At 34.4% G+C, this 72,089-nt stretch overlaps 5 protein-coding genes across 9 annotated transcripts; 4 read left to right on the forward strand and 1 right to left on the reverse strand.

Annotated features, from left to right (window-relative positions):
* Positions 1-4,488: 4,488 nt before the first annotated feature.
* LOC108783041 (uncharacterized) lies at positions 4,489-14,683 on the forward strand. 3 transcript variants are annotated; one of them, XM_018551485.1, is made up of 13 exons: positions 4,489-5,146; positions 7,638-7,788; positions 7,875-8,088; positions 8,357-8,452; positions 8,826-9,063; positions 9,209-9,513; positions 9,595-11,212; positions 11,306-11,595; positions 11,702-11,786; positions 11,863-12,205; positions 12,340-12,580; positions 12,658-13,517; positions 13,792-14,683. In XM_018551485.1, the coding sequence occupies exons 1-13, from the start codon at positions 4,921-4,923 to the stop codon at positions 13,961-13,963; spliced, it is 4,839 nt and encodes a 1,612-aa protein (XP_018406987.1). In that variant the 5' UTR covers positions 4,489-4,920; the 3' UTR covers positions 13,964-14,683. The 3 variants fall into 3 exon arrangements, with proteins under 3 accessions (XP_018406987.1, XP_018406989.1, XP_018406988.1); XM_018551487.1 differs by having other exon boundaries at positions 13,756-13,872; XM_018551486.1 differs by lacking the exon at positions 8,357-8,452.
* A 488-nt stretch (positions 14,684-15,171) lies between these two features.
* LOC108783035 (uncharacterized) lies at positions 15,172-17,261 on the forward strand. Its single transcript, XM_018551473.1, has 4 exons — positions 15,172-15,618; positions 15,944-16,153; positions 16,520-16,693; positions 16,800-17,261. Exons 1-4 carry the CDS (start codon positions 15,574-15,576, stop codon positions 17,139-17,141), a joined length of 771 nt encoding a protein of 256 aa, XP_018406975.1. The 5' UTR covers positions 15,172-15,573; the 3' UTR covers positions 17,142-17,261.
* Positions 17,262-17,979: 718 nt separating this feature from the next.
* On the forward strand, positions 17,980-19,819 carry LOC108783036 (uncharacterized). The gene is made up of 4 exons (XM_018551474.1): positions 17,980-18,054; positions 18,351-18,569; positions 19,129-19,302; positions 19,408-19,819. The coding sequence occupies exons 1-4, from the start codon at positions 18,010-18,012 to the stop codon at positions 19,702-19,704; spliced, it is 735 nt and encodes a 244-aa protein (XP_018406976.1). The 5' UTR covers positions 17,980-18,009; the 3' UTR covers positions 19,705-19,819.
* A 6,914-nt stretch (positions 19,820-26,733) lies between these two features.
* On the reverse strand, positions 26,734-27,880 carry LOC108783034 (histone-lysine N-methyltransferase SETMAR-like). Its single transcript, XM_018551472.1, has one exon. The coding sequence runs from the start codon at positions 27,846-27,848 to the stop codon at positions 26,829-26,831; it is 1,020 nt and encodes a 339-aa protein (XP_018406974.1). The 5' UTR covers positions 27,849-27,880; the 3' UTR covers positions 26,734-26,828.
* Positions 27,881-29,474: 1,594 nt separating this feature from the next.
* Gfat2 (glucosamine-fructose-6-phosphate aminotransferase 2) lies at positions 29,475-46,344 on the forward strand. Of its 3 annotated transcripts, XM_018551468.1 has the most exons (14): positions 29,475-29,804; positions 36,754-36,861; positions 37,467-37,556; positions 37,699-37,842; positions 37,925-38,091; positions 38,301-38,442; positions 42,084-42,104; positions 44,114-44,271; positions 44,343-44,582; positions 44,668-44,866; positions 44,992-45,236; positions 45,316-45,471; positions 45,550-45,678; positions 45,813-46,344. In XM_018551468.1, the coding sequence occupies exons 1-14, from the start codon at positions 29,798-29,800 to the stop codon at positions 46,056-46,058; spliced, it is 2,052 nt and encodes a 683-aa protein (XP_018406970.1). In that variant the 5' UTR covers positions 29,475-29,797; the 3' UTR covers positions 46,059-46,344. The 3 variants fall into 3 exon arrangements, with proteins under 3 accessions (XP_018406970.1, XP_018406971.1, XP_018406972.1); XM_018551469.1 differs by lacking the exon at positions 42,084-42,104 and having other exon boundaries at positions 45,813-46,058; XM_018551470.1 differs by lacking the exons at positions 29,475-29,804; positions 36,754-36,861; positions 37,467-37,556; ... (2 more) ...; positions 38,301-38,442; positions 42,084-42,104 and adding an exon at positions 39,405-39,427 and having other exon boundaries at positions 45,813-46,058.
* The last annotated feature ends 25,745 nt before the right edge of the window (positions 46,345-72,089 follow it).

A 72,089-nucleotide genomic window follows, 5' to 3' on the forward strand; every position in this document is an offset into this window, starting at 1 on the left:
ATATATTACGATCAGGAAACAGATGATGATATGTCCATTGTATTCAATTGGTCCATCGGAGCATTGCAAAACCGGAGTCCAATATTTAAGCTGGTCGCAATGTCTAAAAATACGTCCCGCGGAGGGTTTCAATTAATAAGCGCAACGGAGATACAATCGCGTTTCATCGTCATTTCCAAACAGCGGTCAGCTATATCGATCATCTGCGGCAAACGCTCCGACGTGATGGAAGCAACACTTTTAACAACCGAATTATTTTACATCTTAGAAAACATTCACATCGATTTCTCCAGATTCCGTGTGAAGAGTCATAGGCCTTCTACAGTAAAGCCATTATCTAAGTTATTTAAGTATTAAGTCATAAGAAATTGACCACTCTGCAGTCGATTATTCTTCTCACATTCGATTGCGATTGGTAAATTTCTTATGATTTAACACTTAAAACTTAAGTAATGGCTTATATGGGCCTTCTACAATAATCCATAAGTCATAAATCGGAAGTAAGAAACTAAAAATTGACGACTGTGATTGGTCCATTTCTAGCTTATGACTTATGATTTGTGAGTTACGGCTTATTGTAGAAGGCCCATCAGATTAAATTTTATCAGCGCTGTTGGCCGAGATTTGTCGATTGTAAACACATAATGGTGCGCTTCGAATCTTTCAAATTTCTTTAAGGTAAAAGCGTAATTTATCGCATTGATAACCGCAAAATGTTACAGGTAGGAGTAGTTTGTAATGTTGCGTGTAACGTCGCAATTTTATTGAAAACGTTTGCGGGCCGCATTCAAGTAAGGCGAACGAGAGACGCGCACGCGTCCTTATTTTTATTGTTAGCACCTTCAATCACTTATACGTTCCATTGTCTTTACTTGCAGCGTCATCATTAACGTCATTCACGCGGCTAACATACCGGATGGAATTATGGCAGCCTGTGACGTAAATACTTCGTACGGCGATTACCGTTGAACTAAGTCATCTAAACACGATCATCGTTCCAAGAATCTACAATTTGAATTCCCTCAATCAGGCTCTTCGCAAACAGGTTTGCGCTTCTTATTTTCACAATATTATCATATATTATTATCATTACTTTTGAGATTTCATTGTTTATCTGATTTCATCGAATGATTGAAGTATGGATAAAATTACCTTAATTAATCTAAAATTCAAATAACTGTATAATGTATTTAAATTGAAGTCTACTTTTGTGTGAACGTGAGATAAATATAAATGACATTTTCAGGTGTTATTATCGTCTCAGCTGTGTGACGGAAATCGGATTGGTAAGTCAGGCACTCTTATTTATCAGCAAATGTCAATAGATTTCTTGCGTGACGATAAAAAAGGAAGCCGCTGATGCGTAAAATTTAATTAAATTGAAAATTATCGGCAATATATCATATATACTGCACATACATATATTATATCTAATGATTTAATTATTACCGTTTATGGTGATTTTTTTGGACCGGATTTGAACGAAGCGCGTATTTTTACTAAAACAAGAGGTTTTTAATTTGCTAAGGTTGGTAAATGTTGTAACGTAAATCTATATAATTTATATAATCTGTAAAAAGATACAGATTTCTCTATATATGTGTCGCGTTTATTTAACGTCGTTAATGCTGTACAGATTGGAGGAGAAGTTCTAGTTTTTGATAGCTCAAAACTATATTACAATATCTTCGTCAAAAACGAACAAAATTTAAATTTGAAAAAAGATTTTAACGCTTTTAAAATTTCTACTTTCAAAAGGCTCTTTTATAATTTTTTAGTTCATGTGAATTTGATAATTTTTACATATAGAAAATTGCTGAAAGGAAGGGTAATTTTCCATCTCACTTTGTGGGTCTGCCATGTATTAGGAAAAAATTTGCGAAAATTTTCGACTATACCTAACGTAAAAGTTTAAATTTTTGGCTAAAAATTTGTTTTTAAAAGATATTCCTACGATTTTTTGTTCCTGAGTTATTCGCGAGTTAAATAAGGGAACATTTTAATTTTAGTTACTTATAACTCCGTTAAAAATCGGCGTAATTAAGAAATCAGATTCTTAAAGCTGAAACTTTGCTCTATCGAATCGAATGGCGTTAAATTTTTTAATGTACGGTATACAATTTTGTATACTGCTAAAATAAAATACCGCAGAACTTTTCCTCCTTTGTTATAAAACACGGATCGAGTAGAACCAAAATTTTAATCGCTTCCTCGATACCGAGGACGAATGAGCCGCTTTGGAATCGCGTGGAATTATATGCTTTTCCTTCCCGTAAAATGATCGTTGAACGCGATGTCGCGTGCAGCAGTCGTTCAATATATATATACATATAAGATGGAGAACGCGATACATTGGAGATTAAAAGTCGCGTAGTTTCGCTAAAAAGATCGCAGGAGTACCGATAATTTTTTACGACGATTTTTGACGAAATGCATAAAAGCCTAAGCCTCCTTTTTTTCTCTTCAGCCGTCTTTTTCGCATTACAAATTTAAGCTACGACGATTTTGAGTCTCGTGATGGGTGCATATAAGTCTGTTAAAGCCTTCGCTCCAGTTTCTGATTTTACATTTACGTGCTTGGCGCATCGATCGGAATTTTTCGAGCAGATGTTAATTGTCGTCTCTCATACCGCAAGTCATGACGTACGCCACAAAGTCGCAAGTGATTGACTATACGTTCAGAGAAAGCCTATAGCTTTGCAACTGTTGTAAAATTCTCGAATACGATATTGGTTTGCATCCAATGAGAAAACAACAACAGTTGCTTGCAAAGCTGCTTTTTTTTTTTTTTTATGCTGAGCGCAGCCATTGCGATTCGCGCCGCGATCATCGTCGCGCTTGCATGAGGCCTAGCCCTCGCCCGTGTCCGCCGGAGAGCAGGGGGTCGATTTACAATAATATATATATATCTTGAAACAAGACGAAAGTTATTACGAAAGTGAGTAAATTAAGTATATAGATATTGGCCAATGAAATTCTATAAAATTATACTCTTGTAAATTCGCTCACTTTTGTAATCTTCACCTTATGTTCCAAGACACAGAGAGCGAATCGATCCCCAGGACCGTGTGTCAGCTCTCTGCATCTCGACTCTCTCTCCTCTTTTTCTCTCTCTCTCTCCGCTTCTCGTTCTCTCTTTTGCTTATTCCGCCCCGTAGGAACGATATACGAGAGGCGGTGCGAGCATTTATTAATAGAGATTAGAGTCCGCGGCGTCGTGTGGTGCCGTGTGCAAACGCCCTCCCGCAAGACGCGCGAGCCGCGAGAGAGAGAACAGTCTGACTGAGGAGACACCCATCGCGGGGAAAAATAATCCCGACCGATCGCGCGGGATTCCTCCATTCTCGGTGGAAAAAAGTGCGGTTCCGATCGCGCGGCGAGAAAGATCGACACGAGAGGAGAGATCGTGCAGTCAGCTCGATTTCTGACCGGCGCGCGAAAAGGATCCGAGAGTGTGTGCGGTCGTGTTTGGATCGCGTCATTCATTGATATAGAGATCGTTTGAGACTTTTCCGAATTGCGCGCAATTATATCCGTCGATCGGCCGATCGACTGCAGGATATGAGGAAGTAGAACTCTTTGTGCGCGCGTGGATGACGTTTCACGTATCGGCGATATATCGGGCGTGTGCGTTTTATTCGTCTCGTTTCTTATTCCGGGGTACGACGACTACTTGACTCTTGACAGAGAAAAAAGCTTACCAAGCAAGCTCTCGCTTGCGATCACGAAATGCCCAAAGCGGTTAAGACTTTAAAGCAGTTAGAGAACGTTTCCGAATTAAAAGTAGTTTAGATAAAATCAATTGGGCGCAGTTTCCTTTGGAGGATCGTGTATTATTTAAATAAATTAAAATTAAATTAAATTTTAAATTATTATATATTTAATCGGGTCTTTGTAGTATTTATATCAGAAATTCCTAATTGCTGAAACGAATGTACGATATTGAACGTATCAAAACTCATCGCTAGGTCGTTTGCCACTGCTGTGATCGATTAGTATAACTGGAACTTCCCGTTCGAGTCTGCAAGTTCTCCGTGTGTATGTGTGATCTCGCAGATCTCGTTCAATCTTGATAACGCGTTAGATTTGAAATTGCCAATCTGCGAAACGGAACTTTGCGTAACAATGTTCCAGACCTGACGTGTGCTTCATATACCTTTCAAGCGGTTTTTACGTTACGTCGAAATTTCCAAAAATTCGTTTTATAATCATCATAATGAATTTTCGACTCTGACAGCAAATAAATCTTTGACATCGTTTAGAATGGGGCCTAAGGTGATCGACGAGTATTCGTGTTATATTGAAAATTATATGCAATACAAAAATATCGTCTAAACGTTCAACTTTCAACGGTTTAACATTATCGGTTTCATAAAATTTACGATTTGTACAATATATAGAGAATAACTATATTAACGTCTGAAATATCTTTGAATCTATAAGATCTAGAGAAAAATTTGTATATACTATATATATTCATAGATATTTTATAACGGACGGATTGCAACGTGGATATTAGCGTTCCAGATGATCGAATCATTTCAATGTGCGTCTCTTCTCGCGTCCAACGTCATCGTCGATGTCGATCGTGTCTATCTCGGGGTCGATGTGACTGTTGGCTCGGATCAGATTTGACGAAGGATCAAGAGTAGCATAAAAGGCTCAACATAAAAACGACAGAGAATCTAGAATAAAAAAATAAGAAGAAAGACACTTTGCGTGCTCATCGCTGTATAGAGTGTATCATTGCGCAACGACCGTCTCGCGTTATCGCGATATCATATCATATACAGATTTGGACGGTTCAACGATTAGTGAGTCATTAATTGTCAGTTGCGCGCACGGACGGAAACGCTATTATGATATAGCGGGACGGCCGGGAGCGCCGAATCCGACGTCGTCCTCGTCCGTCGTCGACGAATGATGTTAGTGTTGCTGCTGTGTATCGTCATGAAGATAGCAGAGATCTCCGTGGGCCGGACGAGTCCCATGGCGCGGCCACCGCCGCCGCCGCCACCCACTTGTGACAGTAATTGCGACCGTTGCGACAGACGATGTAGGCGATGCAGGCGATGCAGGCGATCGTCGCCCAAGCGTAGGCACCGCCGGCAATCCTACGGCGATTACAGATGCATCTCGCGGAAATGTAAGGACGGATTTTATCGCCGCGTCAAGCTCGACGATCGAATCCTGCACTTGTCAAGCTCGCCCGTGTCAATTTTAATTAAAGGACTTTGCGTTTATTGATATATACGAGAGCATGAGTGAGGAAATGTTATTTACTTCTGCCAACTTTAGACTAACTTTTAATCTCAGTTTTTCATCTTTATCTTTATCTTTTTTCAATTTGTTGTTAGAACTAGAAAGAGATGAAAAGTAAATTAAACTGAGATTAAAAAGTGAATTTTACATTGATGGAAACCCAGACAGCACAGTAATGTTGAAAAAAATGTATTTAAAACGAACACGTTGGACGTTTGAACATATTAAAAACATCCAGATTAGATTCATGGATGTTTTAAAAACGTTTTAAAAACGTCCAGTGTTACCATTTTGGACTTCTTAAAAACATCTATTTTTAGAATGCAATAGACTAAAGCTGGACTAAATTTATTAATTTAGTTCAGTTAATTTAGTCCAAATTTGTTTAATCTATTTATTAAACAAATTTTAGATCACAATCTAGACAAATCTTGCCCGCTGGAAGCTAACAAAAGTAAAACTTTTTATGCGATCTTAAAAAAATTTTTACTTGGAAAATCAGCGAAAGCAACACGTTGCAAACAGACTTAGAAAATTTTTTAAATATTCAAATGTAAATATACTTCGTACATTGAGTAACGTACGTTTTTAAAACATTCGTACTAAGTCCATGGACGTTTAAACCAGATTGAAACCAAAAGTCTGAATGTCTAATCGACGTTCTGTGCTGTTAGGGAATAAGTATAATAATAAGTTGAAAAAATTGTATTGGGTTCGGGAAAAAGTCCTTTCATATACAAAAGAACCCAACTCATTATTTGTTACGAAATTTTCGTTGCAATTACATCATTCGATAGAGCAAATTTTCAGCTTTAAGAATCAGTTTTTTAAATTGCGGTATGATGATTTTTAACGGAGTTATGCAATCAAAATCAGAATGCTCCTTCACTTGGGAACAAAAAATCGTAGGAACATTTAAAGAAAAACGATTTTGTAGGAAAAGCTTCAAACTTTCACGTTATAGGTAGTCAAAATTTTCGCAAATTTTTTTTGTACATGGCAGATCCCACAAAGTGAGAAGGATTTCTCTTTTTTTCAGCAATTTTTTCTATATGTAAAAATTGCTAAATTCACGTGAACTGAAAAATTATAACTTTTTAAAGTATATAGAGATTTCAAGCTTTTTTTTAAATTTAAATTTCGTTCATTTTTAACAGAATATATTGTTAAATAAATCTTTTTTTTTACATATATGTAAAAGATTTTTTTGCAACAATATTATGTTTTATACACATTTTCCCAATAATTATGATAAATATTTATGGAGGAAGCATGCAAATTTAAATAAACTTACATAAATGCTGCAGATATATGATAAACAAGTTAAAAAATTTGCTGATAAAAAAATGAAATGCGGAGAAGATGCGATTAAATCAAATATAGATATATAAAATATTTTTTCGTTGAAGGAGGAAGTTGGAAAGAAAACGTGATTTTGTAGCAAGTATGGAATTGAGAAGAACATATACATCGAACTCCATTCGATCATATATATGTATATATATTGTCACCTTTTTTATTGCTTCTTGCTAAAGTTGGGATAGAGGGATCAAGTTTAAACGATAGCTATATTATGTAAACCTATTCTCGTTACTTTCTCGTATAAATTTAGAATTTCTATTCACATGTGCTGGAATATCGAATGTTGGGGGGAATCAATATTCGGATAATTAAAACATTCTATTATCAAGTGCAGAGAACGCGGGAAAGTGCAACCAATACGGTCCAGTACAGAGTACAAGAGTACAGTACAGATAGAGATAGTCACGTCGCAGGACTCGCAGGTAGTATGGGATTTGTACAACGTGCGACCGACCGTAACATAACCGCGACGACCGTAATCGTAAATGATCACTAAAGTACGACGAGCTGTTTCGAGAGATCCGGCGATTGCTCGCGATTACGGGCGCCGCTGTGTATGCGCGGGATCGTTCGTTCCAAGTAATCCAAGTTGTCAGAGAGAGAAGGAGGGAGAAAGAGACTGGGACTGTAGGGTTACGAAACTGCGATGCACGAGCTGTATTTTTCCGCGACTTTTATGACGCGAGTCGCTGAATCGTTCAAGTCCTACTACGGACGTGAATCGCGGACGCCTCGGCGAGTCTGTGTCATATTGTCACTGCTGTCAATATTAATGCCAATGCCACTGAAAGCTGCGACATAAGCTCTACCTTCGTAAGTCGTCTCGTAAACGCTTCTCTCCCTCGAATTTCTCTACGATGCTAATAAGAATTTCGTCGCTTCACAGTTAATTCGATTACTTCACGTAGGAAGCGAAATTTATTATGCGCATACTTGGCATACCTCTCGTTATGACACTCGTTTATGTAAATACATATTTTTCTTGCTATACAATGACCTAGTTTCCCCTTCAGTCGCAGGAGAAGGCATAGCAGTGATGGAAGAGCCACAAACTCCAGGTTCAGATTGCAATTCTAACCCAGCGACAGATTCCATTCAGCAGGATCTGGTTGGGTCCGAGTTTGTCCAAGACAATGTCGAATATCAATGGTTTATCGATTATGGGTAAGCGACTTGACACTTGTGTCTATTTTGTTACTTAATATTGTTTTCCGATATTAAAATCTGAAAAAAACATCCCAAACTTGTAGATACAGAGATGGAGGACTACATATCCATCCCAGTGTTCTTTCATCTCTTTCTGCATCCTACACTCCCAAGGATCTGGGTTATTATGACGACCTTGCTCGGAATTTGGATGCTAATCTGGCGGAAATTGACATGGAAAGCTTTCGTACGGCGGACATTCATACCCTCCTTACAGCTCTACCTGTCATGTGTACGGAACCAGTTCAACATTCCGAAGTAAATACATAAATTAAATTAACCTCTATCATTGCAAATTCATTATCTGAGCCGAACTGTAAACTGACAGATGCTAAATGTGAGAATACATATCATGGAAATTGTAAAATATGATCAGTTTCATGACAAATCTTTTGTGAATTTGTGGCAGTTTACATGAAGCTTTATATCAAGATAGGATTCCGGTTTTGCCCACTTTTGCGTTGTTTTATTTTAAAATTTTTTATATAACATTCTAAGTCTGGTATATGTTCCATTACCATCACAGTTTAACTATCAAAGGGAACAGTATGCCAGTATATCTGGATCTGTCATGGAAAAGCTTGACATCGGTTCCTCCATCAGCCCTCATACCAGTAGCCAGGTATGACAACGGCTGACGAAAGCACAAACCCAATTGCTATAAACATTGTTACCCATACATTTGACAGTCAACCAGTCTCACTAACAATTTTACAGTTCAGTTTGCATTTTTTGCATGTGTACAAATGTAATGTTATAATATTAAATTTAATTAATATTAATGAAATGAAATCCTAATAATCTCCCTAATAGTAACAAAACTTTAGTTAATACTTCAAAATATATAATCCCAGATTTAATATTAATTAAAATCTTGACTAGTACTGTATATAAGTGTATATTTTATACAAAAAAAAGTTTTAATTTTCTAATTACGATTTTTTTTATTTTATAATCCTACAATTTATGAATTAATAATATATTACTATTTAAAGGGAGAAGATTCCGCATGTTCCACCGCTGATACAATATCTATATGCAAGTCGTCGTTGCTATTTTCTCCAGTAAAAGAAACCCCAATGCTACCACCAGGTGGTAGTTACAGCGTAGATTCTCTGGACTGCGAAGATATGTTACTCACCTGTCAAACGAATAATAAAAACAATTATACTATTGCTTTTGAGGGCAGCATGACTATGTATTCGGATGGCTCTCAAGATTTTGAAAACCATGGTAATGTATATGCTGTGTAATGACAGTTTAATACAAATTATTTTTAAATATTTATTAATTGAAAGTAATTTTCCTTTTAAAATTTTTCTACTGTATTCTTTTCGTTTCTTTTTTTAAATTATTCAACTCATTATTATTTTCTCAGATAAACACAAAACATATGAATCACCAGACGTATTTTATGATAAACCAAAAGATATAAAAACTATGCTGGATTTATCAATGGCATGTTCAGATTCAAAGATATATACGACATGGAGTAATTTGAAACATTCCTCTATGAATAAAGTAATAACTCGTCATCCTTCCGGTAACAATAACACAATACCAGATATCTCTCAAAGTGCTGCTAATCTGACGCTCGGCGGGGTGAATAAACGGAGTCAAAGCTTACCGGATTTGTCTCGCGTTCATGAATTCCAGCATACCAATATACCTCTTAATTTTAGTGTAAGCATCCAGATGAATTTACTTATATGACTTGTAATAATCGTATTTAGTGATGTTATAATGTAAATTTTATTCTTACAGGTTGATTCCGCTGAATCAAGTAATCATATGCAGCGATTGCATAGTTCTGGATCGGCAATGAGTCGTTCGACAAATGCGGAAAGTTTGGACAATGGAGAAAATGTTGGTACAAAAAAGTTGCAAAATTTGAGTCTCGTCAGACTGTTTATGAAGCAAAAGAGCATGAGTGTGGAAGGAATGAGTCTTACTTTGGATCAATCGGATTCCGTTAGTGATAACAGTGGCTGGCCTACTAGCAATAGTGGCAGCGATAGCGCGACCAATACGAACACTCAGATTCAACGGCAAAATGGTCAAGATAATATCTGTGACCGTCGTGTGCCCGAAAACGATTTCTCGATAAATTGGATTAGGCGCGATGTGACTACTAATCGTGACGTGGAAAATCAGAGGGATAGCTTGAACGTTTTAAAGTGTGCGATACGAAACAAAGACAATAAAGTCGAAATGGCATCATCTGCATCGGTGGAAGAACTCTCGGAGAGCACATCTAAGTCTGGCTGTACGAACGATCAACGAAGCTTCGATATCAACAATCCCTATGAACAGAAAAACGGTTGGGCTGGCTTAATGGAAAAGAAACATCCGATATGTCGAACAACAGGTATTCAAGCCAACGCGGAAATGGAGGACAACGCAGTTCAAACTTCCTTAATTTTTGCCGCGCTGAGGGAGAAACATGGTTTCCCTCTCTTACAAGAAACAACAGTTAACAAAAAGCCTGTATATGTCGTATATCCAAATTATACATTGCCCGATCTGTCGTTTCTCAAGATTAAAGATACTAAAATTGATAACATCGCGTTGAAACCACATACATTTGATAGAAGCAAGATGGAATGGAAACGTGCCGTTCGTTCAAGTAGACCATTTTCATGTAACGATATCGATGCTCTACGACAACGTGGATTCGCGCATATAAAGGATTGGGAGTCGCTTACGTTCCTTTTACCATATGAATACAAAAAGATTTTACATGATGTACCAGAAGTATCGAGATACATTAATATCAATGAGGAGGTTAAACGACCCTTATTCTGTTTGTCTCCACCAATGCGTCATAAAACACGACCAATCAGCGAAATTATACCAAATACTACTTCATCAACGAGCAGTACCGCGACGCAACCATCATCCGGGTATAGAGGCTCGTCGACGATTTTAACCGATTCTTCGACAAATCAGCAGCCATTGTCGAACAATGCGATCAATCCGTTGTATTTATATCGATATGACAGTATGAGTTCGGAGGCCAGTTTGAATAACGACAAGAAGATGCATAGGTTCAATCAAACGAGGCAGGCTTGTCCGTCTCTTCCAAAGCGATCCGTATCCTTACCGCAAGGCGAGGGTGAATCTGATAATGGCAGAGTACCGCCGCGACCTCCATTGCCGAGAAGTATTTTACGAAAGAATAAGGTACTTGCGAGTAAACGATACAGCATGTTCGAGATGGGAGATGTTGGCGAGCAATCGGAAGAATCTGTGGAAATAAACAAGAGAATGTCTTTGCAAGAGCCATATTACATGAATAATGACTTGCAGTTATTATGTCGCGAAAGAACGATCGATTCAGAAAAGGATGTCGATGAAACGGAAGCGGAGAGATATCTTAAAGGTAAGGATGAGTCATTTGGCATTTGTTTTCTGATTGTTTTTAACTGTCGACCTATATTTATTCTCAACACCCTTTACAATATAATTATTGCAGAGAAATTAAACGACATTACAAATAATGCGAACATGGAGTCGGAGACTTCTCAGAATAGCGACGATGATATCAAACAATTAGAAGAATATTTGAAACGTAGCGCAATCTCGTCGCAAAGCAGCGACGGAGATATTGACAATGCTGAAGTAAAAGTTAGATCGTACGTAAGAAAGTTTTTAGCTTTGAGAATGAACAAGGATCCGCTTGTTAGAAATATTGATGTAGGAGAATCACAAAGAAAAACCGTCAGTTTTGCCACGCACCAAAGAAAAAAACATCTGGACGCAAAGGTAAATCACTAATACTAATTTTAGCATTAGCAAATTTTTGTGTGTGTATGTACTTGTTTTAATATATATATATATATTTACATATAAGGGTATTTATTCATTTCAGCTAAATAATCTGAATATCGTCGTAAATGAACAAAGTCACGATCAGGCAACTGAAGATAAATTAATAGAATTAGAAGAAAAGAAAAGTATGCGCGTTTTATTTATTATTTAATCTAATTTTATTGAAGCTCTCAAAATCTTTAATATGGTACTCTTTTTCAGAAATGGTATTGTCTGTAAATAGAGCGGTTGATCTTTTATTGAAGTATTGGAATGCTGACTCCAATCATAGTCGTCCTAATTATAACGAAAGGAACGAGTGCGCTCAAATTTGTCTAAGCAATCTGTGCCCAGCTTTATATGCTATTATGTCGGATGGCTTGAAACCCCATTTGAATTCCACCTTTGGACCAATTACTAATAGCGTTTGGCAGGTTGTCGAAGCTAGTTCTCAACAAGGACCCCTCACAAAGACGTTGAATGAATTAGTGCAGAGAATTAATGGCGAAGATGTTATTACAGAAGGAATGTTAAAGTTCCATGCATTTGTATTTGGCTTGTTGAAGTAAGTTAGAATCGCTAGTCTTTCTCTCATTCTGTACATACATCGTTACATTACGTTACATTATTTCATATATATAGTTTTTATCCGTTTAACATATTGATTGTATAATTAATCTATTTCATTCTCTTTTCTAGTCTAAGAGCTTTGGATGCATGGTTTGCATATTTATGTACACGTGAATCAATCTTACGGAAACATTACAGTAACAATAGCTTATTCGTCGCGGCTTTGGCCAATGCGAATGTCCGAGAAATCGTTGATTCGTTGTTGTACATCTTGAATCCACTTGCATTTTGTCCATTTCACTTGGATCTTCTCTATCAGTATCGCCAATTGCAAAATAGTTTTGGGAATGTGAATAATCATACTGTGAATGTAAGTAAACCTATCATTCTCGATTTCTTTTGTACGATACATGCTATTGCGCGCGTTCATTTCATGCGATTTTCTAGGTCTTGAGCTTTAGAAATGCCGATCTGACTATGAAAGATCTTGAGGCTGACGAAACGGAATCCTGCAGAATGGTTTCTAGTCCGAAAAAGATACGACCAAGATCTTGCATTGCTTATAACATGGATGATAAATGCAACATTCTGCATAAAGGCGATCTTCAAAATGCAAAAAAACGTTTCAGTGCCATAAATCCGAAGGCGTTTTACGCATTGGACAAATTGACTTCTGAGGATTCTGAAGATTACACAGATAGTTTGGAACATTCTCCTTTAAATAAAAAAGCAAGCAAGCAGTCGCAATCTAAACTTCTTAATCCGGATAAATCGAGTGACGACAATGGTCTCTCTGTTGAAACAAAATTCAAAAAATTGCAGGAAAAATGGGAGTTAATGGGTAAGGAAGGTAATAATAAGGGTCAACCTGTTGCAATGACTCCCTCGTCGCCTGTCCGGACATTTGGAGTATTAGGGAAATCAAAGATACCTAGATTGCTCACGTCACCAGTGAAGCAGTCTAATGTTGCGACGAATATCGTTGGAAAATCGTCAAAATCACCCATGTCGGGAGTCTCTTCATTGAAGAAGCCCGCTAATCTTCCTACGACAAAGACAACCCTAAAGAAACCTATAGATACGAAAGTGAGAGACGTGACGCGTCGTACGAGTCGCGTTGATCAGGATACTCTAGGCGTGACACGAATTCATACTGCACGCCCGAGTTCCTTACCATATAAATCTCATGGAGTAACGTCGAATGACAAGAATCTAATATCGCCTCACAGACGAGCCGTTTCGACCTCTCTACCACGACCAACTGTTACTACAGTTTCGAGAACACCGGTTTCAAAACATCCACACAAGTAAATATAAATGATTTCATATGAGCGTACTATTTTTTTTTTTTAATCTATTATCTTTTCTCTCTAGTTTTATATATTGGTTGCAAATATTATTCATTTATACAAGCTATCTATTTCATATCTATATTACAAATGAAATAATGTAACTCTTTTGTTTATACATTTATTTACATCACGCTTTTCTACTTTTTGTTCTGCTTTGTATTTTAGCCCTTTTCTTTGTTCTCTCTTTCTTTAGATATGTACGATAACGGTTCGCGCATCTCGATTGCAGAGAGGTCCGTACTCTCACTCATAGGATACCGTCGGACACTGGTCATCTTTCATTCGCAGAGGGGGAGAAACTGAAAGTAATATTAGAGGTGGATAATAAGTGGTTATTGTGCGCGAAAGGTGATCGAAGAGGTTTGGTACCACGAGCATGTGTACGCACCGTTCAAACTTAGCCCCTCTTCTCGACAACCCTTCACGATCGCAATTGTAACCATAATCCTACTCAACGGTCATATCTGTAATTTCATCTTCAAAAATGGGACGAAGATGAGCGAATTGCGAGGACGAGCTGAAAAGTTCAAATTACCTAAATATCTCGAGGCGATATATAAGTGATGTACAGTGTATTAAAATTGTTTTTAAGCCATATGATATAATACGCATTATCACGCGCTTGTAAAGTTACTTTTAACAGAAGTTTAATCGAAAACATTTCGTTTCTATGGAAATGCGACAGTAGTATTATCGCTAGCGGCGCCATCGAAGATAGAGATATCACCTAGTCATAGGCTTTTTTTAGACGACATATTTATTTTATTTAGATTGATTTATTTTAGAACGATGTACAAATGCGTGGATAACGATTCGATATATCCTCGACGAATAAAAAGCCGAAAACAGTGTGTACTAATCTACACATATTATGAATGTGTGTGTGTAACTGTGATCCTAGTAAATAGGCGATTTAGTTTATTAGTACGAACGCGCGGTGTACATATTGTTTTGATGTTTAGATACTGTGACTTGATAATTTATTTATATCTCTATACTTTTTACATCGCGCAACAACGATTCTTTATTCTGATTTTATTTAAGTCGATATGCACTTTCGCGATGGCGGCGATTACATTTTTTACATGCTTCATGGTATTTCCTGATCATATATACATATATGTATACGTATATACATATATGTATGTGTTACGATATATAATATAATCAAATAAAGTCTGTTGTGAATTATATTTAGAAATGTATGTAGTCTATCAATTACATCAAATGCAACTCAATGCAACATGGAATGTCTTTTTAATACCATTTTGGTTTATGATCTAACGAAGTAATCTACTTTTATATGATCTTATATCACAAAAGTAACTGCATTAAGGCTTATATTTTTTTAATTCACTTCTATCTAAAAGAATTTTTATCCGAAGTTGCAGGTTCGTCAAAATTATTTCAATTCTAATAATTTTTAATAATTATCAATTATTTGCAAATCCTATACGATATGACGATTATATATAATATTAATAACTTTCATTAATGAAAGCATCTTCTTTTATTTAACAAAGAAAATTTCTTGTTGCAAGTGGATTATATATAGAATATTACATAATAAATTTTCTGCGAAAAAGATAATTTGAAGTTTGAACATTTACAGAGAACAGTCACAGAAACACTTGTTCACACTTTTTATGACATCTGTCTGGAGTTTCAAGCCGTTATAATAGCAAAAATAACTGTTTAATGTAAAAGTAATGAGTTATCGTTACTTTGCGGAATTTTTACAGCTTGCTTAGAATAAATATAAGTTAGAGAAAATAGAGTGGCTTTGTTCGATATAAAATCACAGCGAAGGATAAGGGCCGATAAGAGGGGGAATACTGTTGTTACGTAAATATTTAGACAGATTTTATTATCGCGTTATCTCTACAATCGTTATCGAAATAATCATTTATATTCCAAGACGTGCATATATAAAAAGGCGCAATTAATATCACTTGTCAGTCAGCCGATTTTTGCTGTGAATGATATCTTGGTGATATCGATAACTACAATCATGAGGATCACCATCGCATTGTCCTTTTTGGCTGTGCTTTATACCGTAAGTTTCTTGTTGAGAAATGATTTATAATAAAAAAAAGAGAAATGCTTGACAGATGCATTACAGTTTTGAATTTTATTTGTGCAGAGTTTTTATTCGAAACATAATAAGATTTAGTAATAAAATTGATCATTGTTAAACAAGAAAAATGTTTGTGCTCTCCTCATTGATTATAAAAATTCTAGTTTTATTTTTTCGTACAATATTTTTATCGATTAAAACTGAAATATTGATCATATATTAATTGAAATGGACAAAAGTGTAGTTGCAATCGATCAAACGCGATGCACTCATTATTTTTTACCCCTTATCCTATCAACTTTAGGTCGAGGCTATTCCAACAGATTCGAATGATTTGGAAATTTTGAGACTTCGAGTGAGGGAACTGAAATGGAATGTAGAGACTGTTATACGTCAACTTGAGTTACTTCGTACTCGGACAGAAGAAGATACCCTTCAAAAAGTTTCCTTAAAGTGGAGTGAAGAACAAGACAGTCACAGAGAATATAAAACTTTATTAATTTCTGGGATACGTGTAAGTAATAATTAAAAATGATCCGTGACTATATACAAGACGCTGTATAATTTTCTCTATTTATTTTATAATTATTCGCAAATCTGTACAAATTGTCATTAAATCTTCAAAATGTAACTCGTACATTATGATCTGAACATTTAATCTTAACTTATATTTTTTAATTTAGATTACAAAATTATTTAATTATAGTTCATCAATTTGTGTGAATCTTAAACTGATTGTATAACAGATTAAAGATATACATAAAATTCCGTGCATAATAATCATTCGACGACTTTGATATTTGATGAAACCCCTATTATAAGACCCTAACGTATATTGTAATTCATTTGTGTATTATACCAATAATTTATTTATTCTTAGACTGAAATAAACATCGCTAAGACGGCAGGTAAAGACGTGACCTCATGCTACGACGAAGCCATCGAAGGTATCAAAAAGAATGAGCAACTAGCATATAAGGAAGGTTCAAAATGCGAAGACTTCGCTGGAAATTCCATCCATAACAACCTTGGCTTTATCGATAATCTCATTTCAGTAAGCTTTTTCACGACAATTACATATAGATTGCGCGATCAATTTTTTCATCCTAATTAGAATTAATGAAGTTCCAATAAAATTTCAATCTTTAATCTTTTTCCAGACCGGAGACGCGTTGTCGTTGCAGTCGGATAGTATCTTCTTGAATTGTCACGATAGCGACATTTACAGGATGCGGAGTTGCATCCTCAATGAACTGACGAATGCAGAAAGCTCTCTGAAGACCTTGGAGAACGACAGTGTTACTGCAGAGTTGACCATTGCACCCGTGTCCAAGAATGTTGTTACGCAGGCCACCAACTGTATCAAACAGGCTTACTCCCTTACGTATACGGAGGGGTCGGCGATCAGAATGAGAGTTACTCAATGTATTGAAACACTGAGCGTGCCAACTACGACGGCACCTGCGACAACTACGACGATAGAGCCTCCGCAAGAAGAATAATTTCATTTTAAATCTACCGGGTTTACTATTTATTTTTCTTTTTGTTGAAGGTGATTCTAAAAGAGAACAAATCAAGATTACCATTAAAAAAAAAGAACGTCATAATTCGTACTGAATAATACTAGCATAATTCGTATAGAATGTTCCTCGAATTCGTGGTGCTAGAATATTTTTCGAAAGAGTGTAATCTGTTATGTAATATGAGAGAAATAAAAAATATCTTTACAAAACAAGAATTACTTATTCACGCAATTCCTTATGTATACAATATAATATATTTGCTTGTAGTTGACCTTCAGCGGGCGTACATTTCGCGTAAGATCGCAAAAGATTCAATGCGATAAGCCGTGTCTTATCTTTATACAAATGAATCCTAACACGCGATATCAGCTTTACGAAATCTGATCATTGAATCTATTATTCGATTTATGTAGTGATAATAAGTAGCATCCACGGTCACGTGTTAACTCGGCAATCCTTTTATTATTAAAATGTTACCTACAAGATTAAAGAAGGAACATTGTGTGATCATATAATATTCAAGTAAACTCTATAATTAGATTTAAAAAAATTCAAATAAGACAAAAGTAGATACTAGTCAGTGACAAAAATGTGAATAACAAGGATATTTACATATTTTTGACTCGATATCTTTGAGATCAGACATTCTTCGACATTGATATAATTAAGCAGGAATATGGCTTATCTCGTTAATTCTCCCCTCTTATCCATCTTTCAAAGCTTCCGAATGCTTTTTTTTATCATACCTATTATATATAAAAAGGCGCGCAATTAATGTAGTACTTATCAGTTACTCGAATTCGCGTATCAACACAGGCACTCCCAAGTGATACCGCAACAAGCAAGCATGAAATTCGCTATAGCATTGTGCTTTTCGGCTATATTTTGTACCGTAAGTTCTTATCTTTTCTTTCTGAGAAAAGATCGTGAAAAAGATGTCCAAAATAGATATAAACGTTTAATTAACATATAATACCATTTTTAATGGAACGAATGTTTGATAAAATGCTTTGAATTGTTTAATTTGCTTTTTTAATCGCTTAAAGTTACATTTTTATTGTCTTGTAGTCTCGTTGACTAAACTGAAATTAGTCTAAATCAGCGAGATGTATAAAAAATGCATGATTGCTCGAAATAACACTTTCTTTAAATATCATTAATATATCATATGGCATTCGTTTTTCGTAGGTTTATGCTTCCATAATTCCAATAGACTTTGCCTATTTAGAAGATGAGCAGTTTATAAAAATAAAAAATGCGATATTGAATGTGGAACGTATCGTACAACGAATTGAACGTGTCCAGGCTGATACTAAAGAGGATGCTCTATTGACAGTTACAAAAAGATGGAATCAACAAATAAATAATTACAGAGATTACGTTAATCTATTGGTCGACTCGATGCGCGTGAGTAATAATTAGAATCGTTTTGCAATCGAGATACTCACACCTTTATTTTGTTCACTTATTGTTCGTAATTAATTACGTACGCGGTTGTTATTAAATAATATTTTATAATATATCATATTACACCGAATAAATATTTTTAGGTTTAATATTATGAAAAAATGTATATATATGTATATTATATTATAAAATTTTGTGTTGTACTAAAAACGATCCATCAGTAAGTAATAAACACATCACACAATAAAATATATATAATATTAATATCTTAATTTTACACTCAACAATATACGTATAAATATAATAGAAGATGTATATACACTGTAACAATAATTGTTGAATATAAAATTATTATTACACATTTATGATGTTATATATGTTACTGTTGGTAGTGCTTACTTGAGATGTAGTGTTTTAGAGCCAATCGTTTTTTAAAAACAGATATCAGGCGATAACTTCGTTTTCATAATTCATATAAAATTGAGCCAAATTTGTCACAAATTAAATTTGCAAACATATCAAATGAGTATTACTAGTCATTTATACCTTTGCATTTTAGAGGGAAATAAATAACGCTAAATTTAAAGGGGTAGATGCACAATACTGTTACGATACTAATTTCTGGGCTATAAACGAGCATGGCGACACAGCGTATCAATCTGCTACAAAATGTCAAGAATCTGCTGAGAAGAACATTGGGAGTAGCATTGGGTTTCTCGATAGCCTCAAGTCGGTAGGTTCTCATTGTGTTATTATTTGATCATATCAAATCTCTTTGCGACCTGAATGTAATTACCATGAATTTAATTATAATAATCGTGTCAATTTTCCTCGACAGCTTGGATACGAGTTGATAAAAGAATTAAATGATGTTGTCCTCAACTGCTATGACGACGATACTACTAAAATGCAGAGCTGCTTCCTTAATGAGTTCGGGAAAATCAATAACGCCGTAAAGGAGTTTGAGCAGGACGCCAAATATATCGAGTACAACGCATTGCCAGCGTCCAACTATGTCATTCTGCAGGCTACCCAATGTCTGAGCAACGCTTACTTGTTGGCGCGCTTCGAAAGCCAAGGCGCAATGATGTCAAACTCTAGATGCATTCGAAACGTCATAAATAAAAAAAACTGAACAGAGTTCAATCTTAAGCTTAAAAGAGTCTAAGCATTTGTCGATTACGGTTTACACTCAAAATGATATTCCGAGAGAAAACAATGCATCTCGAGAAATCAATGCAATTAATTTGACAAAGATATATGCTCTATGTATAATATCATGCATTTATATCGAAGCAAAGTTTCGATTGTCAATAGTGTGCTTTATACAATATATTTTTAAAGGTATTTGTTATGTATGATATACTTGCGAAAAATAAAAATTATTAAAAAATTATTAACAAATGTTATTTATCGATATACATTTCCTTATTCGCTTACAACTGTCATTCATCGTATTTTGAGGAAATTTTCGAAATTGATTGTAATAAGTCGTGCCTTATCGTGGATTATACTCCGTGTTATCTCTCGGATAAAATCTATTAACTTGTCAAAGTAAAAGTATTATAATATTCCATTAAGATATATGATATTTTATTAAGATCTCATGTTTTATATTAAGACGTTAAATATATAAAAGAGTGCAACTATCGATTGTGTCAGTTAGTTTCTGGCAACAATTGAATGATTCTCGAGTGAAATTAACAAGCAAACATGAGAAGTGCCATAGCATTATGCTTTTTAGCTGTACTTTGCATCGTGAGCTTTTCTTCTTTTTTAAAAAATTATTAATAGACGATAATTTTTAGTAGATTTTGTCTTCGTAGAATATTAATTTAAAGTTTAAGATTATTACATTAACATTAAAATTGTATTGTAAAAAGAAAATTATTAAAAGCATTGTCATAAAAAAAAAGAATCAATTTTAAATGAGTGAATCTAAATATTTTTTCTTAAATGAATAAAATTTCCTTTATATCATCTTTCATCGATAATCATAAATCTAATTAAAATTATATATGCATATTAATTGAATGGTACGAAGAATGTTTGTTCAAAGAATTTATTAATATTATTTTTATTTTTGATCTTAGACTGATGCAACTCTTTTGGATATTGTAATACGTCGAGTGTGGAAAACGAAAATGGATGTGGAAAGTATCATACAACAACTCAAACGTATCCACGAAAACGTTCAGGAAGACGTAGAACTGACAGTCAAGAAAAATTTATTGCAATCAATGGAAGAGTACAATAACTACGCCAATTCGGTACTCAATACGATACATGTAAGTACGTATAGTATTGATCGCATTGGTTTATGATCAAGCTATATGAATTTGACAGATTTTCAAAAATATATACGTATGTATTGTATTCAATATATGTATATCAAATAAATTTGATATATATATTGTACAACATACATAATAATTGAATACAATATATATATCAAATTTATTTGATATATATTGTATTCAATTATTATGTATGTTGTGGTTGTACTGAAAATATTAGTAACCATTAATTTTAAATGTTTTTCATAAGATAAGTATAAATATCTCGAATCTACATCCATCACAGTATTCATCAGTATATACATTTCCGATACTCTCAATAATTATATAAAACACAACATTTGATAAAGCAATATAAATAAAAACATAATACATTTTAGCTTAATTATTGTTGCTATGTTTATCTTTAGAAAGAGGTAGAAAATGCCAAGGCGAGAGGTAAGCATGCTGAACCATGCTATGATATCGCTCTTCGTCTTATCAGCGATAGCTATCGCACAGCCTATACTAAAACTCAACAATGCCAAGATGACGCTAAAAGATCTATTAACGATAAACTTTGTTACAACGATCAGCTTATCACAGTAGGTTTCTGCAATCGCACATATCACACCTACTTTCCATTGAGTGATTAATCATTAAATTCATGTTAATTTTCTTTATAGATCGGACACGAGCTGATAAAGGAATTGGACAACATCGTTTTGGATTGCTACAAACAAAATTCGCGACTTATCGACACAATAAAATTATACAATTGTATTAAAACACAGCATGGGATAAGCAAAATTAACGTAAAAAATTTAAAGAAAAATGCCAATTCCTCTGAATCTACCGCTAAAAACGCATCTAGAACTGTCATTCAACAGAATAGTGATTGTCTGAATAAAGTTTATTCGACCGCGCGCTTGGAAGTCGCGAAGGCCAGGTCAACTGCTACTGCATGTCTCAATAAAGTTTAGAAGGAACATTTATTTTTAATTGTATCGCATCGGTACAATTTATTGCCATTTGAAATTATTCACTTATTTTATCAAATCAATAATCCTTTGATAATTTATCTTGATATAGTTTCGTAGTTATAATATGCTTCGATAACCGAATTAGTTCAGTAGATTTAGAAATTTAGATAAAGTTAATATAAGTATTAGAATTTACAATATCAATATATCATACATGTTTCGAGATTTTGTTATCTGCTTTGAAGGACTCTTTTTTTTGTATAGAATATGAAATGAATAAAAATTATATCAAAACAGAAATTACTTGTTGATGTATTATACAATCATGCGTTTGCGAATAGCGTTTATAATATCTAAATACATTTCGCAAAACAGATTTTATGGAATTTGTGATATACAATTCACTTTCATTTCATTACTTATACTTGCTACAACTCTAAAAAGAAAAATTTTCAGAAAATGAGTTAAACAATTTGAATTATTAAAATTTTATTAAAATGCAATTATTTTAATGCAATATAATTGATTATACAAGAATAAGGTATGTATATTATACTTCTAAAAAGGTTTATTCCTCATTTTTTTCTTAATATTTTTGAGTTAGTTCATAAAATATAACATAGTATATGTTTGTTATTGAAATATAATATATAATTATGTTTAAAATATATCGATAAATATCTATATATGTATGTCTTTACACAATAAAGTAGTAGTCTATTAAACAAAACACAAGCAACAAAGTACTTATAGTCCAATATGTGTACATATCTTGAAGAATATTTCATTATTTGGTTTCTTGGCCCCTTGTGGACCTATATGTGACATATTGTCATTTACCGCGGTGTTTCGTCCCGGCTCCTACCTACTGAAATCGTCAGTAAGGCATTGGTAGTGGGAGCCTGCCTTAGACGCCTGGGGGTCTTATTGACCCTGGGGGGTCAATTTAAGACTCAAAGATAAATATACAGTTTATATTATTAGAATTAAATAAAAAATTCCATCAATCTGAGTCTGATGACACATGATATTTTATTGATTTAGTGTTCCTTAATAGACCAGATCTGCAGGTCGGTCGATCACCTTGTATTAAAAGCAGGTTGTGGCGAACCTTCTTTCTTCGATGAATTAGCTGGCTTACTCGTCTTTTTAGTGTTTTCGTATAGGTCCGATTTGGACACGGGTTCTTTCGAACGATTGGAATAAATTTTAAAATAAACCGCAAAAATATAATCACAAAACTTTTGATATTTGTTGAATTCTACATTCTTTAATTATCTTAAATCGATTACCAAACAAATTTTTAACATCTTTTAAATAATGATTTACAAGGATTATCTATTTAAAAAAAATATTAGCATGATAGCCGAAAATACATATTTGCTACTCTATGAACGTTATAATATAGAGTACTGTCAAATTGCTGTCACATGTTCGGTGTCTTATGAGGACTCTCATACATTATAAATAGCTCGCAAATCTGCTTAACCGTATTTATTTAAATTAAAAAAGTCCGATTTGAATCACGGTCCGATTTAGAACGTTCTCTCCTATTATACAGTATATGACATGGTAAACACATATATAAAATATTAAATATGTCAAAATAATAAACGATTAGGGAAATTATTAATTGGACATTCTATATAGATTTATGAATTTTTATATTATATAGATACTGTACTTTCTTACTTCTATATAATTTTCGTCGTCACGATCAAGCGGCGCGGTAGCGTCGCGACGCCGTATGTGCATAAAATAAAAATATAACCTTGTGTGTGTGTGTGTGTGACATGATCGCGTGACGCGTGAATGTCACTGCAGTACTATCACGAATTAAACAGATTAACATTTTAATAATTAATTGATGCATCTTATATCAATGTTAAACTATATATTAAAATCTGAAAATAATAATTTTTTGTTCTGAGAAAGATATTACCACGGCCAGGAGTCGAACCCGGATCTCTTGCATTTCGTGAAAGTGTCCTATAGCTAATTAAACTATAATCGGTATACCGAAACCTTAGTAATAATAATTAATATTCATCGCAATAACTGGTATAAGTGAAGTGACAAATTTTTTAGCAAAATTTTTTAGGGTTTGAGTTTTTTTTTTAATAACTTTTTTGCTAGAAATGTGCAAACAAAAATTCAAAACGTGCATATATGTGTAAACGATGAGCAATCAAATTAGCTATAGAAAGTTAATTTTTTCAAGAGTTGAATAGCCAACTTCGCATGGGTTATATTATCAAGGATATAAAGGTGTAGACTTTAGTAAGTCAGGCATAAAATTAAATTACGTTATAATTTTTTTAAAAAGAGATATGTAAGTTATATAATCTGAAACATCTGTCTGACATATGTCTTGAAGTTCACATCTGTAGTATGTCATAATGATAAAATATAACTGTATCTGTTTAATCTAGAAATCATAAATCACACACATTTTGATATTTCGTAAATGATATATGTCTCATAAACCTCATTTAGAATAAAAATAAATGAGATAAAATTAAAAAGATCTTTGAGATAAAATTTCGGATGGAATAGATAAGGATCGAATTAGACGTACTCGTAATTATTGTTGTAAGTTCTTATATTATAGCACTGATATCGATTATTTTAACATCATATAAAATAAGAGAGCGAAAATGACAAAGCAGACATCGCACTGGTCTACTAGGCGAGTTTCTTAATTCATCGATTGATCAATCGCATGATGCGTAGATGCAACACATGTTGCACTTGCGTATCATGCAATTGATTATAATCGATGAATTAAGAAACTCGCCTTATGTTGTATAGAGAACCGGTAGATCCAAAATTTTCATCTTATCTTATTGTTAGAAAGAATGGTAAACCACCGAGAGTATTTTTTTGTCCTATAAGAAAACTTATTCCCTCGCTTATTCCCTAACAAAATTTCATCATTCAAAATCGATATTAAACATTTATATAGGTCCCATGCGAGATATTTTTCGCAATAAATAAATTTATCTACAGATTTCTATAATATTATATTAAAGTTTCTCTAATAGACGCCTATTGATCATCAAAATTTAATTAACATTATTTCATGTAATTTAGCTGCGTTTGTAAATCCGGGAAAAATTTCGATGCGCAGTTCAATAAAGCTATTAAAATTTTATATATATATATATGGTATATGGAGCATTCCATTCCAAGTGTTGCCACTCGAAAACTTTTGGATTTTTGATTTGGCTGAAATTTTGATATATTATAGTACCCAAGAAGCTACCATAATTTTTTTCGAATTTCTTTATCAACATAGTTATGAGATATGCATTTTTTTTTCAAAATTCGCATTTTTCGAAATTAGCAATTTTTAAATGCTTATAACTTTGCGAAAAATAATCCAAATAAAACATTCTTTTTTTTAATTGTGTTTTGTTCTCTAGATTAAAAAAAAGTATCAAGAAATGTTTCGAAAGTGTTTTTTAATTTTGTTTTAATTTAATGTAAAAAATTATTAATTTTTTAAAGTATGACACGTTTAATTTAAAAAAGAAATTCTCATAAAAACTTAGATTTATTTGATGATTCTTAAGACTAATTTGATCGTGGGCAAATTTTTCCTTCTATTTTTTTTCGAATTAATTGTTTTTTAAATTTGCATTTTTTTCACAGAGCTACTCTGAGAAGTCGGCACCCCTAAATGCAAATTTTGATAAAATTATTATTGCATTCGTTTGTCCACTGTTTGTCCACCCTCCAAAAAAAAGTTATACACAAAAAAAGATTGTAGTACCACCGAGTGATTATTTTTCATTATGCCTCATATAGATACTATATACAATATATACACATTTAATATATTGTATATATATGTATTATATGTGTATCTGTATTAGATATTTGTATACACATATGTATTTTATATATATATATATATATGTATATACATACAAATTTACATTAAATTATTTAAGCAAAACAAAGATCAAGTTTCAATCGTTATATATTTTAACGTTAACAGTACACACAATACAGTTATTATTATTATTATTATTATTATTATATAGCCTTTTATTTATATTTTTTATTAGTTGTGTTCTCACGGTTCACACATATACGATCCTTAGATTTAATATTTAAGGGATGCTGGAGTATTTACATATATGTAAATACTCCAGCATCCCTTAAATATTAAATCTAAGGATCGTATATGTGTGAACCGTGAGAACACAACTAATAAAAAATATAAATAAAAGGCTATATAATAATAATAATAATAATAATAATAACTGTATGTAAACGAATGCAAGCATATATGCAAACAAAAAAAATTACTTTTCCGTATTTGGCTAATTTATAAGAGTATCATGAGACCTTCTAATTATGATTTTTAATTTTACAGAGAAATAGCATGAGAAATACGATTTAATTGTACATAATCTCACATTCAAGCGATTATAAGATATAGCAGAACAAGAAATGTACGTAACGTTTTACTTAATGGCTTATTTAATATGTATGTAAATGTTTTCTTGATGTATGTAATAATTTAATTGTAATTAGAAATCTATTCTATCTATAATACAAGCGGGTCCAGCATCACCTTATATTGAATTATACTTATTACAATTGTATATATTTTTCATCAAACCACTTCAATTACCTACGGATGAAAATGTATTTCTGTGCACGTGTAGCATTGAGTTTAGCAACATCACATCCGTGGCGCAATTGAGTTTGTAATCAGCTTTACCGACCAATCGGGCCATGTCCCCGTCAAGTAGCGTGCTCTGTATTGGCAATACGATAATGACCGAATTTTAGCGGATTCAACCGAAGCGAGCGAGTCTTCGATCTTGACTCGTCGCGAGTATGCATCGCAAATTCACATGTTTAAATTCACAAGCAACGAAGCTACGAGCGGCTGTCGAGACGAGGCTATACGCACGTTATACTACATGGGCTGAAAAGTCCCGGGATTTTTAATGAAAACAAGCGTTTTTTGGCCACTGTTATATTTATTCCTCAACATAGCCGCCTTCGAGGGCGAGACATTTGGTAAAGCGATTTTCCAACATTTCGATTCCCTTTCTGTAGTACGAAACGTCCAAGCCTTCGAAATACGCCTCAATTTCCGCGATGACTTCCTCATCCGATCTGAATCTCTTTCCCTGGAGCCACCGATAGAGGTTTGGGAACAGATAATAGTCGCTGGGGTTCAAGTCTGGACAATCCGATGGGTAAGTAATCATTTCGAATCGTAATTGATCCAATTTGATCCTCGCTTTCAAGGACATGTGTGGTGATGACGCTTCGAGAAGTAACAGAACGTTTTTCTTCGCCATATGGGGCCGTTTTTTCTTTATTTCGTCGTTCAGTTTGTCCAATAACGCTGCATAATACTCTTCCGTAACTATTTTTCCCTTCTGCAGGTAATCGATGAAGATTATGCCATGCGTATCCCAAAAAACGGAGGCCATAACCTTCTCGGTCGAGCATTGGTCTTCTGGCCGCTTTGGTCGGCTTTCGTGGCTTTCCAGCCACTCTGCAGACTGCCTATTGGACTCAGGTGTATGGTAATGGACCCACGTTTCATCCAACGTCACCAAACGTTGATAAACGTCCGCTCGATGACGCTGAAACAACGCCAAACCGGCCTTTGCATAATAAACACGTATCTCTTTTTGGCCGAGGTTCAGAAAACGCGACACCCATCGCGTCGATAGCTTTTTCATCCCCAAAATATCGTGCAAAATGTATCCCGCCTGTTCTTTTGAGATGCTTACGGCCTCAGCTAACTCGCGCAACTTTATTTTACGATCCCTCAAAACGATTAGATGCATTTGCTTTACGATTTCCAAATTCGTAGCCTCTTTTGGCCTTTCCATTTCAAATTCACTAAACCACCGATAAACTGTTGTTCTCGAAGGAGCAGATGCTGAGGGATAACATAAATCCAACAATTGCAATGATTGTTCAGAAGTTTTTCCCATCAAAAAAAAACCTTTGATCAAGATGCGATATTCCTGTTCTTCCATTTTTTTTTTTTACGAAGGCGAGAGTAGCTCATTCAACAACTGTAGCTTGTAAACGAATGGATGAACCTGAGAGCGGCCATGTCCGCGATTTAGATGCAACTCCAACTTTATTTTGAAGCGCCTCTATATCCACAAAACGTGGACATTGAACTATGTAGCCAATGTCCACGATCGTGTCGGTAATGTCCACGACTTTTTGGTTCGAATCTTCCCTATGTCTATGTTTATCGATCCGTTAGACAGATAAAGACAGACTATCAATCCGTCGGTGCTTGTTCTACTACTAAAAAGAAAGACTCGCGGCGGGCCGGCGACGATAGACACGCGCCGAGCCAGCAGAGACCTTATTCCGTGATTCTCCTCTCTCTCTCTCTCTTTCTCTCTCTCGCCCGCTTTTTCACATATTGCATTATTCGTAAATAATTCGGGAAGAGAAAGATTGACGACTCAAGCACAGAATTTGTTGCTCGATGAATTTGTAGCCAAATTCTTCTACACATCATTTACTATCGATATTCGAATATTTGTTGCTAACTATAACATAAAAAACAATTATAGTTTATCCCAGTCGTTCCCGCACCGTGCATTTAAGATCTTAAATCTTGATAAAAGGTTGATGATGGTTGCATGTTTTTGATATGAAAATATTCCTCGTAATATACACCATCGAAACATGACAACATCTGAATTTGTTGCTCACTCTGAAGCGTGAAAAATGATTTGTTTATACGGATCGGCGCCCGTGCCGAGAACTTTATTCTCTTAAACATTGCTCAGAGAAATTGTCGTTCGTATGTATTTGCTATGAAAATATTCCTCGTAACATGCACTATCGAAATATGGTAATATCTGAATTTGTTGCTCATATGAGCAAAGTTTAAGAGAATAAAGTAGCGGCCGTCGCTTACGTCTCAACTGTGATTGGTCAATTCGCTTACTGATTACGTTTACGGTCTTACGTTTTTTCTATGTGCCATGGGCTTTAGGCTGGAGTCACATTGAGCGGAAATTACAGCGGAACGGGACAGTGAAACCAATCAGAACTCTACAATCACTCCGCTACTTTACTTTCTGCGATTGTGATTGGTCTCGCTGTTCCGTTCCGCTGTAGATTTCCGCTCAATGTGACTTCCAGCCTTAAGCCGTAATCACACTAGCGATTGCGCGATTGTGATCGACGATTGAGGATTATTTCTCAACCAATCAGAGCAAAGCAGTCACCGATTGCTTTGTTCCGATTGGTTGAGAAATAATCCTCAATGTGATTACGGCTTTAGGGCTTCTTTCACCAACGCCGATTGACTTAATCGACGATTAGTCCATTGGAATTGACCAATCGCGTCTGTCGTCGAAACTAAATGATAAATGCGATTGGTCAATTCCAATGGACTAATCGTCGATTAAGTTAATCGGCATTGGTGAAAGAGGCCTGCACTATACGACCTTGTGCCTGCGATCGATAAACCGGATAAACAAGCCGATCGATAAGTGCAGTGCGGCTCGGTCGCGCCACGCCGTACCGGTGAGAGCCGGCGGCGGCTCGCGGAGTCGTCGCAACCACATCGCCAAAACATTGTAATACATAAATGCACACTCGTGCGTCCAGTGCGTCTGTGCGCGCGACGTGCCGCTGACGTTGACAGCTCCGTTGCTGCTGCTGCTGGTTGCTGCTTTCACACGTGCCGTACACACCCGCGCGCGCTCGCGCGCGCGCGCGCGCGCGTACCCGACGGCCGTTCGTACGTCATAAGAACCGAGAGCACGCTGTCGAACGGCTCAGATCGTGTTCCGGAGCAGTGCGTGTCGCACGTATCGCGAATACATCCCGGCGAGAGTGACAGTCTGCCCCAACTTCTCCGGCAATTATTTACCGTCCTTCTCTCCCGTTTCTTTCCGTTCGTCTTCTGCTCGTGTCTCTACACACGTCGCCGACGGGCAACCTTGATAACATGTGCGGTAAGTACATACATACGTATAGCGAATTTTTAAGCATCGTCGTCGTCGTCATCGTCGTCGTCGCCGTCGCCGTCGCTTTCTCCTCGCCGCGCCGGCTTGACGCGGTCGATGTGCATGGCAATTCGATTTGTATTTATTTATGCGCTTGACGTTACGCACTCGTGGATCTCTCGTTAGGTCACGGCGCAAGTGCCGTTTATCGCGACAATTCGATCATCTATTCGGCAAACGACCATGTGAAATTGAGCGGCGGGATTACGCCCAGCTGCTGCGCGGAAAACTGTATCGGGACGTTGCGGCTCTTTACTTACGGCGCCGGTATGCAATTATCGAATTGTTCACAACGAGATGCTAAACAAACGGTGCTGTATGGAAGGAAAGATATTTATCTCCCCATGAAGTATTTGCGATACAGATATACAATCGCTAGTCAGTCAATTATCGTGCGATTCTATTGTTCATTTTTCATTCGCTAATTTGACAAACTTTATTACCTGCTGCGCAAAACGATAAAAGAACGTGCTGCAATAATAATAAAATTCGTCACCGTATAAATACGAGATCGAGCAAACACGTACACGTGCTGCTATAACAGAGAGAAAGCTTGTCATTGAGCTTCTAAACATCGAGCGACGTATATGTGTTCTAATTTTAGACAAAATGTCAGTTGATTATTAATGGGAGTAGTGCAAGTTGAATACGTAGTATGTATGCTACTTTAGCATAATAGAGCCATCACCTTCAATACAAACATTTTGTTATAATTCTTACGTTGAATGTGACAGCTTTTTGCGCATCCGTGTACAAAAAATGTTTAATATAATTCATTATTTTTGTAGTCGACGATACACCAGAATGTGACATCGTTAACTTTAAAGCGAACCGCTCATATAACAATTTCGATAACGTCGCCCATAAAATTAGACAATTAGACGATAACGTGATGTAATGAACGTAAATTGTTTCCTGATTGTTGCGACAGTTTCAGGCTTTGGAATAATTATACGAATCTTTACGACGCGCGGTTTATGTGATTTTTATTCGAGATTTCGGTACGGTCATTTTAGATGGTGTAACATCTTTGGATGAAGCCACGCCGCATGGTGGCGGCTCGAAAAAAATTCATTGCGGGATTATGAAAGGGTTTTGCGCAAGTCTCGCTGCGGAGAGTCATGTTTTCGATTATATTACTGATGTAATCGACGAAATTCTGTTTTTAAATTAAACTTCTTGACAAGATGAATTGCTTAACGTTTGTTGATCTTACCAGTATGATAGTAAGTATTTACTTATCAAGACGCAATTTCGATTTCTAAAATTGAATTGAAAAATCGAGTAGGTGACTTAATTAAAAAAATCTTCGAGTAACAATTAATTCCAAAAACGAATAGATAATCGAAGGCCTGAGGAACATCGGGAATGTCACGTCGGTGATGCGTTGATGTGCGTTCTCGCAGGAATGTTACGGTATGCCATACGTTTTTCCTGCGGAATGTACGAGACACTGCTTCTTCGAGCGTTGACCTATACATAGATTGCGTTTTTGGTATTTACCAGACAGCTCGACAGAGCTAAATCTCCATTCGTACGCGTACACAGTCACGATGGATTGCATGCATCCTGTTCCACTGAGATGAAGTTCTAATGAAAACGTCTGTAATAATTACGGTGCTCATTAAATCTGTTGTTATCAGTTTTCGCGAATTAAAAAGATTTCATTTTTTTTTTTAAAGAATTACTGAAGATCATTCGAATTAATGCCTATTCGGGCGATTGATTTAAAGCTTAAATTCCGAATTCAAAACGCTTGCATGATCTAAGCAGAAAATCTGCCCATTATTTTACTGTCACTGTACAAATTTACAGACGAAAAGTCGACTTTGATGAAAGAGTGATTTATGTTCCCGCATATACAACTGTATTCGTGTATGGCTTTTTGGTGATATGTAATTTTTGATCTGATACGAAGCGATATCGACGACGCTCGATTCAATCGAGTGAAAGTCTCTTTTTCGAGGTGTATGCGAACCTGAGCGAACCTGAGGCGAGAGGGTGCAGCAGCATAGCACAGGACAGTTATATATGACATTTAGACGCGACAGAGATATCCACCTTCGGCTCCTTTCTCCCCGATCGTCCCCGCCACTTCGTATTGCTTCTCGAGATTCGATTGCTATGAATAAATTCATTTACGAAATATTCGAGCGGAAATTATCTGAAGTATTAGAACGTGTAGATTATTATTAGACGACGTTTAAATTATTATTACAACGCATGCCGTAAATACTCGATTTTTCATCGTTTCAGTGTCATATTCTATATACTTTATTCTAATTATGTATATAGAATGAGATATCCTTTACTATAAATATACAATCTTATATAAATGTATCTTTATATAATAATTATGTAATTTGTATATATATAAGTATATTTATTATATTTAATATTATATAAACGTGCAAACTTTAAATTGCTCGTCAGTATCAAAAGATAATTAAATAAGTAAAAGAAGTGAACTGTGCTTCAATAGGGGTATCCGTATATGAAGAAAAAAAAAAAGTAAAGGAGCAGCGTGCGTGTTAGCTGCTCGTTAATTAACTTCGCTATGATTGCCGTGAGGCATTCATACGAATATCGTGGTCAGTAGGTCGGAAGGCCAAGTTCTTCGTCTAGATAATACTATCGCGATTATCCATCAACTGTCTGGTCGTTTAACTGCAGTCTCGTTCATGCATGTCGGTTGCATCTCAATTGCCTTTGCGTCACAATAAAGTTTTAACATTTTTCACGTTAGACAAAAGCGGTCTCACTGTCGGCGAGTGTCCTCGAAGAATAGTTGAACATTTTTTTATGTCATGTCCATTTTTCGTCATGCCATCCAAAATAAGACCGAATTTATGCCTTCGAATTTTTTGCTTGAGTTATATCTCGATTATTTGTTTAAAATAAAACAGGACAACATAATAGTTTTTATTGCGCTTAAAAAGTATTGCGATGACACAGTTTTGAAAATGCACTTTTACTGTTTTTCTAACCACGATGCGATATAGCGAATTGTAATTATATATGACCATGATCGCGTAAAAAAAATGCAAGTTGTTAACAATATGATATAGAAGGGATATACCAACAAGGGAATTACTCAAAAGGAATACTGTCCAAAGGGGAGGAGGCTACATTCTTTCTCATAAAATTATCTCGATGTGGTTAATCTTGTAGCATGACAATGATATATGATGTTACTTCGATAAAACACAATGATAAAAATTTTCAAATATCGCCCCTTTGACTTTCAGATACCTACATCCGGTAATTCTGATTTATTGCCGCGTTGCTTGATAAGAGCTTTTTTATCGCTAGATTGTTTATCATTCGATAATCCGATCGCTCTTATAGTTGATTTCCGTGAATTTATATAAAAGGAAGAGAAATTGTTATAATAAACGCACACTCTTGCGATTCTTTCTATCGCTCCGGATATTCATATCAATCACCGTTGAAAAACTCTCTTATCGTTCAGTACGATTAAAGTACCTCTTCAAGTCTTACTAAAGTTGATCTTATAGTATTTTTTAGAAATTTAAAATGAGTTGCATGATTAATCGATACAGAATTTCTCCTCTATTTCATAATGACATAAAGTTTGGCAGCAGGATGTGAGTAATAAATATTTTTCAGGGAATAATATGTAGATATTTAACGTAGATATTTTGCTTTTGTTACTTAGTTTTGCGAGACAAAAAATGTTTTAATTTTTATCACTAAGATAATAGAATTGTAAAAGAATAATACTCGATAAGCTCTAAATATAGATGTTACTACTTTTATTGTTATCTTACTCTTTTACGATTATTATACACGATTATAATACATATCGATGTTTATTCGCGCACTTATAGTATAGTGACGTATTTTTAGTATTGATGACGCTAATGTTATACCTTCTTGAATTGATAGTTCTGTTTCCGAATCAATTACCTTCTTAAAAGATTACGATTCTTTAATGACTAAACGGATGTAATTATAAATATTTGATTATTAATCAAATATTTATAATTGCATCCTGCTGTCAATATCACATTCAGATAAATCGTGCTTATATCTATGGGGAAAGAGAGTAACAAAAATAGTCAGAAAACTTGCGGAGTGAAATCAATTGAAATAAAAGTAGGATCATTAGGTAGGCATCTAAAATGAATATTAATTCATTCTCATGTAAAAATCCATGTTCAAATATTGCATTTCGTTTGCAGTCATTCTCAGTCGTGAATCAATAATCTTACTTAGGAATGGAGGAAGTTTTACGTTCTTTATATATGAAATTATTAATTTTTGAAAATATGCAAATATAAAATTTATTGCGCGCGAGAGAAGTTTAAATTAATTAAAAATTATTTAATTAAAAAGTTTAAATTATTCAAATTTTTTAAAAATTTAATATATTATATTATAAATGATGTATTTTACGATAAATATTGTATGTTTAATTGGAATAACATAAATGAATCAAAATATGTTTTTTTTTTATTTGTACTTTATTGTGTCCGATTGCATTCGAAATGTATGTAATTTCATCTGCTTTGCATTGAAAAGTTATGCATTGTTATAGATAGTACATTGACGATGCTATCGGATATCTATCTGTGTATATTGAAACGATAGCAAAGTAGTTTCTTATGTTAGAAAGAATAACCCAAATCAATTGTTCTGGTCATATTGCACACCACTAGTGTTCGATCTATACATATAATAAACGCTAAATTATTGATTAATAAGGTTTGTGAGAAACTTCAACTTTCCGACTAGTTTTGCTAAATATTGTATTGTTATTATTATTTAATTAAGATTGATTAGAATGGCAATTTACTTTAAGTTTTAATTTCTAATTCGTACACGAAAACCTCTGGTTTAACGTAAACAGAGATTTTATTTAAGACAAGGGTAATATAACTGTCAAGCAATAAGATCACCAAGAAGATGACTATAAAAGAAATCAATGAAATCTCCAGATTAATTATGGGAATCCTATTCGACACAATTTATTAACTATAACTATTGATAATGATCACATTTAAATGATCGAAACGTTCGGTTTGTTAGAATTATTTTCTTAATAAAAATTGCAAGACAGCAATATAGAGCTTGCGCAGCTCTAGTAGCCCTAAATAACTAATTGTAAGTTGAATTTGGTTCATATAGATAGAGCCTGATTGTAAAAATTCAATTTGTCAGATTTCTATTTTTATTCAGAATTCGACCATGTATATATAAAGACACGGTTCGCGATAACGTAACGATAACCGTGATGTGTCTGAATTTCTCGTTTAGCCTCGCGCACATAAACTTTCCCTTTCACCGGCGTGCGTGTGTCTTGAATTACCTGTTCTCTCTCGTCATTAGGCCAAACCAGGATCTCCGGCCTTCCCTCGCAAACGTTCACGGGCGTCAGCTTTTTGCATTTTTATAACGTCCCCATCGTTCGGAGCACCCTTGATGTTTAACGTTTTTTTTTAACATTAAATTTAATTTTTTTTATCTTAATATAAATTGTATATCAATTTCATATTTTAAGAAACAATGTCATACTTGTATGTTATATTTATTTCATTTGCTTACACTAAGAAAATGTTCTGGTACCAATTAGGAGCACAAACAAAAACAAATTCTGATCATATGATTCGTAATTGAATTTTTGATTCTGATTGTCTTGACTAGAATATGTTTGATAGATTTAACTATAAGTTTAACTACAAATCTGATTTGTGTATCTTTCTGATTGAACATTTATCAGAATTCTAATTAACGTAATGAAATTTTTTTTAGTGTGTAATATTAATCTTTTTGAAAAATTTCTTGTTTAATATTATTATTTCGATTGTAATATTAATACATTAATACACCAAGAATGTAATTTAGGAAAATTTTTTTTAATATAAAAAATAAATAAGATTGTCTTTTGAAATTAGAAAAAAAAGGAAACTAGGTAGGTTTAGCACTCCTTAAGTGGGCTATATGGCTTCTGTTTTTGCGTATCCAGTCTCTTTACAAGTCAGCATGTTAATAAAAAAAATAAAATGAAAGGTTTTACCGTGATATTTCTTCATGATCTTTTTGCGTTCTCGGATAAATCCAATTTTTCCGCATTCTCTCGCGAATACGACCTTCGAGATCAAGAGGCGGTGCAGAAGTCAATAAAATTAAAAGATCACCTGTTGTTTGATTTTCTTTCGCCGATCGCGTGTAGTTTAGAGAAAAGCCACATAAACGAATTTATTGTATTTTAAAATAGTTTCTGAAAAAATAAATAAAGAAAGAAATATTAAATCGCAAAGCTATTCATATTAGACGACGGTCTATTTTTTAATTTCACTGATCAGCACTTCTCAATCCCAAGGACGTACGAAAGATTGTGGGAAGAGAAATTCGATTATTTGAAAAAAGAAAAAGCAACAAATATATAGATTAAATAATAAAAAATGTATGTGTGATATATATTAATCAATAGATCAAAGTTAAATGTATCAAGTAGATGCATGTATTTATTTTTTGTCGAAGCTATCGAACCGTGCAAGGAAAAATTACACAATAATACAATATGCTCTGCGCGCGCGCGCGAGAGAGAGAGAGAGATAGCGATAGTTAAACTAAAAAAAAAAAAACAAATTATAGATTTTAAGAAAAATTTTATCACATAAATATTATTAATTATATCCAATTATACTATAACTATGTATAAACGCCCAATTTTATGATCGTCCAGTACGTTAGACAGTAGACACACACGAAAATTATTGATTAATAACGAAGGCTTCACATAGCAATAACGGAAGATGGACTTTAACATTGCTTATTATCAAGGATATCTTCCAATAATAATTTAATATAGTTCTATTTTTCTACCGAGATGATCTCTACCTAAGTAGTAATTATATTTTTAAATTCCCAGGAATCTTTGCTTATCTAAATTACTTGACGCCGAAGAGCAGAAAGGAGATCTTGGAACTGTTGGTTGTTGGCCTAAAGAGATTAGAATATCGCGGATATGATTCTGCAGGTAAGTTAATATATCTAATCTTGAAACCTCTTTCGCAAAGCATATCATCTTTGCATTCTCGAAAGCTTAAGTATTTCACAATCAAAAAACGGAGAGAAAAATAAAGCAGCAATGAAAACTATTCACTGTGATAGACTTATAGAATGTCTGTATCTTATAGAAAAATACAAGATGTTTATGAAAAGTAACAAAATTCATGAAACATTTGTCGTATTTAAAAAATGATTTTATTCACAGTCTTATATATTATACATCATACGGTTTTATATACATATTATGAAAAAAGTGTTCAACCTATGTAATATTCTTGTAGCTTTATCTTTTTTAGAACATATAAGTAAATGATTAAAATTTAAATATTGTGTAAATTCCTTGAATATCATACCGTGGTAAAAGGATAATTCTTTGCAATCTAATTGTAAGTTTGATTTCATCTGCATTTAATTCAGCTACTCTATTTCTTTCCATTCGTTTCTCACTTTGATTCGTGATTCGATGATTCGAAGAAGAAGAGAAAGGAAGAGAGCTTTCCGGCGAATAAATGAAAAGGGCGACACATGTCGTATCGGTTCATCGGAATTCCTTCTTCTGGTGTCCTTTTGCAGGCGTTGCCCTCGACAGTGCGGATGGCAAGGACATCGCGATTATTAAGAAGCAAGGAAAGGTCAAGGCTCTCGAGGAGGAAATATTTTGTCGTGAGTGTCAGCTCAAGTTGTCAGACTTGACCATGGTGGTGCATTTCTTGTGCGTCGCACGATCGCTTTTGTCGTTGTCGCGCGCAAGATGAAATACAGTCTTTCGTCGTAAAATCAATGATGTTATATTCGCATTTCGCAGGTACCAATCTTGACTTTGAATCGGAAACTCAATACCACGTCGGCATTGCTCACACGCGATGGGCAACTCATGGTGTTCCATCGGAAGTAAATGCCCATCCTCAGCGCTCTGACAGCGAGCACGCCTTCGTCGTTGTTCATAATGGTAATACGTCTAATATATACCGTATGCATCTCGTTTCGAAATTTTTCTCTCGCTTCTTCACATACCATCGTCTTGAATACAGGTATTGTTACGAACTACAAGGAAGTCAAAACTTTGCTGCAACAGAGAGGATACGTGTTCGAAAGTGATACCGATACTGAAGTTATTGCCAAATTGATCCACCATCTCTGGGTACAGCATCCTGCGTATTCGTTCCGTGAACTTGTCGAGCAGGTTGTTCAGCAATTGGTAAGAATTATTGATAGCAAGGACGAGATAAGAGTTCCTTTTTTCATAGAAAAATAGAATACATTTCGTTAAATCTAAAAAAAAAGTGTAAACTATTCTATAATTATCATACAATGTTTTATTAAAATATTATAAAATAATAGTTTCAATTTTTAATGTTAGTGTCAAATAATCCGGGGTAAGATAATAATTGAAAATTGTTATTTTAGGAAGGAGCTTTCGCACTATGTTTTAAAAGCAAGTATTTCCCAGGCGAGTGTGTAGCTACGAGGCGAGGATCACCGCTTCTCGTTGGTATCAAAACAAAAACGAGACTGGCTACCGATCATGTGCCTATTCTCTATGGAAAAGGTAAGCTTTTAAATATCGTGAATCGATCCAATTTCAATCTACACCACGAGAAATATGAAGAGAATATTCCTGAACACTATCAAGCGTATCGAAAGCGTAATTATCGATCCAAATATCCTCTGGTGTTTATTAATATAATTGTAACGTCTCGAGAGGCAAAAAAAACAATTAGGTACGTTTGTCCCTGCGTGATAATTAGTCGGCAAAAGAAAACGCATGAAGGCGTTTGCATTTTATTGCTCTAGGATCTCTCTTATTTAGCCGATCTACTTACAATGTCGATCTAGTGTCGACACAATTTTACATTCGAGAGAAAGGCGACTAATAAATACTTAATAACTGACAACTAACTAAGCATGCGCTTTGTTCATTAATTCAAACTACAAGACATTCAATATGGAAATAAACATGCGATTAAACTATCTGGCTTCATTATTTATGTTATCATATACTCACACATTTACACACACATACATTTTGTACTCTGATATTATATCGCATACTGCAACTGATCGAAAGTATTATTGAATATTATATCAACGATAATTTTTTGCGCGATGTTCATTGATACAACGTTTATCAGAAAGACATCGCTGTTTGCGCTTATATATCATAAAGTTATCACATCTTATTTTTCAATATTCACAAGTTAATCTTTATCTTATTAAATTATTAAATATATAGTAATATAGATGTAATTATAAACAGAAATTATGTAATATTTATTTTTATGCTTGCAGTATCTTTTTTGCGATTTTTTTGTTATTTTGTTCATCGATATCGTAATTGTCCGAGTAGATGCGAGATTGTGTTAATTTAAATATCTCCTTTCTAGACTTCGGCAAGTTGCATTGCACGTAAGCTCTCTTTTCATACAAGTTTAATATGGATTATTATATAAGTGTTTCTTTTGCATGAACATCTTCCGGTTATGTTCTACAACTTTTCACGCCGTCAGACGATCTTCAATGCGCAATAAACAAAGGTATATAATCTATTATACTAAACTTATCTCAATTTCTGTCCTCGGCATTGGATCTCCCATTATAACGAGAGGATAGAAAACGATTGTATATTGCGATATGTAATCGAAATTTTTCTGGTCGATACATTTATATTGATCCATTCGATTATCATTATGATTACTGTTAAACATGTGTTATTTTATCGCTTTAGCAAGATCCAGTGATAGAGGAAATGCCTACATTGATATTTCTTACGGTTCTCATCAAACTGTTTTTCATGAAAATTTATTGCTAACACTTATCGATCTCAATTCGTATTCGAGGTTGCGTCTTTGGTCTTTTATCACAGGCTGTTATCCAACGTTTCGCTTTAACACAGTAACACACGCTCTCATTCACTCGCTAATTGGCATATTTCTATTCTTGTTTCAAATGAATCAATTTTGTAACACACAGATCGACTCGTTTACGAGACAAGACTTTTATAATTTTTTTTTACAAGTCCACGAACATCGTGATAATAGATACTTATTTTTTTCAGACAGCTTTGTAGGAGCGCAAATTTTGATATTAAAAATATGATACGATATACACATCTTTTTAAAATTAGTAGATAGAAATAAATGAATTTCAACAGTTGCGGCGAAATATATACATGGAAGATTACAGCATTATTACTTATCGACCTTATCGTAATAGAATGCGACAAATTCTCACCTAATTGTTAAATATAAAATTCTAAGAGATTAATTATCGGATAATATTCTTTGATAAAAGCATTAGCCTTTAAAATGGTAAATAAAAAATAATTTATATTCACTAGTGGCTTTTAAACGATCCATATGTGTTGTCACGATAACATGCTTTTCGGAGAATTTTGCAAAAAATGTATAATATATGAAGAAAATTAGAAATAAATAATTCAGCTACAAGGACTATTTTTGTCAATAACAATATAATCATTAAAAAGGGGCATGTAAGAGTGAATTCTTTTTAATATAATAAGACGTTATAAAAACGATTCATATTAAAAACTGAAGAAAATATAATTGGATGTATAATTTAAAATTAGATATATTAACTGAAGGAAATATAATTAAGGTATATAATTTGAAGAAAATTAAATGTTATATGTTTCGACTATCAGATTGAGTCTTCTTTGGACAATTCATTGGATTCGCAGTAATGTATCTGAGTTGTTGAAGCGCAGTCTATGGATTACTATTGTGTTGTATGTAATCTGGTGAGTGTCTCTGATGTAGTCTTGTGAAGAACCCGAAACTGTTTGCAAACGATTGGAAGATCGAATGTAGGTAATTTCTCGGTGTTCTAATAAAGAATAATTATCATGTATAGTAAAACAATTATATAAACAAGCAATATCGTCATTCTGATAAAAAAAACTTATCAGTAAATCCATGTTGTGTAACAAAAATGTAAATTGTTCGTCAAAATAGTTTATTTTTACAAATATTTTCTATCTTACGACATCATCTACAAACATTAACAATTTTAGACAAACAACCTTTGTCTATATAACTAATAGAAAACGCTTAATTTCAGAAGTGCTAAACATTAAAAAACAGACAGTATAATTTAGAACAGACAGCTTAATTTACAAACTGACACACAAGGTCTCCACAAAGCTTATATATTGATAATAAACAATTATTTGACTTTGCAGTAGCAAATATAATCTACCATTTTCTTTCAGTCAGTATCGATTCGCCGACAATTACACACATATAATTTACCGTTTGACATAAAATTTAACCAAACAGATTTAATTTATTTACAATTGTATTTTTGAAATATAACTATTTTAACGAACAATTTATATTTTTGTTACACAACATAAACTTGTTGGTGAGTTTTTTTTATCGGAATGACGATTTTGCTTGCTTATATTTTTTTACTATATAATTATTCTTTACTAGAACATCAAGAAATTATCTACATTCAATCTTCCAATCGTTTTGGGTTTTTCATGAGACACTCATCAGACCACATACAACGTAATTTTATATAGACTTTGCGCTTCAACAACTCCAGATTACTGCGAATCCAACGAATTGTTCGAAGAAGGCTCAATCTGATAGCCGAAATATGTAACATTTAATCTTTTTCAAATTATATATCTTAATTATATTTCCTTCAGTTTTTAATATCTAATTTCAAAAATTGTATATTTAATTATATTTTCTTCAGTCTTTAATGTGAATCGTTTTTATAACGCCTTATTATTAACAAGAATTGACTCTTACATTTTCCTTTTTATTGTTTATACATGTTGTATATGAAGAAAATTAAGAATTTTATATATAACAAGATACCATTAACAAACAAGAAATAAATTTTTGTATTTCTAAAATAATTTTTGAGCTATGAAATAGAATAATTAATTTAAAATAATTTTCTTTTTAAAATATAATCTTTAACAATAAATATTAGAAGAAATTAATAAAAAATAATATTTTATCCAAAAAATTAACGTATTATTTTCGAAATTAATGCTCGTCACGTGCTTGATGCTCGCTCTTTGTGCCGCACACAGCGCTCGTTCGTTTCATTGAGTTTATGTTTGCCATTATGTCAATCATTATGCTGTTATGTTGTGCGCTAATCGTTTTTGTTTTCTTTTTCGTTTTCCTCCTTCCCGTGTCCCAATCTGTGCAGAAGGTGAAGCACCGTCTCAAGGTAATACTTTACGTCAAGTTTAAGCTTCTCTCCTCTTGCTATCTATGCTCAATTAACTGTTTCGGTGAATTGATTTACTGATTACGTAAATAAATGTATGTAATTAGTCCTTTTTAACTACAAGCGCTTGGCCATCTTTCCGACTTTTACGGATATAGACGATGGATGGATGGATAATGGACGCGTGATACTGCGCTCGCTTGCCGTACGTATACTATAATTTTCCTATTGTGTATAATTTGCGAATTACTTCCCGCTTTTCATCTGTAACAAGTTCTGCCTATCCGAAGTTTGATGTAGAGGAAGATATATTGTAACATACTTTTAAGATACTATGTATATTTAATTTCTTCTCACTATTATAAATAATTGTCGCTATACTGTGCCTATTTCATAAGTGTTGCTGATTTTATGCCTTGATCATCGTTATCAATCACATCATAGCGTTATATTTCTGTCCAATTTGTTATCACGGTGGTATCATTCTCATTATTTCGCAGCGAGCTATATTGTATTATAACATATATTTGGGTATTGTTAATATTTTAAAATTGTGAAATACGAACATCTAAATTGTACGAATTACTAATTTTGCTGTTTATGTTCATCATGTGTATATATACTCGTTAAATGTATTATATGATATCACATGTTGTACAAATCTGGTGTTGGGCTTGTGGAAGAAAACGAGTACATAATTTGATACTCTTATTTTCTCACATTGTACAATTAGATCGATTTATGATGTATGAAAACGAGAACCAAAATTTTTGCTTGTTTTATATGTTAAAGTAAATTTGATTTTTTTTTATTACCAAAAACTTTTTTGTTATCTCATATTAGTAATTATGTATATAATTAATTTAATGTGTATAGTTACGCATTTTTAGCGAAGTTCTTATAGCAGTTGATCAGATTTAGGGCTAGGAATTCATGAACTCATAACTTATAGCTGTTAATTTATAAATAAAAAAAGAAAGTGACATCTTATTATAAGTTATACTAATGTACGAAAAAACTAATTTATTCTGATAAAATGCAAAAAAAAAGGAGGAAAGTTACATTGTTTCTCGTTTCTGGTATCATAATTCAATGTAAGTGCAATGAGAAGATGGAAGCTGTAACATAAATTTAGCACAACTATAACAGTAATTGAGGAAAATTACTAATTAACTATTTTTAATTATCTCTCTCTTAAATATTTTAGATATCAACTTTGATTTTTTTATCACTAACACTGGTGCAAAATGAACAATTACTACTCTAAATATGATATATTTAATGTTTAAATTTTTATGTATACTGTATAAAAAAACATATCTTGAAAAAATATCTTTAGTTTAATAAAAAAAAAAAGGTTTTTTAAGAGCCAAGCAACTGGATGTTTTTGTGCGATTGTGTAATTACATACTTAGTCATCAAAATTTATTTAAACGTTATACGTTTTGACCCGAATTGAGTTCTTCTCAATAGAATTCTAAAATTACATTCGTAAATTACATCGGATTCAGCGTATCAATATCATACTGATTCTCCGACACACAATTTACGGCAGAAGAACAATATACAATTTATGTAATTTTCGAATGTAATTTTAGAATTTTATTGAGAAGGAGCCCAATTCGAGTCGAAACGTATAGTTAAATTAAATAAATTCTAAAATGATTATGTAATATTTAAAGACATCCAGTTACTTGCCATTTAAAGGCTTTTTTGTTTAATTTAAGATTTATTTCGCGAGAGTCTATTTATTTATTATTAAATATCTTCAGTTTTTTGTATTGCATATACTAATAGTTTTTTATCAAGCTTCATTAGTATATTTTTGTTTTATTCTTATTATTTTGAAAAATAAAATGGAAAGTTCTATGCAGATCTCAGAAATTTCATTCCGTTGTACAATATAATATTCTTTTTAATAGTGCACTGTAAGATCAAGAGAAGTGTTGCAAAAAAGATATTCTTTAAATATCTTCGTAAAATAAAACAAGGACTCAATTTTTGCGCAGATCATCGTCCGCATGGCAGAAATCCAGAACTCCCGGTCATGCCGCGTAGCGAGAGCACGTCCGAGTTTCAACCTCTTGAGGATAAAGAAGTCGAATATTTCTTCGCTTCCGATGCGAGCGCTATAATTGAGCATACGAATCGCGTGATATTCTTAGAGGTGCGATTTGACATGTTACATCGAATTTTAGGCAAGATCGCAAAGTGTTATCTTATGCGTCATGTCGATAGGATGACGATGTGGCGGCCGTTAAAGAAGGCGCGTTGAGTATTCATCGTCTTCGTCGTTGTATGGATGATCCTCATGCTCGTGAGATCACGACACTGAAGATGGAGATTCAGCAAATCATGAAGGGCAATTACGATTACTTCATGCAGAAGGAAATTTTCGAGCAACCTGAGTCGGTGGTGAATACTATGAGAGGACGTTTGAATTTTCAAGACAACTCGGTCACCTTAGGTGGAATTAAAGTATCGTCTTATTAACGATCTTTCACTAGTATTTCGGGGGAAAAAAGTCTGGATTAAAAAGAATACTTTTTTTTTTTTCACACAGGATTACATTCCTGAGATCAAAAGATGCAGACGTCTTATGCTAATTGGTTGCGGTACGAGCTATCACTCTGCCATAGCTACGCGACAGCTTCTTGAGGAACTGACAGAATTGCCAGTGATGGTTGAGCTCGCATCCGATTTTTTGGATCGCAATACTCCAGTCTTTAGAGACGACGTTTGCTTCTTCATTTCTCAATCAGGTAAAACAGAAGTATATAATGCACAAATAACAAGTAAATAAGAAAATTTAAGTTTGACAAATAATATCGTTTTAACGTGAAAAAATTACGCATGAACACAAAATGGAGTTATCTCGTAATTATAGGCGAGACTGCTGACACGTTAATGGCACTACGTTATTGTAAAAGTCGCGGAGCTCTTATCGTGGGTATAACTAATACAGTCGGTAGTAGTATCTGTCGTGAATCTCATTGTGGAGTGCATATCAACGCTGGTCCTGAAATCGGTGTAGCAAGTACTAAAGCTTACACCTCGCAATTTATCTCTCTCGTAATGTTTGCACTGGTAATGAGCGAAGACAGAATCTCTCTTCGTGCAAGACGCTTACAGGTACATTCACATCCGGAGTATTATACTTTTTATTCTTAATAATGTGTGATTAAATCTTACGCATATGTTTGTTGCACAGATTATCGAAGGATTGAAAAATCTCGATAATCTTATTCGCGAAGTACTGAAGCTCGATGATAAAGTTAAGGAGCTAGCGAAATCTTTGTTTCAACACAAGTCTCTATTGATTATGGGTCGCGGATACAATTTCGCTACGTGCATGGAAGGTGCACTCGTAAGTAGACGATAAGAAGCGATAATAAAAATTTCTTTGCCGTTAACGTTATTATGAATAATTCTTACATATTTACAGAAAGTAAAAGAATTGACATACATGCACAGCGAAGGAATTATGGCCGGTGAATTAAAGCACGGCCCGTTAGCTCTCGTTGACGATTCCATGCCGGTAATTATGATTGTAATGAGAGACCCAGTATATGTGGTGAGTTTAATTGAACAAGTTTTTAATATCCAAGCTGCCCTCAAGAATGTTTATGCTTTATTATAGGCGAGGAATTTAAGAGAGATATAGAAACGTGTGGCATATGTGTCTCAATTTGATAATTTATTTTATAGAAATGCATGAATGCACTTCAACAAGTTACTGCGCGGGACGGTAAACCCATTGTTATCTGCGAGGAAGGGGATGAGGAAACAAAGGCTTTTGCCGATAGAGCTCTCGAGATACCTAAAACCGTCGATTGCCTGCAAGGGATTCTCACCGTCATTCCCATGCAGTTATTGTCTTTCCACATAGCGGTTTTGCGTGGCTGTAACGTCGATTGTCCGAGAAACTTGGCAAAATCAGTCACGGTTGAGTAAAAATCGAATAGATTGTTCTATGCAATTTTCTGGGATTATACAAATTCGCCAACGTACGTGGTTGTTACAAAATTTTCGTAAACTATGCGAAAGTCACGGATATATATATTGAAGATAGGTAATTATAAATCGGATAGTTAATAATTGAATAAAACACCCACGCGCGCAATCGACGTCAGAAGAGAGTACGTTACAATCTTTTAAATCTTATTAAATTCGTTTAACTCTCGTGTTGCTTATCCGCGATTCAAATTTATATGATGTCTGATAATTTATTTTATCAAAAAGGAAGATTATATAAAAAAAAAATAATAACTAGATGTATGTCAATTCCTTTTTCAGAGATGTTGAATCGTTTAAAGATTTGCTCATGTCTTTCATGATAAATATTACATAATTATATTGCGTAATATTGATTAATGCAAACATTTCTCTTTTAAAAGAGTGAGAAGAAATCTTAATATATATGATTTCAATGCATTTAATATTCATATTTTAACTTGCGTAATATACAGTTTAGTTTTTAAATATAATTATCGATTAATTAATGCTTTCTATTAGATAGGATATAATGCGATACAGTGTGTAATTTTTTTGTCGATCGAGTTAAATTATGATAGAAATTTAAAATTATGATAGAAATTTTCGAACTCGATAATGATTATAATGAATAATATACGCGACATAAAAATCGTGTGTATAAAGTACTTATTCGTGTACGCGATATAAGTACCACAAGATATATCCAAACGGATTTTTACTACATACAAGACAGATAACTTTTCCGTTTTTACATAAAAATTTACAAATTCGAGACGATATAGGGATTATTATCTCTCGTTTAATCTTTGAACGGCAAATATTGTATTATACACAAATATGCAATAGCAGATTTTTAGAACATGTACCATTTTGATAAATCTCTATGTTATCTTTGTAAACTTATCAAAAAATATATAATTACTACTTGATTTATATACAACAAATTTTTTCTTTTAAACCATGCTTTCATACTCTTCGATCTTATCTTAATTCAAGATATTGTAGGTAAGACACATTGTAAACATATAATAAGTAATTGCTTATTAAAGCGAAATATTGTCGTTATGATCAAAAGTTATATAAGGTATTTTTTTTTTTTTTTTTTTAGAAAAAAGGGGGAGGAGCAGAGAGAGAAAGAATAAAAAAAATTAGCATAGAATTTTTATGAGCAATTATTTCCATTTTAGAGAATACAACATTTTAATTTAAACTTGTTACATTCGGACAAGTATTTAAAATAATTATAAAGCTACGAGATAGAGTACAGTAGAAAATAGACAAAACGTACAGCAAAATTATTATTCTTATAATAAAAATTTAATGTACAATACTATCATCCTTCTATCTTTCTTTTCGAAATTAGGACAAGACTAAATAAAGTAATGCAGAAGGCATCTCAGGGGTACTTAATAAAATTTACATTTGCAACGTAGATTATTAAAACTGAGAAAGAAATGATTTACCTTTCAAAATTATTCGCAAATTTAAGATTCTCATTAACATCTAATCACTAAATATTCCTATGAAAATGTTTATTAGCATCAAAAATTATTAAATTGCTTGTTAATTAAGTAAATAATATTATTACTCTGATTCTTTTCATAATTACGTTTCGAAAAGATCGAAAAAGATTTCGGCGCGCAGTTTACAGAATCAGATACGTATACAAATTTATACAGATTTCGCATACAAATATTTAAGCATTAAATATTTCGCTTTGATCGAATATAGGAATTCACTTATTTAATTAAACTTCTTTTCATATCAGTTTAAACGTGTGCCACGGTGACGAGCGAGGCAGAGCAAAGTAACGCCAAAGAAGTGTTGTGTACATTAATCGAATAAATTCTCATTCGATTACGAATAACAAATAATTTTTATTTGTTGATTGAACGATTTATTATTTGGATAAAACATAATTATTCGTCATTTTTTATTTGAAAATACAATTAAAAGAAATAAATTAAATTTTTGTATAAAGAGATTACTACATATATAGAAGTTCACTACCTTCGTCAATTTATAATTTATCCGTTAGCACAATCCACTTATTCTCATAGGCTTACTAAAAACCGTAAACATGATACATGTATGTATACTTCGTATTTCCTCCTGCAGCCTACATAGTTTATATTATTTGTTAGTATCGAATTCTCACGTTCAGGAGTGCTGAATATTAGAAATACGAAATATAAATCGGCGTAATATGCGTATATTTGTATTAATCGGGTTAAAACAAAGAAGGTTTTTGCTTAGATTTAGAGGTACTAATTCTTATCTATTATTTTATTCATTGGTCATATTTGCTTGTACTCTCATTTTTATCTTTATTTTCGAACTCTTCATTATCTAGAAGATCCAGACTTTGAGCTTTCTTGCTTAGAGAAATATCCACACACAACAATAAAAAAAGTTTTTTTTAAATTCAATACATTAATTCCTTCTTCGGCTCCAGTGGAGAGATTATTTTCTTTTGCTACTATGATAAATACAGCTAAATTCCATCGATTATCTGATAATATGTTTTGAGTATGTTAATTGATTCATATAATGTAAAAGTAATTTACAAACAAAATCGTATTCTTTTTGGAAATTATGTACTTTTTGTTATTTTTTTTTTACTTATTTACACAAATAGAATTAGGAAAAATTTCAAGTTCCAATCGCTGAGAATGATTAATAATTATAACGTGGTCAAACAGGATGCTCTTTAATTCTCGCAATTGATTACTTCTTTCTTTTTTTATTCGTCAGACTTTCGAAAATAAAAAATAACAAATAACGAATCAATTATTCTCCTAATACGAATAACGAATAATTAAATTATTTATGGCTCTTTAATTCTCGCAATTGATTACTTCTTTCTTTTTTTATTCGTCATACTTTCGAATAAAAAATAACAAATAACGAATCAATTATTCTCCTAGTACGAATAACGAATAATCGAATTATTTATTATTCGCAAATATATAATGTGTGAATAAATTAATTTTATTCATTATTTTTATTCTTTATTTAGAATAAATTTTGCCCAACACTGCGCCAAAGTCAGGCACAGTCGCTCAGGCCGAACGCGCCAGTAGTAAATCTCGTGTTTACGCCCGACATGCGGCGCGGCGCGGCGCTGCGCGCGCAGGCACTTTGTATATCGACGAATGACGCCATCATTGTCACGGGTCCCTTGGCGGAAAGCGTTTGAACGAACGACACACGATAATAATAACGCGTGACCTTACGGCACTAGCGCGATGAATTCAGTTAACAATTGATTCGTTGGGAATTCGACTCCGCGGGGAAACCCATTCGTCATCGATTTCGTATCGCAACTGTCGATAAGATCTCGGAGTAAGCTATTCGGCGTTCCCGGCATGATGGCTGTCGTGACATCTCGCGACTCTCGCGTGCGCGCGGAAAGAATCGAAATGGAAAAGAGAGCGAAGCGAGGAAGGCTACTTTGATGGAGAAATTATTGACTTTTGGTTGCGTTGAAAAGTTATCGGCAGAGATTGGCTGGTAGAACTCGCGGGGATTTGCAATTTGAGAGAAAAGATCAGATACTTTCGTTAAAGCAATGTTTGAACGGTACTTGTAATGTAAACGAGAATATTTAAGATTGCGAGTCGAATTTTTGTCTCCCTGTAAGCAACACCGAGCCAAAATTACTTGAAAGTATTATATCAAATTTAAATATGATAATCCTTGGCCTGCGAAGCGAAACAATAAATAAATATAAGTATAGAATGAAAATAACGAATAGAATAATCGTTTCATATAATGAGATTCACACCATATTTACGTTTTATAACTATATACATGTATCTATACATCGAGTATCGAAATAAATGCTTGTAACGAATATAATTATCGAAAGCAAATCTTGTCGTGATATCTTCATTCGGTTCTCTTTACTTTTTCAAATCAAAAAGAGAAGTCGAAAAACTTTCGTCACTTCTAAATTGGCTAAATTATAGTAAAAATATGTTCTCGCTCGTTAAAATCGGTACGTTAAACTTCGAAGATGTAAGTGCCAGCTATACAGATTCGAATACAAGGGAATTAAAAGAAAATGAAGAAGCCAAGATTCGCGATGTCGATTTGAAATTTAGCCTCGGCTTTGAACTATTTCCTACGAAATCGTGTCGTTTCGCGTCGCAAAACGCGGTGAACTGAACCGATCCCTGTCGCGCATCACTCGCATCTACATTCATCCTTGCGAATTAAAGCGAATTAACGAGGAGCGCGAAGGAGCGCGCCCGGCGGCACCCGGCGGCGCCGCAGTCCGCCATTGTCGGTCGCCCACCCCCACCAGCGCGCGCCCGACTACCGCCACTCTACGCCGGACTACGCGAGTCAGTCGACGATCTACCGGCGAGTAGCGCGGACGCGTCGCGGTGGGAATTACTCTCGCAGAGAGCTGAAGCAGAAGAGCGCCGATCGGTTGGCAGCGCGACAATCGAGATTCCTTCCCGGCACGCCGTTGCGTCATCGGTCGCTGTCATTGCTCGTTGCCGGTGCTGTCAGCGCTCCCGTCTTTCAGTTTCCTCGTTTCCATAGAGAGAAAGAGAGAGAGAGAGAGAGAGAGAGTTTCGCTGTATCGTCCCCCCTCCGTCTCGTCTAGTCTAGTGTCGTCGTCGTCGTCGTCGTCGCCGCCGCCGCCGCCGTTTACCGCCGCCGCCGCCGCCGTCGTCGTCCCGGTGTTGGAGCAGCGCCGCGGCGGTTCCCCTCTATTGATCGAATTTGACCTGCGAAGTTTCCCCTAGCGCGTGTGTGCAGTACAGTGGCGGCCGGTAGTGGCTCGCTCTCTCGCCGCTCGTGTCTCGCTCCTCGAGTCTGCGGTTAGTGTGCGGTTGAAAATTTAATCGCGAGCAGCCTCGGTATGTCTGTGCCAACGGCTTGCACGCGATTCAGTGACAACTACGACCTGAAGGAGGAACTCGGCAAGTGAGTAGCGTCATTTTATATATTTTCGATCTCGTTATACGCGCGAGCGCGAAAAATCTCCGCTTACTCCGCGCGCGTGCATATAGTCGCGCCGCGCTCTTTCCTCTCTGCTCTTCTTCCATCGCGCTTTTGCCGTCCGACGAGTTTTTTTTTTTTTTCTCCCCCCGGCCCGTCTTCCCTGATAAATATTCTTTCGCGACGAAAGAACGTAATAGAAAGCGTGCGAGAAAGAGAGGAGGAGAACGCAGGCGAAAGATGCACGCTGGAAGGAGAGGCGGAATCGTCGTTCCTGCCGGCGCGGCGTTTTACGGAGCAGCGGCTCCGCGAGTCTTTCCTCGTCGGATCGTCGCGCGGAATCGCGAATTACGTTCCGGAGCTTAGCAGACGACGCTGCGCGCGGTCGGCCATAATTGTTCCCTGCTGTTCCCTGCGGGGGGGGCCTCTTATCCGCCCTCCCTCTTCCTCCGTATACCTCACTGCCGTTTCTTATCATATATCTCTCTCTCCTCATCCATGTGCGCGGGCTCTCGCCTCGCTCTCTCGCCGTGTGCACGTCACGCCAAAAGTCTCTCGCGGTGTCTTTTTCGCGTGCGCGCGACGGGAGACACCCCGCGTTGCATTTCGTCTATATTTAAGCGCCACGGGCCGTCCGCTCGTGTGTGGCTCAGCCTCTATATATAAACTATCGAAGCGCGTCAGGGCGTCCGTTTCTTCTCCTAATTCTTCTCCGCGGCGAGAACACACAACACACCGCGAGAGGAGAGAACATCGCGCGTGTGCCATGTATACGATTCCGCGGATCAGTTACCGCGAATCGATATCGGCGTCGTCGCGCCGCTTTTTACCTTCGCTGCTTTTACCCCCTCCCCCCCCCATCCTCCTCCTCCCCTGTCCCTCGTATGTATCCTCCGCCCTCCGTTCGCTCGCACGCGCGTCCTCTCTTTCCGCCATATCTCCTTGTCCTCCGTCCGTTTTCCCTCTTTCTCGCGTTCTCTCCGGCCCTCTTCTTCTTCTCCTCCTTCGCTTTGCCGTCTCCCGTTACTTTCCTCCACCCTCGTGGCACGAGCGACGGCAGGTGGTTGCAGTCTTGCATGCTCTTTTATCCCTAAAAGTTACTAGATCCTCCCCTCGGCGCGATCTCGTCGCGTTTAAATCACTCGTGGAAAAATTATGTTCTGTCTTAGTAGCGCGCAAACTGAAATTGTAATTTCTATTAGAAATTAAGGTTTATTCCCGTAATATGTATAGTTTTTTTAATAACTTCTAATTACTAGCTGATATATGTAGCTTTGTTAAAAGATGAAATATGTATATACAGCTGTCAATAATTGTGCGATTATGTGTATCGTGAGATAATGCATTCTCTCTTCTTTTTCTTTCTTAAAAAGATTGTTCACTGATTTCGGCAATAATACTTTTTATGTTGAGCAATAATAAAATGTAGATAGGTCAATTGAATCAGATCGCACAATTTAAAAAACTAGTTTATTAAAAGTTCACAATATTATTACCAGTTTTTTTCCGACGTTCAATTGAGAGAGGAACGTTTTGACTTTTTACTTAGTCATCATCAGTTCCAATAAAGTTAATAATAAAATTAATTGTTAAATTCATATATAAAACGTTTCAACAAATTACTAAACATGAAACCACATGACAAGTTGGACACAAAAATAAATACAAAATAAAATCAAATTAAAAATATATTGTTGGAAAAGTGAACATTTTTCAAGTCGTGTAATTAAAATATGGATTGTTTCTTCGTTTAGAGACGAGAAGAAGAAGTAGAGTTGTTAGATGAACGTCTCTGGATGATGACTAAATAAAGTCGAAATGTTCCTCTCTCAATTGTACATCGAAAGAAAAGACTTAGTAATGATGTTGTAAACTTTTAATAAATTAGTTTTAAATTGTAATCTGATTTTAATTGACTTTCTTCATTTTATTGTAGCTAAGTAAACTAGAGGTAGAAATTTAAAATTTATTTTTATGTTAAATTTAATTTATTCGTGAATTTAATACAGACTAGTATTTTCTAACTTTTTTATCCTTAACTTTTTTTATTGCTGCCGTTATAGCTTTCTTTGCGTACCTCGATATGTAAAATATCATACAGGAACAAGAAAATTCGATAGAATTAATATTCAAATGCATGCCAATGTTGTTTATACTTGATGTGTGCCTTCCGTTAAAGAACCATGAACCAACCCTTCAATGTTTGCTAATTGTAAGTCATTTCGAAGCAGTGTTTGTCGACACTCACGAATATTCTTTTTTTTTTTTATTAATTCTTTTCTTTATCAAAGCACGATACTTAATTTGTATCTGGCTCAAACTTGTTTTGCAAGAGAACGATGAACCAGCTTATTGCCTGACTTTATTACATTAGCTCTATTTTAGGTTCGGTTTTTTATTTTTTAGTTAACTTGTGATTAGGTTTAATCTGATGATAATGTAAATATTGTATTTTTCCAGCTGTCGTTAATCACTACATTGATGATTTTGTAGTGAATAACTTTTGAAGTTATCACGCTATGAAACTAAATTCTAAGCAGAACCGTAAGGCTCATTATTTTCTGTAAGACTTTGTAAGAACTTTTAAGTACTTATACTTTTATACAATATCTTTACAGACACACATTTTTTACTAACCACAAAATTTATAAGAAATCCTAGATATTTATTAACGACCTTACGATACGATATGCATAAAAATTAGAATACCAGTTATAAGTTCTTACAAGTTTTACGAGAATAAGTTACCAGTCTTACAATTTCGTTTAGAATTGACCCATTAATTCGGTGATTAATTTAGAAAAACAGCATTTTTACATTACTATCGAGAGTTAAGTGAAGTCAAGTTTAAACCACAGGTTAACTAAATTATGAAAAGCCGAGCCTTAACTTCAATATCTTTTTCATCGAATAAAAACTATTTTTAGTGCATAATATAGTACTTGTTTTAATGTTACAATACAGCAATTAAAAGAGAGTTGCCTTAAATTAAAGTAATGCAAAAATATTTCATTTTGATAAATACGTAGAACTGGAACATGTTTAAAGCACATACGTTACATCAGGAAATCGATTGTGTAGTTGAAATAAAATGAACATGAAAAAGTGAGCAAATTTAGCAAGTATTGATCAATAATGACAGTAATCAACTGATTACGTGTTTCTTTTTACGTGTAATAATGGCTAAGCGTGTTGTCATGTTAGTTAGCCACGTAAAGTTTGAGCGAATGAGATTGACTTTCGCAGACTTGATGTTCGGAAAGTTTGAAAAAGAGTGCGAGACAAAAAGGTCGACTGAGTTAGCTCTCGTAAATATTATTATATTAGGTATATTATACTTCCATTAATAGGTTTCACTTTAAATTAATAAAAGAAACGAAGAAGTTTTTGAAAACGTTGAGATATATTTATTCTCATCCAAAGTAGGGATTGTGTGATTTATGCCCATTTCCACCAATGCAGATTAATTTTAATCAGTTCAATTTGCTTTTTATCTTTTTCTAATTTTTAGAATTACATTAACAGTAAGTTAAACCGAGATTAAAGTTAATAATCTGCATTGGTGGAAACAGGCATAAACGTGGATATTTCTTAGAGATGGTCTTTTGAGGAAATTTTTCATCACATTTTCGTACAATTGCGGCTCAATTTCGCCAACAGTTCGAATACCGTCTTTGAAGCGCCTGAATCGTTTGCGGAGCATTTGTGTAAATCTTATCTTTCACACTCCAGAGGAAATAAATCCGCAGGGGTGTCAAATCGCACGATCTGAGCGGGCAATTGAAGTCTCCGTTACGCGAAATGACGTCCAGGAAACTTCTCCACGACGAAATTTTCATCGTATTTGTAGTGGGTTTCCACTATTTCTATGCGTTGCTCGATCCATTGTTATTAACCGCATAGTTTTTACTCGAGAACTGTGACAACTCCATCTATAACGGGTACAATCACGCACTTTATCTAGATATTTTGTCACATGGTTGGCAAATCTCTCTCTTTTATAACAAATGCGATGTATTAAATTGGATGCTTAATTTTTTATTTATAAACACGTATTAAACGTAAATTTTTGATAATGTTTTAAGAATTTATGTAATTTTCTCATATAAAACGATTTTCCCATCGCGCTTTTCGATGCCACTACTCGGAACTGTTTCTTCACATTTCCTGCATGGCAATCATCGTGTCACATTTCCACGTGCATTTATCGGTGCATCATTCAATTTCAGTCGAAGCACCATGAATTTGCAATCAGCACCAGTCGTTTTGGAATATTTATCACGATACATGAGAACGTGAGAGACAAAATTTTGATGAATTTGTGCACAGGGTCTTCCATTAAAAGGTTTCGTTTTAAATTTCGCGACATTTTGTAGATGGAGTTGTCACATTTGACAGTTGTCGAGTAAAAACTATGCGGTTAATAACAATGGATCGCTTGAGCAACGCATATAGAAATAGTGAAAACTCACTACACGGTGAAAATTTAACGGAGACTTCAATTGGCCGCTCAGATCGTGCGATTTGATACTCCTGGATTTTTTCGTTAGGGTTATGTGAAGGATAATAAGAGATTTACACAAATGCCCCGCAAACGATTCAAGCGCTCAAAAGATAGTATTCGAACTGTTGCGGCGAAATTGAGCTGCAATTGTGCGAAAATGTGATGAAAAATTTTCTCAAAGAATGACCTTTGTAAGAAAAGTCAATATTTAATCGCCCAATCTGTACTTTGGATTACAATAAATATTAGGTGTAATAAAAAGAAATCCATTATTTTTCCAATAGATTTCATGCAAAAATAATGGATTTCTTTTTACTACACCATCTTATCGCGTTTTCAAAAACTTATTCATTCTTTTATTAGTTTAAAATGAAACCTCTTAATGGAAGATCCTATAGATACACGCTTGTTTATTCATACGTATATAATGTATTCAGGCAATTTTGTAATTTTTCTCAATTACATTAAGATTTTTTTTTTAAAGAAAACTGAAGTCTCTATATGTTTAAAATTTAAATATGAAAAAAATTATTAATTTTACATTTATGTATTTTAATTATATCACTCTAATCAGAATTGTTTTCTGCTTTACAGATGTTTTGCAATATTTCTGAATATTGTAATATTAATTTTTAATTGTACTATTTTCAACGTATATACAGCTGAGTATTAGGTTTCGAGTGATTCTATATAGTATCGCATATACCACACACATATTATAGCGTGTACACGTCATAACGGATAGAAAAGCCTTAATGAACACAGGTCGAAAACTCAAGCATGTTTCTGAGATATAAATAATTGTGCATGTGTATCATAATTAACTTATTTGCTTCTACGTGTGGGTATGCGACATGAAGGTTTACTTCAGTGTTTACTAACCGCGCGTTCTGAATGTTCTCATTCAATTTCCATACACGCTTTATAATGAAACATTTCACCGGGAATCAATAAGTTGACATCAACCAACCGTTATGATTGAATAGGCATTATGAGAGATTACCTTATTGGACCTGTAATTCTCTCAAATAAACTATCACCGTATATGTATATAGTACTTATCTTAATTTCTCTCTTTTCGCATCGTATGCAACACGTAGGAAGAGACAATGAATCAGTTATACAAAATGTATACAATGCTGATATACAAAATTATTTATACCTCAGGAACGGGTGAATTTTTTACCTACATATAAATGAATAGATATGACTTTTTTATACGAACACTTTATATATATATTAATACGCGTCTTAGGTTGGATAATAGGGTCATTTTTATAATACGTCGTACGATTACTGTCAACGACTGGCGCCATTCAATTCCAACATGGATTGCAGAACGGGCCTAAGCAAATAAGCGCGATCAAATACGAATGAATACTTAATTGCTTCAACGAGAGCGCAAATGTTGATACTTGCGACATTTTTTTGCACGCATTGAAGCAGGATCCGCGTTTGCTTGATTCGGATTCGGTTTCACGTAGATGATTACGTAGATGGCATACATTTAATGTGCGACACACGTGCGCCATATAGGAGGTATGTATTCGTGTGTGTGTGTGTGTGTATGTGCATTCGTGGCACGGCATAATCAAAACATTTCTCTCGCCTCCTGCATTCGTTGAATAATTCACGAACGGCGCGCAAAGCAGCGCAAAGTCCTTGATATCTCGTCAGAAGAACGACGCTACGTTGATCCTCAGTATCCTGATTCTGTAACTCTTAACGACAGTATCGGCACTGGTTATGTTATCGCTGTAGACATTATACGCTGGTAAAACAGCGACAACATAACGACACCGAACTGTCGTTGAGAGTCACAGAATTCGGATACAGGGCGATTTTCTCTTTTCCAAGTACCGAAATATCGGTAACAGCTGTGGTGTTTCTTTTCACGTAAATGGTTAGGTTTTTTTCGCAATTATATATTGATATCCAATATATACTTTTTGTATGTTTTGCGTATAAAGTGTGGCTACTTAGTTTGCAAACGTTTCACTTAAAAGCGAACCTGCTGATAATGTAATTGATCAGAAATTTCGCCTTCTTCGTAGAAAAATAACAAAAATGACAAAAATATGCTGAATAGATGTCGATATTCGTTATTCGAGATATCTTCCTCCTAAAATTAATTCGGGAAATACGTGTAGACGTATAATGGGTCAAATACAGGAATCATACAAACTAAATTACTGTGAAATTAGATTGAGCGGGTATGCGTTGCGTGTTTCGTTCGGTTCTAAAAATAATAATGCGTCGAAGTAATTTTTATCCTGAATTCCGTAATAGCGCTGTTGCCTCGAAGTTACGACTATAATCCCGCGAATGGAAGAGGCGCCATATATGATACACACCCATTTGTTTGGAGAAAAGTATACCTTTATATACGCAGTATTTACGGGTATCGCGCTAATTACGAATATGTGTGTAACTTATGTTCTCATTAACCTCAGAGGTGATATAAAGATAAGCGTATCCGTGTCCACGTATTCCATCCGATTTTTTCGAATCCTCGGATCTTCGACGCGGGGCGTGAGAAGCCGCTTACAGTCAAAACCGATCCGAATGTTGATCTTGGCAACGATCGGCGCTGACATTAAGACTGTGGGTAAATATTGGCTCTATCGAAAACTACGGAGGAAAATGCCAATTCCCGTCGCACAAAGTAGCACCATCAACGTTTGCGGCGCCGCCGACGATTTACTTGCTTCCAAGATTCACCGTGTGTATATTGTATAATATTGTATATTTTTTCTCCGTATCGCCAAGATCATACGGGGTGGTCTATTAATTCTTCTTACTCCCCTCTCCCAGCTCTTCTACCTCAGTGAATGTTCTTTTCTTGTTTGGCAAGTGTCATCTTGTTACAGCTGATTGATAAAATTTGGGTAAATACACCGTTAAATCTGTAGTGTCAAACTTTATAATATAACGAGTAAATATATTGAGTAGTGGCGGCTTAAATTGGGTCAAGTTTTGACGCTATAGATTCTAACAGTGTAGTATCTGTAGTTGCGTATACTATCGTATCTATAGTAAAAGTAATGCAATTATACGTAAATTATTAAAATAATAAATGAAGAGCAGACTTCCATGCATTTTGTCCAAAATTTCATTTTTTTTATTACAGTAAAAGATGGCATAGCGAGAGACTCATATTTTAAGCTACTCTACGATGTTCTGAATGCATTTCTACACCATTTATGTACTTAAATTTAAAAAATTGACATTTGAAGTGCGTTATGTTCTTTAACTACAAAGAGAGACAAACAAAATATATTTGTTTATCATTTTTAGCAACAGTTTAGCAATTTTTTTAAACATTTCATATCTTACTGATAGAAATAGTTATTTTTTATAAAGCGCGCAGTTTGCTTGTGGCTTTCTTTCTCGTGTTTTGAAAATTATAAATTTCCGATAAAACGCATTTTGAAAGTCTGCTCCTCAAATAAGGAATATAATTACGATAATAATTTTATTGATAATAAAAAAAAAAGCTAAACTTGTGGGATAAACTTTATTTAATTAAATATTAAAAGTTAACAAGTAAAGTTGAGGATAGCTGGATAAAAAAATACTAACTATTAGCACTGTGTGTGTATATATTAATATATAGGAACGTTTTTATTTTACAATATATATATATATATTTATCTTGCTATATTCATTTTGTTCTTAAAGACCCGCGTGTAATTATATTTGATGTGTACTCTGCGTGCACAGAGGAAGCCTTTTCCCTTTGCAGCTTTCTTCGAGTTTCCTCTTTTTTGTTCTTTTTGTTGAAGTTTCCTAGGAAATATTCGCTTTCGCGTGCACTCAAAATTTTGTCTCGACAAACATTTTCTCGCGTTTGCCGTGCAGCATATTTTCGCTCTTCTTTCTTTCACAAATCGCGAAAATTATGCCGTAAAGCGGAAGAGCTTGAAATCATGCTGAGAATAAAAATGCCTTTAGAAATGGTAAACGTTAAATCGAGTTCGTAGGGAGCCTCGTTATTTTTACGATTTGTCCTCTTGAGAAATCTTTGAGATTGCCGGCAAATATATAAAATGTATAAAACGATCGGATCGATCCGTTGTAAATTTTTGATTGACTTTATGATGAACCGATCACTTGATGAAGGACACTTTCTATATATTAAACTTTGCTTCGAAACAAATTGAATTACTTTGGAACTTTGAATATGTATTAAATTCTGTGTATATATAATTCTATATATGTATCTATATATATCAAATAAAATGTTGAAAAGAGGAGAGAGGAACGCGACGTATTTACCTCTTTTGATTAAAATTGAAAATTCTGAGATTTCTTGTAAGTTCAGAACAGACTCGACCGTTTTAATTCTAAGAAATCTAAAATATATGTTTATTTTCAAGTTTAGGATATAGCTATGTATATATAGGACGCCGGAAGAGAAAGAAACGTAGAAAAATAGAAACTTTTGCATTAAATTAGTTTAGGACACACAGAATGAGCTAATTTAAACTACGATTCATTTTCTCTCACGAGATAAGACGCGGAGGAAGCAAATTGCGTTCGAATGTCTTATCTTCGATGCACGGCGACGGTGGCAACGGTAATAAAGGAGTAATAAACTCGCCTTGGACGGCTTGTCGATATCGATTTATCCGGACGATATTTCGGTCGACCTTGCGCGATTATTACGACTGGGATGGCAACGACGACGACGATGGTGAGAACAAATAAAGGAGCATACGTTAGACAGCGTGATGGAATGAGAATTTATTTGCTTCGGCGTCTTCTCTTTTGCGTGCTTTGCCGTTTATTTATTTATTCTGTCCCAACACGCGGTTTTTACGGCCTGCACGGGAATATTTGCGTTGATACAAGGATTTTTGGACGCTTTTGCAGACTGTCCTCCATACGTGAACGAGGTTTGCGTTAGCAAACTTTGTTGAACAAGCCCAACCGAAACCGCCGTTCATCGCAATCGTCGTTGTTTTGCTCAATGAAAATTAAATAATTTTAGTTTAAGTAAACGATGGGGCTAAACTTGATCGATGTCGATAAAACAGATTTTCAATTCCAAAGAGAATATTACGTATATCAAGAATATATTACATACATTACGTTAAACATTACACATAATTAATTAAGTAAAACGTTACGTATATTTCTTGCTTTGCTATATCTTACGTATATATCCCATGGACTGCGAGGTTATGTACGCTCACAAATCGTACTTTTCTTATCATTTCTCTTGTAAGCTTCAAAATCATAATTTAAAAGTCTCATGATATTCTTATAAATTATTCAAATCTGGAAAAATATTTTTTGTTTGGATATACATTTAAATTTATTTATATACTATATGTGAAGAGTGGTAACTGTAATTTACAATTTATTTTGGAATTTTTATACAGGTTTATACTTGCCCAAAGCTATTTGAGTTTTTTTTCTTTCACTCTGGAAAAGGATTTTTTTTATAAGGAAAACGAAATGGTTGGAGAAATACAAGATGAGCGTTCTATAGGTAACTTCAGCATTAAGAAACGAGGGAAGCATGTGTGAAGCCGATTGAAATTGAGCCTTTGTAATGAATGTGCGTTTTACTACGGACCGGTATAGTGCGGATATGGTTTTATTCCAAGATTAAGTTAGAATTAAATCTCATTGAAGTCGTAGTAACACCTGATACCCTGTAAATCGTATAACACACATTGCATTTCCAGTTATCGTCTAGTAGACTTACCTATAATCCGTTAAACTATAAATATTCTGCCATTGCATAATCTCTTAATCAAATCTTTGCGAAATTCAAGTTCAAAAAGAGCGCAAAATCCGCTCGTAGATTAACCATACAGTTATATGCATGATTCCATTATGTTTCTAGTTTTATATGATCAATCATTATAATGTTTGGAAATAACGATCGACAACTCATTAAGGAACGTGTCTGTACAGATTAGCGGTGGTTCTTCGATTTTTCATTTACTTCGATAATTTTTTTCATTCGATTTTTACGATGGCGCGGCGGGCGGCGCTGACATCACGACGCTGACCAGTCAGTACGGTAACGCCACAGGATCGATCTTGCGGATGAGAGAGTTCACGTAATGCCGGCCGGAAACTCGATTCGGGTGAACTGAGCGTATACATATATCTATACGTCGCAGATACATCGTGCTAAGAGAGGAAATGATCGAGGGTGGAACAGAGAGAACCTGATTCTCGGTCGACTCGAATGACAGCACGATAAGAGGGAGAGAAGGATCGGAGAAAAAGAGGCTGTGCAGGGAGGGAGAGTGCAGGAGACTTTGACATTCGGTGTTCGTATATACCCGTGCATTTAACAAGATTTCGCGGCCGTTGACCGAAACATCGTTAACCGTCGCCGACGATTAATTAATAGTGCCGGTTAATGCCTCGCAATTATTATGCGCCGCCGGAATGCGCACTTACGCGTCATGCACTTTGGTTCGCTATTAAGCAAACGACCAGTTGCGGCGAATTGCATAGTGTGCCCGCAACGGCTCTTTCCGCATCTTCCCTCCCGCGTTGGAAATTAGGCAGTTGGCAAGCCGACCGCACCAACGTGATTTCCCTCTAAAACTGGAACTTGGAGACCGGCATGTTGATCCGTTTTGAACGCACAAATGTCTCGTTGATCACGATTCACTGCTGCAAAATATGCGCCATATATCGAAACTCTCGGAATATTTAAATTTTACAAGGTCTACTCTGTAGGTTATGAATATTACAAGAGACGGCTATTTCGAGCTCGGTGGAGAATCATTTAAACTTTAGCAGCATGGAGTATGTAACTTAATAGTCAAACTTTACGGAAAGTTGTTTAATATAATGATGTGTTACGCGAAAAGTTATCTTTAATGGAATGATTCATTACACGAAGATATCTCTCTGAAATATTGATTTGATTCATTATATTCGAGATAAGTTCTCGTAGTCTTGTAATTAAATTTAATTCATTGGAATACGAAAATACTTGTATTAATGAGACGAACATCGTGTGAAGATATTTAGTTAGTAAAATATCCGACCGCGACTAATGAATTATAAGAATACGGCACATAAAAAACTGAAGCAGTAAAAATTAACATTTTGGATTTTACGTTATCGCTTTACGTTTCTATCGATCGATTTGCTTATTGTTTACGTCTTGTATTTTTCTACACGCCGCAGCCTTTGTGTTTATTGTATATATAACGAGAAAATAGCCTCTTAATCTTACATCAGTCAGAACACTTGAAAATTGCCCATTTCCAGTGTCACTTTTCTTAAAAGGGTGGGGCAGGCGGGGGGGACCTGTACTTGGACCATATTTCCTTATCCTCGCCCGCATCTCCTCAGCCATTAGAACTCGGCCGTATTCGGCTTGGTTCGTATTCAGTTGGGAGGGCAGTCCTCCACGTGTCTGCCGGAGAGGGTCTTCCCTAGAGATATTTCTAACGCAGGTATATACGATCGATAACGACGCTCCGTCGTGTGGTGGGTGTATTTATCGCACACACAGACACGCACGCACACACACGTGTGTGCGCAGCGATACAATGCGTAGAAATGCGCAATGACGATATGTGGAATTGTTGCATGTTTTGCATGGCAGATACTCACAGTATATTATAACCTCGTAAACGCAAGGAAGAAGATATCGATTAATAGGTTAATATATTAGCGCGTGATGACGAAGGAGGTCGATGCAAACGTGCTCTAGTTTGCTTGATATACTTAGGCTAGTTCGCAAGTTAATTCCGTGAATGCTTGATAATTCTCGCCTTTTCGAAATAGAGATCTTTCGTTATCGTCAATTATTTTCTATTTTGGCAAACGATTTGAAATTTATCTGAATTTTGTAATATTAATGTTTCGAGAAAATATTATGTAATCATCTTATGCAATAGGAACGAAGCGATTTTCGATATATGCGTATATCGTTATAATAAAATTTGCAAGTAATTAGTATGAAATAAATAATTCAGGTTCCATTTTAATTTTTTATTATATTCAATGTAATAATGTTTTCTACGTAATTTCAGTTAGAGTGCATTTTTGCGAAAAATGCACGCAGCTATATTTGCGGGCTGCCGCATTCTTTTTCTCTCTTACAATTTGGTTCAGCTATATAAATATAGAGCGCATTAACATGACATTCCAGTCACGCTATTATTATCACTTTAGTATGCAGAGTTCAAGGAATCAGAAGAAGCGCATGTTAATCCTTCGTAGGAATACTGTATCTTTTATGATCCAAGTGTTTCGCAAATTTCTTGATATAAATTTCAATTTTTATTAAATAAAGATTTTAACATTTGAGTTAAATTACTACTTGGTAGTAGAAATGCTTTACTAATTAGCAGATCTTGAATTTTTCTCATTATTTTGAAAGCCTAGAACTTACAGTAAAAAAACTTGGTCTGGAAAAAAGATCTAAAGAGCTCGCGGAAGTAAAAATATATATGGAGAGCTGATTATTATTCCTTATTTTGGTTAACGCGATTGATATGCGTGTATAGAATCTATATGTATGTATACATATAAAATTATTTGCTTCAGAAATATATTTCCATAGCATGTAAGAATTTTGAAATCGTAATTACAATAATAAATTGAAATTATAATAATTATTATAATAATTATAAATTAAATTAATATTAATTAATGAATTAATACGGATAATGTACATACATGAGCGTGGTAATATACTCGTTTAAAGCTTTTTTAATTTAACTTTAAGATTTTATTTTGAGAAATTTTATAGATATAGTAATTTAAGAAGAATGTTACAGATCGATAAATACAACTTGCAGTTAAATATGTTAAAAATTAAACAGTCGACTTTTTGTTGTTACATATTGTGTCGAGTAATCAGAATGTAAATTCTACGTTCGCCCATGCATGCAATTTATGCACAACGTTAAGTTAAGGGATCACGAGAAACTATTTACTGGCATTTCTCTTGCGTTCTTTACCTTTCTACCCCTTTTCCGGATACCCACCTCCTTGCGCGGCAGTGTTACTAATAATAGCAAGCGGCACAGGACGAAAATAGGCCCTGCAGAACTATGCAGCACGCGGCTTGGAATTCCATCGTCTGCTGACCTCACACGGCCGTTTCCCCCTAAGCGTCCTAATGAGACCGTGCCGCTTTGCAAAGACATACGTCAAGTTCCATCGTTTCTCTCTACACGTATCTCTGTTTTATTGAGTTTACCTTATCGACAACCACATATCGTGATGATGATGCGAATGTGAATACGATGATATCGATACCATTTGTATAAGTCAAAATTTACAAATGTTAAAAGATCGCGTGTCTTATCTGTCTCAAATTTTGGATCTTTAAATTTGTTTATTGATATGATTCAATATGTGATAAACCCCTCAAATTTTATCGGTTACTTTTCTATAACTATATATGTAATTCGGGATTTTTTTGAAAATTCTAGTGGATATTGTATAATAGTTTTGAAATTTTTTTTTGATAAATATTGTTTTTATTGTTAGTTTTATTTTTGTAAAATATCACGATTGGTTTCTTATTTGCTTTTTTTTTTTTACTAACGGATTATTGAATCTCCTATGAATATAATGAATAAAAAATTTAAATCGGCGATAGAGAGAATGTTCTGCTGAATAGACATTCATACGACAGAATAATTTATCCTTTGAAAGAATTTTTCATTTATTCAAACGTTTTCGACAAACGGGAATTTTATTTATATATACGAGGGCACGGTATTTTTTCATGGAAATAAACCAACAGGTCCTCCAACAGGTAGGGCTTTGACAACTTCGAAATTTAGATGCGATTTTGAATTCAAGTATAGTGAGTTGTTGTGTAAAAATTAATATCTAGTTGCCAAGTCGCTTAACTCTGATAAGTCTCGAATAGTTCTTAATAGGATAAGTAAGCTGCGGGCATTGATCCACAAGTGGTTGTATCAAGAAAAATTGTCGCAGATTTTGACTTTAAAAGTGTCATCACCACACATATTTTTTCACATGTGTTTTGTCAAATTGTTATAAAAATTTTCTGTATTTATATTTTTTGTCATTTTCTTTAGAAATTTACTTTTTAAAATATATAATAAGAAAATTTTGACTTAAATTTTTCTTGATTTTTTCTTCTTGTCGCATTGATTTATGTATCGATAAACTGTTTACCGTGGGCTCGGATTTTTATATTTAGTCCCGTTCTTTGTATCTTATTTTTATTCTTCATGGTACCTTGGTCCTAAGAGAAAACTAATTGTTTATCTAAGCGCGGCGCTCGCAGCTCAACGAGTTAATCGATATAACGTTGCAATTCTGCGAGGTGACATTTAAAACTGTGTATACGGAAGTTGTGTGAATAATAATCAAACGAGGCGGTACGTAATCGAACGTATCGAGTGCCGATGGACAACGCGTGGGATAATCGCATTGGTTATTGCGTATTCAAAAGATGTATATATGGCTGGCGCGAGAGTACTATCAGTAATAATAATCGGTGCGCGTCTACCGTCTCGTGCGTTTATTTCCACTGCGTTTGAGATGAATTGTTTAGAAACTACGTAGGATACGCGCGCGTGAATTTTGAACGCGCTGGCAATCGTCGATTATGTAGATCGATTTCGGTGAACTAGAAATTGCTCTCTCTCTCTTTCTCTGTCTCTCTCTCTCTCTCTCATGCACAAATGATTAATGATAGCATTTTCATCCGTGGAGCATTGAAACTTTGGAAAACTTGAAAATGGTGCTAACGTAAGTTACGTTTTTGTCGCACCTACATTACAAAAATTAAAATATTTTACAACCCTCTCCTAGGATAGCTAAAGAATTTTTCCACAGTGTTGCTTTTTATCTTTATTTTATTATCTTCTAAAGATTGATGTTAGCGTCTCTTATCTAACATGACGGTTAATTGGAAATTAATTAATTTTAATTGAGCAAGCTTAAAATTTTTCCTATATATTACTCGTGAAATAAAAATTGTAATATCTTTTATTAGACACCTTCGTATTTCTCGCACACAACATATATATATATATATATATGTAGTACATGGTCGATTGTATTTTTTATTAGCATAATTCGTTTGGTAAATCGGTCTGGTACGATCAAAGTCAACCAGTCGATTCTGCACCGAAAAGATCGAGTAATTCCATCGAGTCATTTCGGCGCTCCGACTTTGCCTCCATCTCACGAATATTATTTCTGGGGCCTCGGATCGAAGGCGAACTTATTTTCAGACATGGTGGGCCGCGAACGCGAGCATTTATATCGGAGCCGGTTCTTTTAATCTTTCGATTGCGGAACATCTATTCGCGACTTTAGTGTCGACGCGATATTATACAACAAACCGGGCCACACGCGAATGTGTATTTGTACAATTTCTATTTGTATCTGATATGAAAAGAATCTACTACAGACGTGAACGTATCAACGTATGTAAATGAAATGCGGTAATTTTTTAATGATCGCAAATGAAACATTATTTTAACATACGAATAACAATCGTTTTCTTTAAAAGTGATCGAATCTTCGATATAAAGAATATGAATTAATTTTTTCTATTTGAAGACAATGAACGATTGTTCTTTAACTTGAGAAATTAATAGAACGATATTGAGATGATCAATCGTTATGAGTTATGAAAATTTTTTTAATGTTCTATCTGTTCTTTTGATAAATAATTATACCACACAAAAAGAAAGAAATAAGTTTATTAGATTACACATTTTGAAACTTGGAAAGTTTCGAGAGAGAATTTTTGGGAAATACTACAGATTTAACGAATGGAATGTCATGAAGAAATTGTCGAATTTTCGGGAACAGGTCAGAGCGTCGCGAACTTAACAGTTAGATATCGTCACTGGAGTTTCCGAAAAGTAATCCAGCGTTGCTGAGATTTTAAGAGCGTGTGACAAGCGCGAGCGTGGGATCTAAAAATAATGGCATTCTCGTATACATGTGTGTGTGAGAGATGCCAAGGTCCATTACTTTACCGCTGGGAGAAGAGAAAAGAAGGGGGCATGAAGGACTTGTATACGTCTTTTCTCGTTTCTCTCCTACGAGTTTTCGCCTACTGTCCTCGCTTATCCTCGAGCGACATCCTGCGAGAACGATAAAGCTCTTCGTCGTTTATCCGAAGAGAAAGAGAGAGAGAGGGGGGAGGGAGAATACGATGTTTAAATAATAGATCAAAGACTATTGTCGTGGGTGTAGGAGAAAGCGTGGTCGAAGAGCTCATGTGGTAACATTACAAAGAGAAATGAAACGCTAAATAATTACGGAACATGATCCTCGTGCTTCTCTTTTATCATCAAGAATTTTAAATAAATTATCTCTTATATACGAGAAATGATTTATTAAATGCGAGGTTAATTTCGACTTATGAGAGATTTAAATATGCCATTAGGAATTTTATATATAGATATATAATTATATATGATTTATTTTTTATATCTTTGGATCTCTATGCTTTACGATTGGATAGCTATTTCAGTTCGAAGCACTTGATGGAATATTTATAACGTTACATGAAAAGAGTTCAGTAGTGTTAATATTATAGATTTTTTAATTAATAAAGTCTTATTTATTAATTAAAGATTTTTTTGATTTCATGTTGAAATTTAAAAATCGTGAAAATTATTCTTAATGCTTATTTCTTAATGTTTGCTTGTGTACTCTCAATCGAATCTTCTTTATTTTTTTTTGAAGAAAATATATACGTGTGTTCTCTTATCAAGTAGACAAGTCGCCAACTTTAATGATGTACGTTCATTCTCTGACCTCTTCCTACCGGATTCGAAAGGCATTGTCATAGGAATGCAGCTGATATTCTTGGAAACTGGGGCGTTAAACTTTATTCCTATCCGCGCGAACTGCTCGTACCCGGTTCCACCTGACGTCTAAATTCATGAACGTGATACTATGGAGTATGTTCTCCTATAGATATACACATACAGCCGTGTACCGTTTAAGTAATCGTGATTGGTTGACAAGTCAAGTCAGCCTAGATTCCCCTCATAAAACATGTCTACATTTTCTTAGATAAAGTACACGAAAGAATAATCGTATCAAACATAATCTAACACTTTTATTGTATGACAATTCAGGTTCAACATTTTTATTTGTAGTTTATATGTATTGTATAATAAAAGTTTTTTAAAGTTAAAAAAATTAAATTAAAAAATTTAAATTTTGTATAATTGTTTTAACAACATTTTTAATAAAATTTTTTAATAAACTTTAATATTTCTTATTTTTCGGTGAGATTCTGAGAAATTTTACTTCAACAAAATTTTAATTATATTTTATTTATTTATATTACAACGAATATTTAATAAGAAATATTTAGAGGGTATATAAGAAAAAATGACGCTTCAATAATTTTATAAATAATCTTTATTAATCTATGCAAGTATTAATGTGCACTTTTTTTTAATGTATGCAAGTGGAATTTTTTTTCTCTAGAATTTGAAATATAATTTCTCCCTCTCTGTGTCGAAAATCTAGATTCAAATCCATTTACGTATCAAATAATTCTATTTCATTGTCATCTCTCGAATGGCAAACCATCGAGATCACCTTTTCCATTCACAACCTCTTTTAGTAGGCTTTCGGAACTGGCGTTAAAAACGGTATGTCTTATGTATGTGTATACATACAGAAAAATATGCAAGTAATGTTTACTCTACATAAGTAATAATTACTTATTTCAAGTATTTTAAAAATTTATACCCGCAAATTTATCATAAATTCATTACAAGCATTAAATTTATTCAAAAAATGATTTTTTCTCTTGAGTGCATAATAATGAGTTTTTTAATAATTTTATTATATGATAAGTATATTTTAAGATTATTATCAAGAAAATATTATTTGTTAAAGATAACTATTAGTTAAAGGAACAAAATTAAGTAATCAATTTTCTTGACAATAGATTGATATTTTTCTATGTGCGTGCATATAGTATATGTATGTAAAAGAGGAATTTCATCATGTCTTCGACAAGAAATTATAACAGATTTAGAAAAATTTCTTTAATTGAATCTTTTACGTAGAATATAGGATTTTTACGTAGAATGTTAGGGGGAAGTCGCGTATATCGTATTCCCTAATGTTTAAACAAAATTGTAACAAAAGTACTGAAGAGATCAGAATATTTCTGTACTTACATTGAACTTTGGTTCATTGGCAATAACACAAAACGATACTTTTGCGAAAATAAACATTAAATTATTGTTTATAATACCGAAATTCAATATCTTAATTTTATCGTTATGAAATTATTGTTTAAATTAGATTTAAAAAAAAGTAGCTTTCGGTACGATTTGGAGACCGGGTCGTTTCCAAATTGTACCACCTGATTTCTAATCGTACTTCTAATCTAGCAAACAAACTGATATTGCTTATTGTCATTACTTGGAATTAAGTGTGGAAAATGTTAAGAGATTGTGTATTCTCGTACCTGTAATACTATTGAAAGCCAGTAAAAGTCGGGTATGTTAAGTTAGCATCCCAACTATAGTCCTCAGGAGTTCTGATTAGAGTTCCCACTTCCTTTTGACCAGACGAAGAGTTCTCTATAGTTAATAATAATAGTTCCGTTCAATAAACATTTTTTTTACATTTTTTAAAAATGGGGTGCTAACTTTTTATCGAATTTCGAGGTGGAATAGTTCTGAGCGGCTTAATAGCTTCAATTTGCAATTGCCTAGAGTTCCTGATATGTAAAAAAAATTTTTGAATAATAAAAAAAAAATTAAAAATTTTTGAAAAATTAATTTTTAGATACAATAGTTCTGATGATAATTCCTGCTTCTTTTTGACGATACGAAGAGTTTTCTATGATTTTTAATGAGATATGCGCTTCATAATCATTTTTTAATAATTTTTTAAAAATAGGGTGCTAACTTTTTAACAAAATTCAAGTTCGCATAGTTCTGATCAGCTTAACAGAAGTATTTTGTGATTACCTAGAGTTCTTAATACATAAAAAATATTTTTGAAGAATAATAAAGTTTAAAAAAAATAGTAGAAATCTTTGAAAATTTTTTTGAGAGTACCGAGTAGTTCTGAGTAACGTTTCTTATAGTACTCGACGAGTTCTATCGAAAACTGTAAGGTGAAAAAGCGATTGGACCAACGGTTTGCAAGATACAGCGACATTTGTCAGAAGATCAACAATTTTTAAAGTCTATCTCGGAAACCGTTGGTCCAATCGCTTTGAGCCCTGATACTTTTCGACAGAACTCGCCGAGAACTGTCCAGAACTCCGAACAGAACTACTCGGTACTCCCAAAAAATTTTCCGACGCGGGACTAAAAAAAATTTTTGATCAAAATTTTTTGGGAGTACCGAGTAGTTCTGATCGGAGTTCTGGACAGTTCTCGGCGAGTTCTGTCGAAAAGTATCAGGGCTCAAAGCGATTGGACCAACGGTTTCCGAGATAGACTTTAAAAATTGTTGATCTTCTGACAAATGTCGCTGTATCTTGCAAACCGTTGGTCCAATCGCTTTTCCACCTTACAGTCTTCGATAGAACTCGTCGAGTACTATAAGAAACGCTGTACTCGAAAAGAGTTTAAATATCAATATATAACCCAGATGGACACTATAATTCAATTACCCACCTTGTACTGATAACACCTTAGGTAAATTGTACCAAAACTTAGATCAGAATAAAATCAATTTTGAATGTCACTCGTAAACAGACGATTCGAAGACAAAATAAAAACGATAGTTCTTAACCCATATTACCAGCGTCACATCAATGTCATTATCTTAAAAAAAAATGTTTCGTTTAGAGAATACAATGGAGGTACGATTTAACCGTCGTGTCGATACGACTTCGCCAACTTCACCCTATATAACATACGCGAATCAGAATACAATTTATATTAGTACCAAAGCTACATTTAGCTTTGTCATTTGTAATGCTCTCATATGTTAATAAGTGATGCAAAATATTCTTGTTCCTGTTATAGCAACCTTGTTACTATATGATTTCAAATTAGCAACTTTGCTATCACGCCTGATTGAAACGCGTCGACAGTTGGGGAAGTAGTTTAGTTTCTGTCAAATTGCATTTACGGCATTAAAACCGATTTCAATTTGTAAGCTTGTTCACGAGCTGTAACATGGTTAACAATTTTCCAAGTATACTTTCAACAGCAGAATAAACTACGGAGGGATGGAAGCACCAGCGATGTCTTGCTTCGACTTTGCTTTCGTCTTTGCCGTGACACTAAAAGAGTCCACCGCATGGAAATACTCGATTGCTTTAATCTTTAGCAAAGTCACACGATTGTGTAAAGAAGAGTCTCGGACCTCGATCTTAGATTAAGAGATTAGAGGCAACGTTAATCGCTTTATTTACACGGGTGTGTTTTTTTCTACGCAATGAACCGTGATAACAAGTGTGCAGATCGATTAGGATCCGTATTAATTATGTGCGTTATATGGTTCATTGTTCTCTTGTACGTTGCATCACGTACGATTAATGCAATTCGTATTTATCGTACATAATGGAACGACAAGTGTGTACATCACACAAA

Source organism: Cyphomyrmex costatus, unplaced genomic scaffold, assembly GCF_001594065.2.
Source record: "Cyphomyrmex costatus isolate MS0001 unplaced genomic scaffold, Ccosl1.0 scaffold14, whole genome shotgun sequence".
NCBI lineage: Eukaryota > Metazoa > Arthropoda > Insecta > Hymenoptera > Formicidae > Cyphomyrmex > Cyphomyrmex costatus.

Coding starts and splice junctions, on each gene's coding strand:
- LOC108783041 (XM_018551485.1), top strand. CDS start 4,921: ATGATGTTAGTGTTGCTGCTGTGTATCGTCATGAAGATAGCAGAGATC. Junction 8,453..8,825: donor GCCCTCATACCAGTAGCCAG/GTATGACAACGG, acceptor TACTATTTAAAG/GGAGAAGATTCCGCATGTTC. Junction 11,596..11,701: donor AAAAACATCTGGACGCAAAG/GTAAATCACTAA, acceptor TATTCATTTCAG/CTAAATAATCTGAATATCGT.
- LOC108783035 (XM_018551473.1), top strand. CDS start 15,574: ATGAGGATCACCATCGCATTGTCCTTTTTGGCTGTGCTTTATACC. Junction 15,619..15,943: donor TTTTGGCTGTGCTTTATACC/GTAAGTTTCTTG, acceptor TATCAACTTTAG/GTCGAGGCTATTCCAACAGA. Junction 16,694..16,799: donor TTATCGATAATCTCATTTCA/GTAAGCTTTTTC, acceptor ATCTTTTTCCAG/ACCGGAGACGCGTTGTCGTT.
- LOC108783036 (XM_018551474.1), top strand. CDS start 18,010: ATGAAATTCGCTATAGCATTGTGCTTTTCGGCTATATTTTGTACC. Junction 18,570..19,128: donor TATTGGTCGACTCGATGCGC/GTGAGTAATAAT, acceptor TTTGCATTTTAG/AGGGAAATAAATAACGCTAA. Junction 19,303..19,407: donor TTCTCGATAGCCTCAAGTCG/GTAGGTTCTCAT, acceptor TTTCCTCGACAG/CTTGGATACGAGTTGATAAA.
- LOC108783034 (XM_018551472.1), bottom strand. CDS start 27,848: ATGGAAGAACAGGAATATCGCATCTTGATCAAAGGTTTTTTTTTGATG.
- Gfat2 (XM_018551468.1), top strand. Junction 38,092..38,300: donor AGCAGGTTGTTCAGCAATTG/GTAAGAATTATT, acceptor TTGTTATTTTAG/GAAGGAGCTTTCGCACTATG. Junction 45,237..45,315: donor TTCGTGCAAGACGCTTACAG/GTACATTCACAT, acceptor TTTGTTGCACAG/ATTATCGAAGGATTGAAAAA.